Raw genomic sequence first — 64,855 nt, 5'->3', positions numbered from 1 at the left:
AGAGGGGGGGGTGGTGGGAAAAAACCAAAAAAAAAAAAAAAAAAAAAAAAAAAAAAAAAAAAAAAAAAGGGGGGGCTGGAGCACGGGAGGGGAAAGGGGGAAAAGAAAAAAGAAAGAAAAAAAAAAGAAAAAGAAAAAGAAAAGAAAAGAAAAGGAAAAAGAAAAATGGAAAAAAGGGAAAATGTATTAAATTTAAGTGTGTTTTCCAAAAATCTTTGGGGTGTAATTATAAATATTGAAAATGACTTAAAGTCCCTTAATTAATTATGAAAATCAAATTAGGCACACTAATAATCCACAGTTTAGTATAATTAAACATGTTTAATTCTAAAGGGCGTTACACTCTCTCTCTCCCATTTTTGTCTCAAACCAACAGGATTTCAAACCAAAGAAAGATTTCAAGAAGTTTTCAACGCCTAGAGAAGGATTCGAGATAAGATTTCTGAAAAACTTATCTTGAAACTCAGATTTTTCAAATTTAAAAACTTATTTTTAGTTTGAAATAGATTTTTCAAATTTTGAGTAAAACCATGGTAGAAATTAGAGATCCTTGGTTCTATGGACTTGATTTAGTACTTAGAACCTAGATCTAGTGGTTTTTCCTTAAGATATTTCGAATTGGAACTGAAATTGCAGGTTTTCAGACTGATTTTGGCGAGTTCCTCGCCCTGTTGTTCTCCACAGGTCGACCTGTGCGGTCGACTGGACCGGTCGACCTATGTGGTTGACCAGACTGCACTGATTCCACCAATCGACCTATGCGGTCAACCGAAGTGCACACCATCGGTCGACCGGTGGTGTTGCACCGCTCTGCCACCGGTCGATCGGTATACATGGGGTTTGACCCTATTTTGTTGAAAAACCCTGTTTTGACCTCGATTTTCGAGGAGAACCCAAATTAGCTTCATTTGGGGACCTAAAATGAATGGATTAGGTTCTTTAACCCATGTTTTGAGATTAAAAACCCTTGAAATGATGATTTGAAACATGAAATGGTTTGTGAAACTGGTAATTGAATTATGACACACTAATAGGAAATCGAAGTGCGTAATTGGTATTGAATTGCTTTAGGAATGAGAATTGGATCCTAAAGTGGGGTTTTGTATCAGTGCTAGATGAGGACTCGGATTAAAGGGCTTTGAGGAAGCGAAAGCCGGAATAGTGTAATGCTAGCCAGGTTTGGTACTTGTGAGGTAGGATTTCTTATCCTTTCCTTTGTGCGCCTGTTTTCAAAAGAATTTTAGCCTTGCAAATGGTTTAAAGAAAGAGCATGTTTGCGAAAGAAAAACATTTTTAACCCCCATGGCTTGTTGTAGTTCTGGGGAGTATAAACCGGCTGATGGCCTAGATAGGATGTGGAGAGTGCATCCTTGGGAGCAGGACCCGAAACCCGGCCCGGGGTGATATGGCTTATGCATGTGGTTGTGTAAGTAATTTATCATAGTATAAATTACTTCCTGATACCTGTAATACGGAGATTTTCAGTTATATATTCTTTGAGAAAAAGGATGTGAGGTTTTGGCTGTTGTGTTAGGACCGAATGTCTATATTTATTCATTTACTTATCTATTTATTTACTTGTTTACTCATTTATTTGCTTATTTACAAAGTTATTACAAAATATATCATATTGGGCTTTTCGCTCACGTTTTATATGTTTTATAAATATTAAACCCCTCACAGGTGACTCGAGGAGTAGTGCAGAGTAGCTGAGTGAGTTGCTACCACTGGATTTGGTGAGGATTGTGATCATCCTCCATGTGCACGAATGTAAGGATTGTAACCCCTGTAAACTCTAAATCTCTGGATTTCTAGACTGTGGTTGATGTCTATAATGTTATTTACATGTTCATGTATGTACAATACTACATATCTTGTGGGTGAAGCCCTGAACGGTGTCAGATGCTTATTTATAAACCTCTTGTATTCAGTAATTTATTTTCAGTGAAATGTGGGGCTCGTTTGGAAATTTCCTTAATGTTTTATTCTTAATCGTGTTTAACTCCTAATCGAGCCTCCACGTCACCGACCCATACCTCGGGGCATGACAAAACTCGAGTTCAAACTCAAATTTTACAAAAGAACATGAACTTGAATAAAGTTGTAATTCGAGTTTAAACTTTTTCTGAGTTTTGTTGCAAAAGAACAACCCCTAAATAATTAATAGTTTTTAAAACTAAAATATTTAGGTATTTTTAAATAAATCCCACTATTTATAAGAAATTAAGCTTCAAAAAATGTGGTGAAAATTCAAATAAAACAAGTTTAAAATCTCACCTCTGGCATCATATACCTGAACATAAACAAGAAAGTAAATGTTGACATTAACCACAGTCTAGTAATATTTGAGTTTACAATCTATAATTTTATACATGCCTTAAAGAAAATGGGTAGGGAAAAGAAAGGAACGTGCAAATCTTCACTTCTCAGAGTCAGGTTTACCTCACCGCTAGTAGCTACATATTCAACACTACTTCTTGCGTCACCTGGTGGGGTTAAACACATTTAAAATAATAAAAATGAGCGAAAGGCCAAGTAGAATATACTTTTAAAAAAATTTAATAATTAAAAGTACTCACGGTCTGAAGACATACACCCGAAACCGATCATCCTTTAAACAAAGGAAGTACTTACATAATTGTAACAAAACATCTAAATAATGAAAATATGCAAAGCCATAATATCACCACTAATCAAGAAATGGCCCGTACGGATTTGGGACTTGCCCCCAAGTATACGATTCTTATTTCCCGATATCTGTCCATCATGCATTTTATCACTTTAAGAAAATATTCATATAAATATCTCTTAAAACCTTATTTAATACAATGAGAGTTTAATAGCATACGTCATGTTATTTCCTCAAAATAATTTTTCTTTAAATATGTTTGTTTTTAAAACATTTTCATATGCCAAAATCATTTAAATCATGGCTATCAAGGATATGAACAAGAATATCCTACCTCTCAGATGTCAAACCTGTGGCTAGCCTTTTGTTGTCCTAGCCTCCGCTTTCCTTAAAGCTTTTAATCTGATCCCTCAACTAGCATTGTCATAAAACAACGTTTTAGGACACAATCTTCATTTCTAAAACAAATCAAGTTCAATTATGTCTAATTGTTTTTTATTACTGTGTCTTGACTCAATCTAAGTTTAACAAACAACTTTACAATTCAATTTGGGGTTCTTTAAAATTGAAATTCAATCCATTTGTTTGGTTTTCCCCCTTTGAATTTCGGCTTAAAACGAGTTTTTAAAGAAATTTCGACAGCATGCCAACAGAAATGAGGAAAATGTCAAATCTGCAATTTAAGTTTAATTCCAAAACAAATCCTCCAGAAATCATTAAAATCAGTTTCCAATCACTTCAACAAATTCAATAACTGAAAATCCTCAAATTAAATCTGATTCCAACAACAATTTGTCCAAATCTAAACCCTAACTCAAAATTTATCAAATCTAATCAAAATTACAAATTTCCAAGTCAATAATTCAAATTAAAGTATGAGTTTTCAAGAAATTCTTACCTCAAAGTGATTGAAACCCATTTTTTCCTCTATTTCTCTTTTTTTTCTTCTTCCTGCTTCGGCAGGAACCAAAAGAGAAGGAGAGAGAGAGCCGGGGAAGAGAGGGAAAACTAACGGGAGATGGAAGGGGAAAGGTGGCCGGCAGCAAGAGGAGAATGAGAGAGAAAAAGGGCCAGCGGTGGGAGAAAGAAAAGAAAGAGAAAAGAGAAAAAGAAAGGAAGAGAAGAAAGAGAGAGAGAAAGAGTCTACAGGGGGAGGAGAGAGAAGAAAGAAAAGAAAAAAAAGAGAGAAGGAAAATGAAAAAAAAAAGGAAAAAAAAAAAGAAAAATACACTAAAATTAAGTGTATTTTTAAAAACTTTTTAGAGTGAAATTTTTAAAAATAAAAGTAGGTAAAACTTTTATAAATAACCTAGAAATGAAATTTTTAATGACATGATTAATTAATAAAATTAGTATTATGCATACTAATATATCACAATTAATATGATTAAACTTACTTAATTCTTTGGGTTGCTACACAAAACAAAAGCTAAAAGAGTTTTTCCTTTTTCTGTTGTTCTTTATAAAAGAAATAAAAATAAAAAAAAAATTCTCTTTTCCTTTATAAAACGACGTCGTATCGCGCTGTATCCATACTCCCTGAGATTCTCTCTCTCTCTCTCATACAAATGAAAAGGCAGACGATAATGGAAGAAAACAAAATGCTGTGAAACTTGTTCATTTAATCGAACAGGTGCAGATTGCCGATATTTTCAAAACCCGATTCAATTTTTAACGAGGTAAGTGCCTTAAAAAATACTTATCAAGCTACATAAAGTATTGATGATTCATTCAATTTTCCATTTTTTGTTCTTAAATCTGATTTTTTTCTAATGAACAATCTAGTGATTCATTACATGCTAATCATATATTCAAATGGTTTACCTGACTAAATATGGGAATCATTCATAATTTCCTCGTGCAAATTCATGAAAAATCACCAAGACCTGGATCTCTTTTTCTTTTTTCTTTTTTTAGGTCAAATTTTTTTATAATCCTCAAATTGGTTTTGTCCTGCAAACGATCTTTCAGAGAACGTAAGATTTGAGGACTTGATATATATTTTGTGGTTTTTTTAATGTAAAAAATAATAATAATGAAAAGAAAAGGATATTGTTGGTGTTTTCATTTGTCTATGAAAGAAGGAAAGTACAGTAACTTTTTAAAGTTGCTTGGACAAAGAGTTTGTGTTATTGGGTCTGTTTGTCTTTGGATTTTCTCTTAGTTAGAACTTTTTCTTTTTGTAAATTGAGATAGTGAATCAGAATCACCCATTGAATTTTATAGAACTCCATTGACAAAAAGAAAAAAAAATCTTACACACATATACGAATTAGTTAGTTAGAAATAAGTGTGAAATTGTCGCTAGGATAAGCTTGTATCTGCAAGTAGCTGTAGAGCTTCATTGATCATTAAACAACAAAATTGATCTAATGGGAGGAGAAGGAAATAGGCTTCCTCCAACATATAGTGCTTAGAAATAGATTTTAATTACTTGCACAACCATAGTTTATCTCTTTTAAATTTAGCTGAAAACTGGTTTTTTCAGTTGTAAACAAGCTTGGTCGGAAGCTAGAGCCACAGGAATTGAAAATGCAATGCAGTGATTCTTCCAACGAATCAAAACGGTTTCGAGTTCGAAGATTAAAGCTGTTGGACAAAAACAAGGATTTTATAGAGTTGCTGCAGCAGCTAACAGTCTATGATTCTGTGTTCGACAAGGAATTCGAAGAGAGATTTCAAGAGCTCGGCTCTCTTGGAGATGATCATTTGATTGGTGTTATTGAAAATCAGTCCGGAAAGATTGTTGCAACCGGGAAACTATTCAAAAAACAGTAACTCGCCCTACCTTCTTTAGTATTATAGTATAATAGCGCTGGGTTGGAAATAGCCTGAGGTTTGCAACTACATCTTCTAGATATGGAATTTATTGTTTCCTGTCTAAAATACTTAAGTCTAGGGTAATTTACATAATTTTAAGGGATAAAATCATTTTAATACCTTCTCTTATAGCGAAACATTTCGTTAGTACCAAAATTATTCCTCAATTTTAATACTCTCATTTTTTCCCTCTTTCTTGCCTCTTAACAAAATAATGTTTTGAGAATTATATGTCTAACTAATATATTTTGAGGGAAAGACATTCAATAAACCTCAAATATCATACATAATTAATGGCCATAACAAATTTCTGTTTAAAAAGTTAACAAAATCAAGATGATAAGAGAAAAGTTGATGACATATCTTAACTCAAGGTGCACAACAAGTGCATTTTAAAGTTCAAGGGACATGTTGACATAAATGACAAAATTTAAGAGAATTTATAAATATTTCCGTTAAAATTCTTGACAAATTCAAATGGAGGAAAAAAGTTCAAGACATGTCATAATTCAAGGGTATAACATGCACATTTAAAATTTAGAAAGTAAATTAACACAAGTGATAAAATTCAGGCAAATTTATAAAATTTTTCCTCATTTTAAGTGTAATATGTGGAATGAGGTGATTCTAACATATGCAAGTTTATTGATCCAATAATAAACCTTCGTTCTAAGACACCAACTACCCAATTCCATTGCTTTTAAAACATTTACTGGAGCAATCTCACACTCGCAGGATTAAACCTCAATTCAAACATAATATTTTTCTAATAAAAATTTGAATTTTTGCTCAACTAGGTCCAAACCTACGAAAAGAATGGCCTTACACAATTTAAGAATACAATTTAGGAAAGCAAAAGCAAATAAATGATGTTTAAACAAAACACCAAGAGCTAGTACTTTTGCAAATGAATGATATTTGATATAATAAGAGCCAGTTCTTTGCAGAAAATACGTTAACGTTTTTTCTTTTTTACGCAGAAGTTAATCCTTGTCAAATGAAGTACTTCACCATCTGAATTTCTTTCTGCTTGAAGCCACATTTTTCATAGAATGATCTATTCTCAATGCTGCAGTCAAGAATCACCTTGTAACACCCGACTGAACGGGCATGATCCGAGAGGAATTCAACAATCTTCTTTCCCAGTTGCATCCCACGAGTGCTGCCATCGACCACGACATCTTCAATGTGCCCGACTTTGCCACAATTCCTTATGAACTTCTTCTCAATGAATACACTCCCAGTTGCAACAATCTTTCCGAACTGATCTTCAATAACACCAATCAAATGATTATCTCCAAGGGAGCTGAGCTCTCGAAATCTCTCTCCGAATTCTTTGTCAGACACAGAATCACATACAGTTAGCTGTTGCAGTAGCTCTATAAAACCCTTATTTTTGTCCAACAATTCTAATCTTCGAACTCGAAACCGCTCTGATTCGCTGGAAGAATCACTACATTGCATTTTCAATTTTGTGACTTAACTTCTGACCAAAGCCTGTTTACAATTGAAAAAACCAATTTTCAGCTAAATTTAAAAGAGATAAACTATGGTTGTGCAAGTAATTAAAATCTATTTCTAAGCACTATATGTTGGAGGAAGCCTATTTCTTTCTCCTTCCATTAGATCAATTTTGTGGTTTAATGATCAATGAAGCTCTACACCTACGTACAGATACAAGCTTATCTTAACAGCAATTTCACACCCATTTCTAGCAATAACTAATTTGTATATATATGTGTGTGTGTAAGATTTTTTTTTTGTCAATGGAGTTCTATAAAATTCAAAGGGTGATCCTTGATTCACTATCTCAATTTATAGAAAGAAAAAGTTCTAACTAAGAGAAAATCCAATGACAAACAGACCCAATAACACAACTTTTTGTCCAAACAACTTTAGAAAGTTATTGTACTTTCCTTATTTCATAGACAAATGAAAACATCAACAATATCCTTTTCTTTTCATTATTATTATTTTACATTAAAAAAGCCACAAAATATATATCAAGTCCTCAAATCTTACGTTCTCTGAAAGACCCAAAAAAAAAAAGAGGTCCTGGTGATTTTTCATGAATTTACACAAGGAAATTATGAATGATTCCCATATTTAGTCAGGTAAACCATTTCAATATATATCTAGCAAGTAACGAATTACACTAGATTGTTCATTGGAAAAAAAATCAGATCTAAGAACCAAAAATAGAAAATTGAATGAATCATCAATACTTTATGTAGCTTAATAAGCATTTTTCAAGACAAAATTTCAATTTCTGCTCTTACCTCGTCAAAAATTGAATCGGGTTTTGGGAATATCGATAATCTCCACCTGTTCAATTGAATGAACAAGTTTCACCGCACTTTGTTTTCTTCTAGTATCGTCTGCCTTTTCATTTGTATGAGAGAGAGTGAGTGACAGAGAGAGAGAGAGAGAGAATCTCAAGGAGGGAAAGTGGAAATGAAACGTTACGTATATTGGGGCCCAATTTTTGTTTGGGGGTGCGGATACGGCACGAAACGACATCGTTTTACGGAAGAAAAGAGAGATTTTTTTATTTGTTATTTTTCTTTTCTTTTCTATGATGAAGAACAGAGAAAGGAAAAACTCTTCTAGCTTTTGTTTTGGGTTTTGATGGCGTAAGATATCCATCCATGGCATCGTCGATTCTCCGCCGCATGACGTCCCACTTCGCCGCGCAAATTCGACAGAACCACAGACTCCTCAGCTTAAGGATAAGCCTTTACTCAGACAAGTTTACATTAGGAAGAGTAAGATGACTTAAGAGGAGTTAGAAGTTTGTTAAGCAAGATTGTTAGTTAGCTTGTTTAATAAGATTGTTGTTTAGTTTGTTATGAAGATTGTTATGAAAGATTGCTAGTTAGCCTAGTTAGCTTGTTAAGAAAGTTTATGGATGTGAATAAAAGGAGGAGGGCACGGTTAGAAGTAGGAAAAGGTTTCAGTAATTGTACAAGGAAAAATCTTGGAAACATTTCCAAGTAAGGGATGCCATGAAAATGTCAATACAACGAATTGCAGAACTTCGAGGGTCCGTGGCCTCCCCTACTTGGAAATGTTTCCAAGGTTTTCCCTTGTACAATTACTGAAACATTTTTCTACCTCTCACCGTGTCTTCCTCCTTTTATTCTCATCCCTAAACTTTCTTAACAAGCTAACTAGGCTAACTAACAATCTTTCAAAACAAGCTTCATAACAACCTAAACAACAATCTTATTCAACAAGCTAACTAACAATCATGCTTAACATACTTCTAACTCCTCTTAAGTCTTCTTACTTTTCCTAATGTAAACTTGCCTGAGTAAAGGCTTATCAATTACACCCCCCTCAAAAGAGTCACCTTGTCCTCAAGGTGTAAGTCAAGAAATCGCAGCTGAGTGAAGGGTAATAAACCTGCCAACTCCAATTACAACATTGGCAACTTTTCCCATTGCCACCCTAATTACACAAATTTCTCCATTCGCAACCACAGTTGCACATACATTTATGGACGTAGCTATGATTTTTTTGAAATTCGCATTTGAGAAATATGGTGACCTTTTCCAATTCTCGTTAGGGTTGGCCTTAGTCTCTCCGAACTTAGAGAAATTTCGAGGCTCATGGTTGAAAACACTACTACTCGGGTCGAAATTGTACCAGAAAACCCAGACCCATCACTAATTAGGCCGAAATTTGAAGATTCAATACATATCTTGCTAAAATTGGCCCCAATTTCACCGATATTTTGAGGCCCACCTTATTGAGCCATAATTAGGCCCAATAATGTTGTATTTACGCAGCCTAGACCCAAACATGCAAAAATCGACCCTGCCCACACCGTAACCACGAGAACCAACCTCAATCGCCGTATCCCGTGGTTGTCGTTCTATCACCGATCTCAGCCCAGTACCCATCACCATCTCCCGAGGTAGCCAGCCCCCTTCCGACCGCCTTCCACCTCCGTTCGGCCTCTCCCACCATGGGCCTTTGCGATTTCGGTCAAATTCCCCAAAACCCAGAAACCCAACTCCCTCTTGAAGCAAATCTGAGGCCTCCGCCCCTAAAACACCTCTGATTTGTCCTCCCTGTTGCGTTTGTCTGATTCCAACCAAGATCAGCCTCACCCAGACCAGTTCGTTGCCGATATGCACCTCACGGTGCAGATCCAAACTTCTGACCCCCAACTCGCGAATCCAAACGCCCCTCGTTGTCGTTTGCCACCTCCGACACCTTCCCCAAGCCAAATCCAGCGCCAATCGGCCCTTCTCGTTGTGGAACTGGGCCTCCCAACCCCTAAGTGGCGCCAATCTGCTTATTCCGTTGCAGATCGGACAGATTCAGGTCGAGATCGTCCCCTCAATTGTGCGATTCCTCCTTGCGAATAGTCACCTCCCTCAGCGGTCGTCCGATCTGCCCTCCCTTGCACGGTTCCTCACAATTCCGGTCAGCATCTCCAAGTCTGAAAACCTTAGGTTCAGCCACAACTCCTTCATGCTCAATTCCCTCCGCTTCGACCTTTGACCTGCAAGCCACTTCTTGACCCGAACTAGTTCCCCCTTCCCAAACCCCGACGACGCCTGAACCGGAATCCTCCGCCGGCATCTTAGCTTTCGCCGACGCCCTTAAATGCTTCATTTGCTCTATCAAACGACACAAATCGGTAAGATTCTGATTCATCTCAGCCCTAAATTCACCGATTCTTTTCTCCACTTAAGCTTTGACTTGTTGAATCTCCTTCTCCACCGCCTCAAATCTCTCCTCCGTTTTCCTGGCCGCCATAATCACCCAGAAACGATGCTCTGATACCAAAATGATAGATCCTTGACAGATTCACTAATAGAAAGTAGAACAGAATTTGATAGACAAGAAGAAAGAATATGTATAGACAATTGCTGAAAGTTACCACGAATTGCGGAACTTCGAGGGTCCGTGGCCTCCACTTCATAGAAATGTTTACAAGATTTTCACTTGTACAATTACTGAAACCTTTTCCTACCTCTAACCGTGTCCTCCTCCTTTTATTCTCATCCCTAAACTTTCTTAACAAGCTAACTAGGCGAACTAACAAGCTAACTAGGCTAACTAACAATCTTTCATAACAAGCTTCATAACAAACTAAACAACAATCTTATTCAACAAGCTAACTAACAATCTTGCTTAACAAACTTCTAACTCCTCTTAAGTCTTCTTACTCTTCCTAATGTAAACTTGCCTGAGTAAAGGCTTATCACTCAGCTTCTTCCTCCGCTCTTCACGAAGCCTCTTCTCCGTCTCCGTCTCCGTCTTCCTCCGATGTCGTTCATATTACAGAGAATTGTGTTCGGGTACTTTTCCCTCTTCTCCATTATCAATTTTGAATGATTGGTTTGTTGTTGTATTTAGTAAATTTGAGATCTTTGTGGATGGATTTTCGCGCTCGGTGGAGGCTCTATTTGCAATTTGGCCGATTTCGTTTTGTTTGGGTGCGAGGAAAATGGAAGAAAACAGATTTAGGTAAAAACAAAAAAATTTTGAAGGAAAGATGTGAAATTTTGCTTTTTTAGTTCAATTCCTTCTGAAATTTCCTTTTGAGTTGTGCTGGAAAGTTGCAAATAATATGCATAGAAAAACAGATTAAAAACTGGAAAGTTGCAAATAATATTAAGACTTTAACTAAAGTATGTCCTTACAGATGCTTGCTAACATAAACTTATTAAAAAGTTGGAGATGGTCATGCTTGGAGATATATATGATTTTCAAATAGATTTGCCAGCCTTTAAGAAGACTTACCTTCTTGAGAACAGAAAATAAAATAGGGTATTAAATGATAAGCAGCTTGAACAGCTTTGGGAAGATCCCTTGCCTATAATAAAAATTCATGTTTAGCTTTCAGGTAACTATTGATGGTATATCACGGCAACTTTATCATCTCTGTGCATGAAACAACTTTCAAGAGTCCAAACACATAACTAAGTTGTTTTGTTTTCTCTCGGAGTGCGTTTGGTTGCAGTGGCGGAATAATAATGGGAATAGTAATGGAATGGAATTAGAATGGGCTGCTTCTTTCATTTGGTTGGAGTTATAGAATTACGACTTGAATGAGGATTATGCTGTTTGGTTGACCACGTAATGGAATGGAATGAAACTAAACTGTAATTTGACAAAAATACTCTTGATTAATAATCATCATGGAATTTAATATTTAATTAATTAAAATAGTAAAAAAATAATTTAATAATTAAAAAATCTTGTTATTTGAAGGATAAAATTTAAAAACTATATTTCAATGGTAAAAAAAAATAATATTTGATTTTATGTAAAAACTATATTGCAAATACTTAAGACGCTTTCAACCCACCCCTAGTTTCCAGCAATGTGCACAAATTAGTGAAGGCATTTCTATTCATCCTTAATTGATCTATATGACATCACTTACGTAAGCTAGTTGATGAACATATTGTCTATGAACAAACACATAAAGTTGTCTATGTACAAAGTTTGATTCTATATCCTCCATCACCACTCTTTCAATCGATTGAAAGAACCATTGCACTACATGCATAATATTCAACTAATTTAAAAACAAAGCAACTATCTTTCTCTTTCTCAAAATTTCACTTTTGCCTAATCCTAAGCGAGCCATTATCCTACAATAAAACAACCAAATTAGTACATTTAAACTCCGTTGTCTAAAAAACTAGGGTTGTTCATGGGTTGAGTTGGGTTGGTACAGGTAGGGCTTTTTCTTCCCTTGCCCCGAAGGGTGCGGGTTGCACATATTTGGCCCCAACGACGTTAGAAAAATTTCACAACCTAATGATGTTTGGGTTGGGTTGGGTTGGGGCGGTGCGGGGTGGATTGGGTGGTCGGGTTCATGTTGCCAAACATAAATATATCTAAACAACAAAAATTTTGAAAATTAACTTTAACATTCAAAGTTCATCATCACATATAAATAATATTAATCAGTCCATCATCAAGCAATTGTCAATTTAAATTCAATCCAACATTAAACATGAAACAAAATAGTCCATCGAGCATCAAACATAAAACAAACATAAATTTAATCAAAATTCAAATCCATCCAAATTCCAAAACAAGCACTACAACGTCAGCTATTATTATCAGTCCACACTCATATGGTCAGACATATTGCTTTCGAAGTAATTTCTAGCTTCAATCACACCAAATTCTTTTAAGAAAAGTGAAAGACAAAACTATACGTGACGTTTAATATGTTAAATTATTTCTCTAACCAAACCTTATCCGTACAACTCTATCCACATTTCATGATGTTTCTAATGAAACACCTTTCCTTCTTGATCCATATATTATATTATACATATTCACAAAAATGTAACCCTCCAACAAATTAAAGTAAGTCGATTGCTTTTCAAGCCATTCCTGAGTTTTCAACCATTTCCAAAAACTGAAAAATAGAAAGTCAATCATGGCTATAAGACTTCCATACGTTCTGAATGCTAAACAGATTCTACACCAAGTCCAGTTTTTTTTAGCAAACAAGTTTATAATTTTAAAAATCTGGATCCATCTATATTGAAAAGCCCAATCATTGAAAAGCCTTAAAAACGACATCAAGTAGTTCTTTTGCTGGGAAAACGATATAAATGAGTTGAAATTTATAGAATGAATGTACACAGAGGAAGCGTCAAGCTAGACAAATAAATACCAAAATATGTGCACAGAGCAGTGAGGAGAGAGACCTAGAGGTGAGAGACAGAGAGAGCACAGAGCAGTGAAGAGAGGCCGAGAGGCGAGAGAGCACCGGAGAAATTCGGCAAGACGGCGGCCGAGATAACTGAGCATTGAGGAGAGAGTTGTGAGGGCCTGAGGAGAGAGGTAGCCGAAAGGTGTGAAATGAGAGAAGATGATTCTGGGGATGAGGGAAGATGGTTCACGGTTGTGGATGGATCCTAATGCCAGCCTAGGGTTAGAACTTGGGCCCAAAGTATAATATTATTAATGGGCCGAAAGTAAGCCTGGGGATGTGTTGTGCGGGTTGGGTTGGGGTCGCAGGTTGTTATGAGCCTAACTCACAATCCGCCCCAAACACTTCGCCAGAGGTATAATGGGCCGAAAATTTAAAAATAATACTGCGGGTTACTTTTTTCAAATTGGGTTGGGATGGAGTGAGTTGAGTTTGCGGGTTATTCGGGTTTATGAACAGCCCTATAAAAAACTAAGCATAAAAGTATAATCACAAGCAACAAAGAAGCTATCAAAAATTATTCCAGAACAACGAGAGCCTTAAAAAAAAGAAAAAAAAAAAAAAAAAAAGGAAACACCCAAATAATTAAAAAGCTTCAACAGCTTGTGCCCGATTCAAGACCAATTTCACGTCTGAAAATTAATGATCCATGTCAATATCTTGGGCTGCCTTCCTATTCCCACTACAATCACACCCCAATAATTAAAAAGCTTCAAGTAAACTTCCAAAAGAAAAAAAGAGAGGTAATGGGCGTGAAGAATTTCTCAATAACTGGGCATGAGTGAAATCTGTAAAGATAGACAAAGACTTGGTCATGACGGGCGTGTCGGAGCTAATCCCCAAGGTGAGGATTCTATCAATTTCAGGTTGTTAAGGATCTTGCCAAACAATTATGGAGACACCTTTGTACATCAACTTTGAAACTTCCAATAATTGTGAACATCAGAGGTTACAGGTTGTGGGGCGAAAAAGGTTGTGGGGCGTTGTTCAGTGATTAAATTCTTTACAGATTTCAGTAAATATTAAAGAAAAAACTTAAGAAAATTAAACGAAATTTATGAAATCAAACAGAAAAACAAAAACATATAAACATTTTTCAGAAATCAAACAAAAAAAACACAAACCTTTCACTTCGTTTCTTCTTGTAAATGCCTCCGTGCCCTCTTCTTTTTTTGCCTCTCTCACAGCAGAACAAAACATGGCAAGAACAAAAGAAAGTTCCTTAGTTTCTGACGACAAAATCAGATTTGCGACAACAAAAGCAAAATCACGAAAAAAAAATCTCACGGCACTCATCAGTTCGAAGCTCGAGCTTCAAACTTCAAATCCCCAACATATGAAGGAGATTTCAGATGAAGATGATGAAAAAAAAACGAAGGTTTTTACTTTAGGGTTTGCGAGAAGAAGAAGAGGATGAGAGTCCGAAAGAGGGAGAACATATGTACAGAAATTACCCTGAAGAGCCTCTCTTGTCTGAGAGAGAACAAACAGACAAATTAAGAGAGAGAAAGAAAGAGAGAGAGAGAGAGAGAGAGAGAACAAACAGAGACTTACACGAAAACAACGACGGGAACGCGGAAGAACCGAAGAGGCTGCGAGCTGCGGTGAAGAATGGAGAAGAAGAGAACGCGGCCGAAGAACCGAAAAACCTGCAAACTGCGATGAAGAATGGAGAAGAACCGAAGAAGAAAAAGAAGAGAGGCTGGTTGCGCTGGTTAAATGGAGACGAACCGAAGAAGAAGAAGAATAGATACTCTTGTTACCGGGCTGGGCCGGATCGTGCAGTGTTTGGCCCGCCATTTAACTAAACGGGTTAAGAGTGTTAAACGGGTTGATACGAATTCAATTTATTTATTTTTGTGTTATTTGTATTAATTTATTAATAGTCTAATTAATAATTATGCGGTTTAAATTCATTTATCTCATGTCATTTTTGTATCATTTTATCATGTCGTGTCTAAAATTACCGGTCTTAATTTGTGGTTCAATTTCATCCATTTTGATATCACTTTGTGTCAAATTTTCAAAACTTCTGAAATGATAATAGTATAAATAATTTTAATGAAAAATAAAATTAAATAAAAATACACTAAAATAAAATAAAGTCGCATATTTTTAAATAAAGTAAACTAGAAATTACTTTAGTGATTGAAAAAGCAACACAAACATTGATCAAAAAATCATGCTCTACATTAACAATTAATGAAGACTTTACTGATCCATTTGTAATCCCACCAATCACTCAGTTAAAAGGACAAAGAAAAATCATGCAAGTTTATTTTCAACAAAAGGGAGTACAAATAACTACAGTTGTTTTAAAAATATTGAAAGATGTCCATCTTTTAATACCACTACCATAAATATCAGTTGCCACAATAATAGATCTAAAAACACCATATCCAAAAAGATTGATTACAAGGTACGACATATTTACTAATTTATATCAATTATCAATAAAAATCAACATTTATAATTTTAAATACATATCTTATTAATCTTTAATCAATTCAGTTCTAAACTAAAGGTAACAGACCCACCAAAAATACTCGAGGATTAAGTAATATAACTACTTTTAAATTATTTGATCTATATTATGTATAACTAAAGATTTTCAATTTTCTTAATTATTATTAATTTTTTTAAAAATTTATATTTTACAGTTAAAAAGAATTTAAAAAAATAAAAACTATAATATATTGTAAGAAACTTTTAACTAAAATATTATATAGATATATTTATATATAAACTAATTCTATTTTATAAAAATTTTAAATTTTTTATATAATATGACAGTATCTTTTCCAGCAACTTGCCTTTAAACTATGGGAACAAGAAATGGCTCATGTATGGCTCCAACCTTGTGCCATCTTGCTGCGCCAAAAAGCGAAGTTGGCATTAGTGAACAGTGCTACGCCATATGTGGCACAACACTGTTCACACAACGCTATGCACTATCTTTTTTTTTTTTTTAAATTGAAATAAAGCCCACAAAATATTTTGAATTTCTTTTTTTTTTTTCTTTTATTTTTTATTTCCTTTGAAGTACGGTACCGGTATTTAAAATCTTTACTTCTCTATTATATTGTTCAATACGTTCACGGATAATATCACTAATTTCATCGGCTTAAAAAAAACCCCCAAAAAATTTTTAATTTTTTTTTTTTTTTTTTTTTTTTTTTTACCCTGAGTTCATAGCGCTAACCAATTTCTTCCTTTTTTCTACCAAAACGAAATTCTTCCATTTACACCCCTTTTTTCTATTTTTATGGTATTGGCTAATTTAAATTTTTAATCAATGAGGTATTTTAGTTAATTAATTGTAATTTATTAATTTATTATTTTTTAAGAGTTGGTTAAATAATTAATTATATTAGTGTACTAATATGTTAGTAATATACATAATTGCTGAAATAGATTAATCGCTAAGAATTAGTTAAATATATATATATAAGTCATATATAGAGAATATTTCTTTAATAGTAAAGTTTGAAGCAAGTGGTTGGAGATAACTCCTTGGTTGAGATGAAAGTCTCTGTTTCGAAGATAGACAATTATAAAATATAATAATGGGTTGTAGATTCCCGCCCTTAAATATTAAATGGCATGTATATAGCAAAAAAATTTTAAATTTAAGAACTTTTTTAGTACATTAATATATCGGTATGTTAGTTTTTTTGTCCGTTATATCTGTATAAAATCACGTAAAAGTTAAAATATACGTTGATTTAATAGTTAAAAAGCCAAACGTATCGGTACGTCAGGCGTACTAAAGAATCTCCCTTTAAATTTTTATAAGATAAAACATTATAACAATAGAACTTAAGTTATGAAAAAAATAAAGTAGAAGTTGTATAAAAAGTAGACTTGCGCATGGACCCAATATTATCTAGATAGACCTTGCACATAGAGGACCCAATATTACCTAGATAGACAAGACATTATATGGTACATACAATATATACGAGGGATTTTCTCCAGTAAGATCTCCTTGGATTATTTTTTAACTGTTAGATCTTATAAAAGTCATGTTAAATTAAAAAAGTATACAGAGCATATAATTTTTAATACACACCTAATAATTAAAAATAAAAAATTATTGATAATTTATTTTTTCTCATTCATATAAAAAAAACTCCATATATATATATATATATATATTATGACAAGGTCTTTAGTCCGACACTTAGGGGGCGTTTGGTTGAGGGATTCGTTCCCTGATTCGAATCATGATTCGTGGTTCGCTACAGTATTTTCTCTCACAAAAAATACACGTAAATCGAAAATGGTTCGAATCACATGGTTTGAATCCTTCAACCAAACGAACCCTTACTGTTTGCCGAACTGAAACGGTAAATGTATAATTATGGTTAATTGGTGTATATTTATATGTAAAGTGTGTATATTTATGGATTTAGAAACATTCGAGATTGTAATTCCACTGGGCAAAACGATTTCGCGGTCATCGTCTTCATCAATCTCGATCAAACGCCAATTAGAGGAGTCTCCTCCTTTGCAGTACTTGAGCCGTAGATCCGTTGAGATGTTGTATTCCCTCCCTATCAACTCCAGGAAAGGATACAACGACCAATTCTCCGACACATCCTTTTTGCGTTTGGATTAAGAGACTTTCCCACAAGTGACTGCAAGAAGACTACAAGTTTGTTTCAAAGAACCCTGAGAATGAAACAATAGTTTTTTTTTTCCTTTTTCCCAATGCCCATATAGCAAAAAACTTCCTTTAGTTGTGGGAAGCCTTCAACGTCCTCAGAGAAGAACTATAATTGGAAAAACTATGACACCCAACTAGATTACAGCATCAATTTCCCCAACAAAGAATACTTGCAAAATCACAAATTTTCACTGCCCAGAAGAAGAAATCAGATCAAAACAGTGCTTGCAATGACTTCACAAGATAGAACCCAGAAATCTTTAGCACAAATGCCCTCAAAATCACGAACCCCAAATGAGGAAATCAAGAAAAATCAACGACCCACAATGGCGGCGGAGAAAGAGGAGGAAGTGGTGGTGTTTAAGGAGAGAGAAAATGTGAGGGTGGAGGAGGAAAGAGAAGTGGGTTTGGATGTGGGAGTTGTCGGGATGCGGCCTCGTCCGCCTGTCAGAAGTCACCGGTGGCGAGGTGGCTGCAGAAGAGGTCGATGGAGCTCGAGAGAAAAATGAGTTTGGGAGTGCTCGTGTGTTTGAAAAAAGGAGAGGTCTTTTGAAAAACAAACTTTTCATCTATAACGTCCAAATTTCAATCCAACGACCATAATTACTGAGCGGATCAGTCAAACATTATATAGATGCCTGACTAAAGACTATTCCTATATATTATATATACAATTTATAATTATACACAAGATAGCTACTCTCCTCAGCCCCTACACTTGTTCCTTACACACTGGTCTTCACTTTACCCTTCATCTCAACTTTCTATTGACCCATTTTTTTCCTTCTCAATTTCTTAATAGGACTTGGCTGTAGCCCCCTTTGTAAATGATTGAATTTGTCTCATATGTCATTATAATCAGTTGAAGAATTAGCGTAATTCTTTTGTATTAAATCGTAGCACTTACTATTTTAGAAATCAAAAGTTATTTTTAAACATATGATAATAAACGATTATTTTACACATCTGTTATAAATATTATATGATTAATTTTAAAAGACGCATTAATAAACGACTGTTATTTTTAATATAAATAATAATGTATATATGACATTTTTACTATTGATATCAATCGTTCCATATAACTAATTGTCGTTTTTAAACATGAATAATATTGTCGTGAAAGATTACATCTAGTGCCTTTCAATATTATTCATATAATCATTCATGATGACAGATATGCATGATAATCATTTATTGTCATATGTTTAAAAATGACTTTTGATTCTCAAAATAATAACTGTTACGACTAATATAAGAAAATTACACCAGTTCTTCAGCCGGTCACGATTGGTGAAAGTTTCTCTTATAAAAGGGTTGCTAGTCCACAAAAAATGCCTCTTATATATAAAGAAAAAAGTCAAATAACTCTTAGAGTGTATTAATTTGAATTTGAATTTTTTACTTTTAATGAATTTTTTTAATCATATAATTATAATAATTAAATGAATATTAAATAAAAATAAAGAATAAAAGTGCAGGGCATGCGCTTTAAAGTTAAGTTGGACAAATTTTTCTATATTTTATTTTAAAGAACATTATAAATTCTATCTTTGTAAATATTTAACTCACTAAAAATAGCATTTTTTAAAGAAGTCTGCTCATTAATATGAGCTAGTTTAAAATATAAAAATATATAAACTAATGTGTTAAATGATAGAAATAAAAGGCTCCATCTCGAGTGGTATTTTTAAAAATTGACTTATCATTCTATAACCGAGAAAAAAAAAATGAAATTTTTTCCCCCAACATTGTAGCCCTAAATCACAAAATTTCGACAACAATCAATTCACTATTTTTCTGGAATTGCATACGTTTGCACTAAACTTCGATTTCACCTCAATTATCATTTGCTTTGAATTATTGTTTGTCGTGTAAATACAAAGAGAAACAACCAATTGAGCTTGTAAATAAACGTTAATGGCGCCGAGTTTGCATCACTGGGAATCGGACCCTTTGTTCTCCGCAGCCGAAGTCGTTCAAGACTCCGCCGATAGGCCAGTCTTCGCTTAATTCTGTTTCTTTTCATTTCGATTTTATTTTAAGTAGAATATGCGTAAAGTTCTTAATTATTTTGAGGAAAAAAGGAGAAGAAACTGAAAGTTCCCTTTTTAGGAATTGGAAAAAAATATATATATATATATATAATATTTTCATATCGATCAGCTTTAACTATATATCCCCTCATTAGCCAAAAAAAAAAATGAAATAAAAATAAATTTATCAACTGAACTGTTGTAAAACTATTTTTTCCCGTGTTTGGAATTTTATGTTTTATGTACCACATGCTCATTTCTCCAAAATTTCATTTTCAGCATTATATGGAACAATATATGGTGTGAAAAGAATCTGTTTTTCGTTGAAACCAATGGATTTGTATGGTTTTTTGGCCTTAATTTTACTAGGATGGAATCAATTTTCCGCCTTCTGTTGCACGAGCTGAATCTAGTTCAAGGCGACCATTCAGACCTGAAGCTGCTTACGTCTATAGATTTTCATAGGCGTGATCTTGCGACGATACTCGAAATGACAAAATGGCAGGTGTTTCATCATTTTTACCCTTTTCAATAGGAAAAAAATTCGTTATCGGTTTAGTAATCTCGTTGTAATCGTCTCAGTTGGAGGATTTTTAGAGCGGTTAGCTTGTCAGCTACAACAGAGAAGTCGCAGATGAAGGAAGATGTGATTTCTAGGCACAGGCAGTTTATCCGAGCGATTAGGGAACAAATAGTTCATGTGGAGAAAGGCTTGGAGGACTCTTCATTGGGCAATCCTATGAGAAATAATGAATGGGTCAACTTGAATGAAGAATAGATATGGATTGGCATTGTTTCTTTCTGGTGGAAGCCCCTCTGAACCGTCGGGTTTTAATGATGCGAGGGATAATGGTATATTAAGAAGATATCTTGAATCAACTACGGCAACTAGTGCAAAAGAAGGTACTTTGCGGGATGCTGAGAATAGAAGTAATGAACTTGAAACCTTGAATGGGAATGGGGTTGTGCCGATTAACCATAATTTTGACTATAGGAAGGATAACAACTTTGAAAAAGTGGGATCTTATGGTTCTCCGAGATTGGGTATCTAAGAAATTAAGGGCTTGTTCTTTTGAGTGAAAAATTCAAAAAAAGATAATTCGAGTTACAATTTTATTCGAGTTCATGTTCTTTTAAGTTTAAACTCAAGTTTAAACTCGAGTTTAGGACTAAAACTCGAGTTCAAGTTTCCCCTTCAACTCGAGTTTAGAAACTCGAACTCAAATTAATGAACAGTATTTTTTATATTTTTAAAAATGCTATAACTTTTTCATTTTAATTCTGATTGAGATGATTTTTTTTTCTATGCGTTGATAACGAAAAGACAAATAAAGCCCGACCCATATACCCTATTAAAATTTTTCATCAGCATTGAGTTTTTATTAAAATACTATATAAATACAAATTCAAGTTTTAACTCACTCAAACACAAACTCAAAAAGATTCTTATCTCAAACCATAACTCAAATGTACACAACCAAACACAAACTCAAGTTACAAGTTCAACTCAAGTTATAAGTTCAACTCAAGTTATAACTCAAATTCAATTCAAGAATTATACTCAAGTTAAACTCTAAAAGATTAAGTCCTAATTCTCTACTAGAGACATCTTATAACAGATGTGCAGATGGGAGTTGGGATCTGGAGGCCAATGTAGCTGAACCACAAAGCTTCTTTCATGAGAACAAGTTGATAAGGTTCCATAGCAGAGTGAATGTATTTGGGTTCTTCAATAATTTATGGGCTGCTTATGGGAGTAGGGTTGTTAGAAATTACATAAAGAAATTAAAAGATGGAGAAGAACAAAGGGATTCTCCATCAGCCACTGATACTTCAAATGATGCACAGGTACAGAGATTCATGTGGTTCTATATGTGATTAATGATTATTCTGTATATACTTTTGGTTTCTGGTTTTTGACAAATGTAATGTACTTGAAGAACTGGTGGGGACATGTCGGGCAAGATATCGAAGATCACAAAACCCTACTGAATTCAGTCGGCATTCTATTAAACTAATATCATTATTGATTTTTGCACTTATTATTGTAGGGGAGTAAACTTCCCTTAAATTTTCAGTACTCTTGCTTTATTTTTCTTTGGATCATTGTGGTTTCTCATTAATTTTTCTTTGTTTTTGTGGCACTAGTAGTTTCATTTCTGTGTAACTGAAAAGAAAAAATTGGTTATCGTGTTTGTAACTTCGACTTTTGCATTGCAGGCTTCAATTCTTTGTCAATATTACGTGATAGAGAACACTGTCAAAAGATTAACTGTTTTCTGACTTTGAGAACTTCCAACATGTAGAATCTTTTCACTTTCTTGAACTGGAAAGCTTTGAATTCTGTAAATCAGATGACAATTCAGGTATATCACAGTTATTTTTGAAAAAGCTAATTTTCATTCAATTCCCTAATGTTTCTTCAATCATCTACTGAATGCAGGCATACTGGTGGTCCAGATTGCTTAAAGAGGTTCACTAGATGATTATGAGCTCTGTATATTGATTACAACTTGGGATTTTCTTGCAACATTATTTCATGGGCGAGAAGACCAATTGCGAAACAGGCAACTCTTCGCCTATTTGCGGATGCATACTCCCCTTTCATGGCCTGTTATTCGTATCTCTGTATCGTGTTGTTTGGCATTGTGAGTTAGAGCGTGGTCAAAATAATATGCTGGCTATATCATGTGGTCAATTGTGGATGGTTGTATCAAAAAGTGCCTGAATTCTTTTTCTTTATTTGGGCTGGGGTTTGCATGATTTGATTTGATTATTGGAGAGCTCGCTATGGCAACTTCATGTTCTGTTGTGGTTAGTTTTGAAAAAGTCTTGGGATTGTTTTGAGCTGAAATAAATATTGTATTGCTCTCTTGCCAAAGCGTTGGAGTCGAACAAAATAAAGAATTCATTCTTGTGTATTTGAGGTGCTTTTTTATTTTTTATTTTTTTGGAGGGGTAGTTGAGTGTGAGAAACAAATATGAAAAAGTTTAGGGCCAAATGGTGATAGCATATTAAACTGAAGGCTTGTTCATGCTTCAGCCGTTTAGACGCAAAAGACAGAAAGCAAAAGGTTAATGAAACCGTTGATGACAAAAGGGAGATTTCCTGGATTTTTAGGCTTAATTTCAAGGTTTACAAACAACCAATTTGACGCTGGCATGTTCCCTTTCCATACTCTTATCAAATTATCATAAAATAAGGTATAAAAATAATATCATAACAAAATTCCCCCAAACATTTAAGGCACATCATTTGAAATAATGCAAGTGTAAGCTATTTACAATGTTAAAAATTCTATTCCAGCGGCAAGAAATGGGATTATGTAGTCCACCTACAGTTCGGCGAGTGAAGACTGAAATATGAAGGTTGGGAACTTAAAGCTGTGAAATTCTAAAATTTTCAACGGAATCCGCTTCTCAATCTGACCGCTCTATCTCTCGAAATCGTCTATCCCATTCACGAGCCTTGTTGTCTTGCTCAAGAAAATCCCTGTCCGTACTATATACGATTTGATCCTGTCCTATAACTGTCTTTTGAGCCATATCCCGCGCACTCAGGAGCTGAATAAGATCATGGAGCAAAAACATAAGTCCCTCATTTCAGTTTCTAATTCTGGTATGAACTCTGATTCTATTTTGTTCAAACATTATTGAAGCACATTTGAAAGCAGGTGCATCTTATCATCAATAAATCCTTAAAAGAGCATTATAGCCTGTTCCCCAATCATGGGAATGTACTATATAAATCAGTCAAAGTGTTAGACCCCTACTGAAGCAAGTTTACACTAGGAGGGGCAAAAAGGTTAAGGGCCTAAGGGAAAATATTGAAAGTGGCTAGGATGGTAAGAGGGCTAATCAGGGAGTAATTTGAATGCAGCAAGGGGCAGTAGGTTGGATAGCTAGCATTTTCTTCTTCTTCTGAGTGTGATGCCGGAAAACGGCAAGGAGTGCCGGAGAGCTCGAAATCTCCGATCTATCCATCTATCTTTCTTTGGTTCAGTATAATTCAGTGTTTTAGTTGAATTGAATAATAAAATTCCCCAGATTACACTCATCAGCTTGTTGTTTTTGCTGTGTGAGTGAGTGTGGTTTGGTGTTTGACTGATTCTCTGAGCTAGGTACCTAACAAATTTGGTATCAGAGCAACGATCCATGGCGCCTAAACCGGCAAATACAGAGAGGGTGACCACCGTGGAGAAGGGATTGGCGGTGGTCTAGGAAGCTGTCCACGCAATGGTGACTAAGAATCTTCCGCAGATACGTGAAGAGGTGGCTGGGCTACGTGGTGGAATGGTGGAGCTTCAGGACCAAGTGGGAGAGGTTCGAACTCAGATGGGAGATGTGCAGGCGACACTGTAGAGGATGGAGACACTATTGGCGGTGCGGCCGATGGCCGGGGTGGCTGATTTGGGTCGCGACGGCAAACGGCAGGACGGGGAGCGGCGAGATCGCGCGCCTCGGGGCGAGGAAAGCCCAGATCGCGACGACTCAGGTGGAGTGGAGGTTCCAATCCGGGTCGATCTCCGCCAGGAAGCGTTGATCCGCGAAGATCGAGGCCGTGAGCGAGCGATTGGGCGCCAGAGGGACATGGGTCTTCTAGAGGAACACGACTACCAGCGAGATCTAGGGTTTGGAGGACTGGGTCAGCGATGGGGAGAGCAGATCGACGGCGGGTTGAGGGCGGAAGGTGGTCGGGGCTCACCGGAGAAGGCGGCGGAGCTGGGTCGACGGCGGATTCTTGTGTGGGAGCCAGAGTTTGAGGAGGAGAGGCCTATTCCGGGTCAGGGACGCCATGGGCATCCCCGGAACAGGGAACCCAACCCTGATCCGGATCTGTATGGGGCCTGAAGAGGATGGGATCCGAGGCTGGCCTGTGGGGGAAGACGGTGGGAGGACTAGCAGGAATTCCGCCAAGAGACCCCGGAAGGTCACCGGGGAAGGGGAGAAATTCGGGGAAGGAGAATCGAGATGCTAAGTTTCGCCGGCGAGGACCCTATGGGTGGTTGTTTCGGGCGGAACAATACTTTGACAAGTGCGAGGTATCGGAACAGGACAAAGTTTCGACTGCTTCAATGTGCATGGAAGGGCATGCCTTGAATTGGTTTCGGTGGACAGATTCGCAAGACCCGTTTGTGGGTTGGAGGGAGTTGAAGGCAGCGATCTTGAAGCGGTTTAGTAGGGCCAAGGAGGGCGATCCGATGGAGAGATTGATGGCATTGAAGCAATGGGATCGGTAGCGGATTATTTGGACCGCTTTGAATTGCTTTCGGCTCTGGTGAGAGGAATGCCAAGTGCATTCTATAAGGGAGTCTTCCTCAATGGACTCCGAGAGGATGCTAGAGCGGAGGTGAAGATGCATAAACCAACTACTCTCCACGAGGTAATGGAGATAGCACAACAAATCGAGGATCAAAACGAGGCGGTGGAGAGAATGGGGTGGTGGAAGAATGGATAGGTTGGAGGATTGGGAAGATCTTATTCGTTAATGACGATACCACCGGCCGACCTTCGTTTCCGGGGAGCTCCCTTCGATCCAACACCAGCCAAAATGGGGGGGACGTTGGAAGGGGACAAGCTTCCCCGTCGGGGGCTTCTATTCCGTCAGGTGGTGGTGCAGGGGGATACCGCCAGCTGTCGGAGGAGGAGATGCAACAATGTCGCGCTCGTGGGCTTTGCTTTATAAATGTAAGTTTAGCCCCGGGCACCATTGCAAGAACAAGTAACTCCAAATTTTGTTGGCAACCGAAGATGATTCAGAAATAGAAGGGGAAGTCAAGGAGGAGGGTTCCGATGAAGACTCAACGGTAAAGAAGGTAGATTTCTCTCTCTCTGTGAAAACCATGAAAGTCAAAGGACGGATAGGTTCGGGGGAGGTGGCCGTGTTAGTGGATAGCGGAGCTCCCACAGCTTTGTATCGAATTTGGTAGTCAAGGAATTGGGGCTGCCTTGTGATTCCTCGGTTAGGTGTGGAGTGCAAGTGGAGAACGGAACGTGTATCAAACAACAAGGTGTTTGCCGGGGAGTAGAGTTGATGATTCAAGGTTACAAGGTGGTGGAGGATTTTTTCCCATTTGAGTTGGGAAGTGCAGATGTGGTGTTGAGAGTGACGTGGTTGCGTAGATTGGGAGAGGTGAGAGCGGATTGGTCCCGATTCACTATGAAGTTTAAGGAGGGAAAAGAGTGGGTGAGTTGGACAGGAGACCCCTCTTTATGCTACACGCCGGCAAGCTTACGTTCGATGGCTCGATCTCTCGGGCCTCACCGAGTAGGAGTATTACTAGAGGTTTGTGAGGTGGTGGGAGATGGCAAGGAAGGGGCTGCCGAAGCAATTCCCAAGGAGCTACAAGGAGTGTTGGCGATATTTGGGGGAGTTTTTGAGGAGGTCAAGGGGCTGCCCCCTAAGAGAGCCTGGGATCACCATATCGTATTGAAGGATGGGGCGGACCCTCCTAACGTCCGACCCTATCACTATCCACATTTTCAAAAAGGGAAATTGAGCGTTTGGTGTCGGATATGCTAGCTTTGGGGATAATTCGGCCTAGTTGTAGCCCTTATTCGAGTCTGGTGCTCTTGGTGAAAAATAAAGACGGTAGTTGGCGGTTTTGCATGGATTATCAGGCCTTGAACCAAGTAACGGTCCCGGATAAGTTCCCCATTCCGGTGATCGAGGAGCTACTGGATGAGCTCCATGGAGCACATGTATTCTCGAAGTTGGATTTGAGGGCGGGGGTACCATTAAATTCGGGTCCTCGAGAGTGATGTGGAGAAGACGGCCTTTCGGACACACGAGGGCCATTATAAGTTCCTAGTGATGCCATTCGGCCTCACCAGCGCCCCGGTGACATTCCAAGCATTAATGACTTGATTTTCTCTGTGCCCGTTCCGCATGCACTTCACGTGCCATTGGCGCTTTGCCCTCCTCTTATTCTTCATTGGACGGTTCGGATGGACTTCGCCGTTCTTTCCCAACAAAAAAAGAAAAGGCTGTATCACATCGAGATGTCGATTCGTTTTCCGCCCCCAATGAGATGGGGAATTTTTAACCCCCTATTTTTACTTTTTGGCCCTTCATCTATCTGAATCGAGGCCCGGCCCGGTTCACATCATTCCAACAACCGCCAGGGAGCACCTCAGTATACGATCGCGCGCAGTAACTAGGAGTCCTATTACACCTAAGGCGGTATTTCGAACATACCTTCGCTAATTTGTCCTTGTGTTCTTTGATGATACTTTGGTATATAGCAAAAGCTTGGAGGAGCATAGAGAGCATTTGACTAAGGTGTTGGAGATTTTGGGGAGAGAAAAGCTATATGCTAACAAGAAGAAGTGTATTTTTGGCCGGTCAAGTGTAGAGTATCTCGGCCACATAATTTCAGGAGAAGAGGTGGCGGCGTACCCTTCCAAAGTCACGGCCATTACTACTTGGCCAACACCACGGAATGTGCATGATGTGCACGGATTCTTGGGCCTCACCAGGTATTATCGGCGTTTTGTGAGGGGGTATGGAGAGATGGCACGTCCTCTTACCAATTTGCTCAAGAAAGGAGGCTTTGAATGGGGAGAAGCGGCGGCGCAAGTCTTTGTGGTCCTTAAGGGGGCTATGACTACCCTTCCAGTATTGGCTATGCCCGATTTCACCAAGCCATTTATAGTGGAAACGGACGTGTCGGGGGCTGGTCTTGGGGCAATCCTCCTGCAAGAAGGCAGACCAATTGCTTTCTTTAGTAAGGCCCTCGCCGAGACAAGCCGGGTGAAATCGGTATATGAGCAAGAGTTGATGGCAGTGGTATTTGCCATCCAAAAGTGGCGCCATTACTTGTTGGGACGCCACTTTGTGGTTCGTTCTGACCAACAAAATCTTCAATTCCTCATGGATCAAAGGATGCTCCCATCGGAACAATTACGTTGGGTTACGAAGCTTTTGGGCTATGATTTTGAGGTCTAATTTAAACCAGGGGCAACCAATAGGGTGGCAGATGCATTATCAAGGCGGGGAGAAGAGCAAACCACGGACCTAGCAGCTCTTTCCGTGCTCCATTTGGTGGATTTGGCGGATGTGACGCAGGGGTAGCGGGTGGATGAGTGGTGCTCGGGGGTGATCGCCAAGTTGCAAAGAGGGGAAATGGTGCGCTAGGGGTTTAGTTTGAAGGAAGGGCTATTGCTCTACAAGGATAGGGTAGTGTTGCCAAAATCATCCCCTTGGATCCCTCGTTTACTGTATGAGTTCCATGATTCGGTGGTGCCATTTGGGGTATTTCCACACTTACAAAAAGGTGGCAAGTAACCTCTTTTGGCCGGGAATGAAGGAGGAGATTCGCGATTATGTGGCCCGATGTGTGACGTGCCAAAGTGCCAAGAGTGAAGCGTTGTCTCCCGCGGTGCTCTTGCAACCGCTTCCGATCCCAAACCAAATTTGGGAGGACATTTCGATGGACTTCATCAACGGGCTACCTAAGTCAGAGGGCTGAGATACTATTTTTGTAGTGGTTGATAGATTATCCAAGTATGCCCATTTCTGTGCCCTCGCACACCCTCAGCAAAATCGGTGGCCAAATTATTCGTCCGAGAGATTGTGCGGCTTCATGGGGTTCCTCAATCGATTGTTAGTGACCGTGACCCCTTATTCATGAGTACATTTTGGCAGGAGCTATTCAAGCTCTAAGGGACCAAGTTGCACACTAGCTCCACCTATCACCCCAAATCCGATGGCCAGACTGAGGTGGTGAACCGTTGTCTGGAGACTTATATGAGGTGCTTTGCTTGCGCGAAACCGAAATTGGGGCTGAAGTTCCTTCCGTGGGCGGAGTATTGGTTCAATACCACATACAATGCTTCCACTAAGTATACCCCTTTTCACATCGTCTATGGCTGGGACCCCCCGGTGTTATACCGGTTCCAAGATACTCCTTCCTTGGATGTTGAAGTAGACAAGCAGATGCAACTTCGTAACTCCATGTTGGATGAGCTCAAGGAGCAATTGGAGAGGGCACAACAAACCATGAAAAAGTTTGCAAATGCTCACCGCTGCGATGTACACTTTGCACCGGGCGACCTTGTTCTTCTCAAGCTTAGGTCCTACCGGCTAAAATCCTTGGCCAAGAAGCTCAACGAGAAGTTAGCACCTCGCTACTATGGTCCCTTTGAGGTCGCTGAGAAGATTGGCAACGTCACTTACCGTCTCTCGCTTCCGGAGGCTGCTCACATACACCCGGTGTTCCACATTTCCCAACTCAAAGCCTTCAAGGGAGACTCTAGCTGCTCACCCCTTGCCGCCACATCTTTCAAAGGAGCTCGAGCTTCTGGTCCGCCCCGCGGCCATCTTACGCGCACGTTGGGCTCGAGAGGGAGGGCCACATGACTTGGACTTGCTCGTCCAATGGGAAGGACTGCCTGAATGGGAGGCAACTTGGGAACCCCTGGCCACCTCCACCAACAATTCCCCGACTTCAACCTTGGGGACAAGGTTGTTCTTGAAGGAGGGGGGGTACTGTTAGACTCCTACTAAAGCAAGTTTACACTAGGAGAGGCAAAAAGGGTAGAAAACATAGAGTTAAGGGCCTAAGGGAAAATATAGAAAGTGGCTAGGATGGGCTGGCGTGGCAAGAGGGCTAATCAGGGAGTAATTTGTATGCAGCAAGGGACAGTAGGTTGGGTAGCTAGCATTTTCATCTTCTTCTGAGTGTGTGTGACGCCGGAAAACGGCCAGGAGTGCAGGAGAGCTCAAAATCTCCGATCTATCCATCTTTCTTTTGTTCAGTGTAATTCGGTGTTTTAGTTTATTGAATAATAAAATTCCCCTGATTACTCTCATCTGCTTGTTGTTTTTGCTGTGTGAGTGAGAATGGTCTGGTGTTTGGCTGATTCTTTGAGCTAGGTACCTAACACAAAGTTTGAGAAAGCACTTGGGTAACAATGGAAGGAAAAAAGTTATGGAGATAGCAAATATGCGCACCTTTCGCCTTAGGGAGATATCTGGAAGTTCAAGTGCTCGAGCACGTTGTTCTCTTGCTCGGTTTCTCTTTTCTATTTTAGTATTCCTCTTCCGCAAGAAATACCACCGGAACAAAGGAATTGCAAAGAAAGAACCAGCATAAATCTGCAATAAAATGAATCAAACATAGTGATAAAAAAATTTGGAGATTTGATGTCACGAGTCTGAGAACCTACGTTTTAATCAAGGGAAAAAAAATCAAAAACACCACTCAAGATGGTAAAAAATATAATTTATGCACTTCACTCAAAAATAAACAATTGACATTCAATCAATTAATAAAGAGAAAACAAAAAGTCACAATGACACTCAACTATTTAATGACGTAAATAATAGGGCTGAACAAAACCATGGCAAACCAAATACTTTTCTCTTCAATCAAATCAAACAGAGAAAGAATAATGTTTACAATGTTGAAGAAAAAGGAAATAATGAATCACAGAGAGGAAATTTTCTGTTTTCTAAGGCAGATTATTGAAGCGGACCTGAAGTAGAGGAAATATGTCTGATACAAATTTAATGAAGCCACTTGGTGGAATTGCCATTTCCCTTCAAACAAAAGAAAAAAAAAAGGACGCAGAAGGTATTAGAGCCATGTTGTAATTGTAAAGACAGCTAAATAGCAACTAATTTAATGTAAAACTTACTTTAACATGGTTCCAAGAACTATAACCCCGAATAGATTAAGACCACCCAGTCCAATGACCATTGCTCTTTCAGAAGTGCTAGTTTTACTGCAAAAAAAAAAAAAAAAATGCATCAAGTTATATATAAATGATTTGAACACATAATTATTAGAAAAAAGCAAATAGAATAAGGAACCTGAATTGCAATTTCTTCTCCTTGAGAAATTTCTCAACTCCTCCAACCCAATCAGCCCATCTTCTCCCTACATATTCCTTTCTTCCACTCCTTGGAGAAGAAGCTGTGCGTTGGAGAGATGGAAACCGATACAGAATATTTCCCTGCATAAAAAAGCAAAGATGTGCGTCAAAATGTTCTCTCTCTCTTTTGCCACACACCACAACACAAGAGAATTACATCAATGGCATCTGTCTCAACGCAACACAACATAAATATTGGCAAATGCAATGTTTTCATAACTTTTGAACTATACCTCTTCATCAATTTCGGGCTGACCATCAAACCGTAAAAGAACAGGTAGGATATATGATTCATCATCCTGTAACCAGCATAAGGAGATGATTTCAAGCAGTACAACAAAATGTATAAAGAACCAGCATGGATACAGTGATAAGAAATTCTTCAGAATTCCATAAATAAAAGAGACTAAAGTAAAAAGTGCTGGCAGCAATTTTTTAAACTTCAAAAGGGTAAAAAATCTGATGAAAGATGAGCGAATGATGAAAGAGATGAGCGAATCTAGCCTTTCTGTTAATTATGGTTGCGATTCATAGTTAACTTTTTCATGTGACTGCGAATTGGGAAGGGAGGATGTTGATAAGACCTCCCACAGTGAACTGCGTCCGTACCAAATTATATGTGAAAACGGGAAAAAATATTTCTACCATACTTGAGAGGAAACTAAGGGAAAAAAGGAGGGACTAATGAAAATGTATAGATCAGATCAAATGTAGAACCTACAGTGGACGCCCCTGAAGTTTCTACATCAAGATATGGAGCAAGTTCCTCAGCTGTGACGACACCACCATTTGATGATATGTATTGGCCAATCTGCATATTCGGCGACAAATGGAAAATCCATTAAAATTTTATGATGGAAGAAATAGGAATTTATTCCAAGTAACAACCCGTTATCAACTTCGAGACAGAGAAGGCATGAAAAAACTAACACCCTAAAAGCAGATATATACAACGAATATAGTTTAAATTAAATGTTACAAGCAACGGACCACTGAACTCAGTGCTCAAGTATTACCAACTTCCATCTCTCTTCTTCAATTCCTTGATTTGGATCACCATCCCCAAATACAAATGAGAAAGTCTGAAATGCATGATTAATAAAGTCAACAATCAACATACCTTTTATTCAATGATAATAATAATAATTATAATAATAATAATACTAATAATAATAATAATAATAATAATTTTCCTCCAAAAGAGGGGAACTGCCATTTAGAAAAGTAAAGTAATATTCATTTGTCACATACAGATTCAATGAAGTTCATCTTGTCATCATCTGTTTTTACCCGTCGCCTCCTGTAGTAATATGGATCCCAGTACCTTACATAAAGCAATATAGGAAACAAATTAGCCAGAGTTTCTGTCAAATTCTAGGTTTCAATTGGTGAAAACTTGAGATCGTACATGTTGAAGAAGAAAGGCCAATAAAGCATTTGCATGACTGGACATACATAATATGTTCAGAGAATTTGGATAAAATGCCATTTTAATTTCCCAAGTATAGAAGACATTACCAAAAAAGGTCAGTCGGGCTGAAGTAAAAAGTAAATCCCGTATCATATGACCTTCCTCGTCGTCCCCGATTATCCTCATCACTGTAACCAAAATTCCATCATCAATGCCTTGCTAATGTTAACAAAAAGAGGCAAATAATACTAGTATAATGAATATCAATATGACTAAAAATTTGACAAATTAAAAGAATTTGCGTCAAGTTTGGAAAATACCTCCTACTAGAAACAATGGCAATGATTGTGGTATAAACAAGAACGATGGAAGCAATTAGAGCAGTCCCAAATGAAACCCTTATTAAATACTCGAATGCAGCCTGTCAAACAGTATGGTCATCATATTACTAACCAACATAAAGTTACAGGGCATAGGCAAATCATTAGGCAAGGATTAACATATAAAGTACCTTCCCCTTTTCAAAAAAAGGTTCAAGCTTTATTCTTAATGATTTGGTTGCGAGCTTTGCACGGTAATCTTTAGGGAAAACATAGAGAACATCACCTTCGTCAGACACCTGTTAAGACCATCTTGAAGACATTTGTACTCACAAAATAACAAATTTAAAGATCCCACTATGAGAAACTTCACAAAAAGCTAAAAACAAAGCTTCAACTACCAATAAAATTTTCCAAACACACAAAGTATTAATAACATATACCACAAACTATGGACATAAACGTACACGAATTGAGACCATCTTGAAGTTTAAATAAGCCCACTACGAGACACTTCATAAGAGAGCTCAATTAAGCTTTGATTCCCTAAACTTTTCCAAACACACTAAATCTAATTCCCAGTAACATATACGAAAAACGGTGCTCATAAACATACCTGATATTCAATTACCCACAGCACATTACAATTACATGTACAATGTTAAGTATTGGATATGTGAAGACCTGTTGAGACCATCTTGAAAAAAGAAAAAAAAAAAAAAGAAAAAAAAAAGAAAAAAGAAAAGACATTTGCACTCCGGAAATAAAAAATTCAAAAAAAGACCCATTAAGAGAAACTCACGAAAGAGCTAAATTCAGCTTCAATTCCTATTCCAAACACACCAAACCCAGCAATACATACCACAAATTATGTTCATATAAAACATACACGAAGAAATACCCAAATCACATTACATTTACTTAAGACTTTCAAGTCTAACAAATGAAAAAGACCTGTTGAGACCATCTTGAAAATATTTGCAGTGGTAAAATCAAAAACTTCAAAATAGAAACTTTATAAAATAGCTAAATTATGCCTCAAATCCCACTAAATTTTCTAAAATACACAAGTCCTAATAATATGATATACGACAAACTATGCTCATAAACATACCTGATTTTCAATTACCAACAATACATTAAAGTATTGGAAATGTAAAACACCTGTTGAAACCATATTGGGGAAAAAAAAAAAAAAAAAAATGCGTCGGCAAAATCAAAACTTCAAAGAGCACACTAGAATAAACAGAAACTTTATTCAATAGCAAAACTAAGCTTAAAATCCAACTAAATTCATCACACTTTCGACGTCTATAATTCATAGAAATTATGAAGATAACAAATTACCTCCAAAAATCCATTTAGTATAAATCCAAACAACATATACCGAAAACTATAAATACAAAGATACATGAACAATTGCATTTTTACAATTTAAGTAATGGAAATGAAGATCATACTAATAGAAACCTTATAAAACAGCTAAATTAAGCTTCAAATCCCACTAAAATTTTCCGAAAACACACTAAATTTTTCACAATTTTTAAGTCTATAGTTATATGAAGACAACAAATTACCTCTAAAAATCCATTAGTATCGGCAGCGAGAGCCTGCAGAGCTCTCTGAGCTTCGTTCAGCTTGAGCCCAGCTCTGCTCGCCACGTCGCCAATGGTGACCCTCCCACCACAGGCGTCCACGGCCTCCATAGCTCGCTTCCTCACGTCGCTCGGCAGCTTGTCGCTCTCCACGGCGCCTCCGGGCCGGATTCCGCTCGGCAAGTCGATGCCGGCTCTCACCGCCGGCGCCAGAACCCTCGGCCCCCGGCATTTCGCCGGATTTCCAGGGAGAAAAGTCGGCGTTTGGTAGGCAGGGAAATTTTTGCGGAGGTTTGGGAAAATCGAGGGCTTTAGACAGAGGCGGGGCTTGGGTGGAAGTGTGAAGCATGTGGATATGGAAGCCATAAATAAACTGCGATTTTTTTTTTTTTTTTTTAGGTTTTGGCCATGGAAATTGAAAGGAGAGACTATTTTTTTTTAGGTTTTGGCAATGGAAATTGAAAGAAGAGATTTTTTTTCAGAGAGAATAATTTGAAATTAATATATGACAGGCGAGTGGCTGAAGATTGAAGCTTGAGATTTTTCTTTGTTTATTTTTCTTCTGAGCTTGGTCAAGGTGACCGGTGAGGATGACGTTGGTACATTTACTATTTTGCCCCACTGGTAGTATAGTATGATGATTTTGGATCACTTTTAAGAATGCCCCGGAGCAATGTTGTTAATGTAACTTTGACCCCCAAGTGACAAAATTTGTAAAACGACGAGAAATTTTTGTCTCGTTCATTTGACCGATTTAAGTTTTCAGTTTTAAGTTTTTACAGTAAAAAGTTCTTAAAAAATATCACATTAATTTTTTTCGCTACAGTGAAAAGCTCTTAAAAAATATCACATCTCAGCTCGAATTAAAAACTCAAATCTACGAAGTAAACGAGGCTTTAAAACTCTCTTGGCCCGAACGACAAGAAAAGAACAATACATAATACGTTTTGTTTTTGCTTTTTTTTTTTTTAAAGAAATTGTCATGGGTCAAATTTTTTTAATAATTAAATTTATGTATTTTTTAATTTTTATATAACTTTATACAACTTTAATAATTAAAAAAATTTAACCTGCCGATATATTAACATACTATTTTTTTTAAATTGAACAATGCTTCTTAACACTCTAACCGTAGAAATTGTCATTTTAAGCTTGAATTAATTTTTCAACACTTTCAGTATTCTTCACATTAAAATTTTCAATATTCAATCTCTCTCTCTTCTTTTTTTTTTACTTTAAAATTTATTTATTTCTTAATTTTGATCATTTTTTTACTTTTTATTTTATTTTATTTTTTAGTTCTTTTTACATTAAAATTTATTTATTTCTTAATTTTAGTCTTTTTATCTCTTTTTTAAAAATTTTTTATTTTGATTCTTTTTGTTTAAAACTTATTTATCTTTTTATTTTAGTCTTTTTTTAACTTTTTTATTTTGATTTATTTTACCTTAAAATTTATTTATTTCTTCATTTTTATTTTTTTTATTTTTTTATTTTTCTCTTGAAATTTTATTTTTTCATCTTAATTTCTTTTACCTTAAAAATTTATTTTTCTTTACCTTTTTATTTTTTATTTTTACTCTAAAATTTTATTTTTTTTACCTTTTTACTCTAAATTTATTTATTTATTTATTTTAATATTTTTTTCTCTTTATCTAAAATTTTATTTTTTTATTTTTTTACATGGTTTTATAATCAGATTTTATATACTTTTAATAATAACACGAGTAAAACTTAACGGTAAAACTACTCCCTGTGCACGTGCACCTGAAGTTCAACATTGAAAATGCTTTTTTTTTTAATTATTATTATTATTATTATTATGAAATGGTTTAAACATAAACAACAGCTTCTACTCTTCTACAGTTCTTCTTCTAAGCTAAAACCGCAATTTTAGCAGCGGCTCCAAAACACCTCTCTGTAGTCTGTACAACCACAAAGCCAGACTAAGACAAGACTCTCTGAAATCTGAGCTCAACAATGAAGCTTCAAACCCTAGATTTATCCTCATCCTTGAAATTCATCAATTTCGACACAGCTCTTTCTTCTTCAATTCACGGCCTAAACAAGCCTAAGTTCGTCACAGCTTCTTCGCCTTCTCTCACTTCCAGTGAGCTTCGCTTTCCATTTTCGTTTCGATCTTTTTTTTTGGGAGCTTTCTTATTGATTGTTTTTCTCTGAAAAAGTTTGTTTTTGTTTGTGTTTTTTTTTTTTTTTTTTTTTTTTTTTGTGTTTAGGATTCAAGCGGCTCTCGATTCAATGTGCGGTTAGTTTCCGACCCTGCATTGATATACACAAGGTATTTAAAGATTTTTTTTTTAAAAAAATCGTTTCCAGGGCTTGATTTGCATTTTCACATTTCTCTTACTGCAAAAGTTACGTTTAAGTTCTCCAGATTTTGTTTGTACAATAAAGGTCTGAGCTTTTGCCTGTTTTATATTATAGGAGAAAAAAAGGTGATTTATTTTTTTTGGGTTTATGTTGTGGTTGTGAAAGTTATATTTGCTGAAACAATTTTGATTTAAGTTTAATTCTTGCAATGGTGCTTTGTTTGGGTTTGATTATAGGCTTATACAATCTTTGATTTTGATTTACTTGTTATTCTTGCAAAACGTTATTTTGTAAGGATTGGCACTAAAGTAAAGTGTAAGTTTTCAAATTTGTTAGGTTGTTTTATGTTTAAACAATTGATTCTTTCCAGGGAAAAGTGAAACAGATTGTGGGGTCAACCCTTCAGGATTCAAAGGATGACGAGTCGAGTCTTGTCACCAATTTTGAATCTGACAAGTCAGCTGGAGAGTATGCAAGTTTGTACAAAGAAGATGGACTTACAGGTGGTCATGTCATCATGCTTGGAGCAGATCCATTGAGCAATGCTGCAGCCATCGAAGCATTACATGCCTATCCTGGTAGGTTTATAGCTGCCTTTTATTTATGCGGTATCAATTAAGTTCGTTGAATATGATATTTTATCTGCTTTCTTTCCTGAAAATTTTTCTGATTTTCATTTGATACAAAGTCCATTTTCAAAATCACAGTCTATGAATTAGTCCTCTAGTAATTTTATTAGCTTGAAGTCAAATTGATTGATTATCATATGATGTTTGGAGTATGATGCAACTGAATTTGGTAATTTAAAAAGTGGTGTTAATTTTCTGGTTTTTGATTTTCCCTTTTCATACTAATGAATTCTCATGCCTACAATTTCTTGCTGCCTTGAAAACAGTTTGATATCTTCGGTTCTAGTGCACGGCACAGTACATATGTTCTCTTTTTGATTACGCGTAATGTACTTTGGCTTGGGAAGTACTAGCATTATAAAGCTGTCTATTTTTCTCTTCAACAGACAAGTATTCTATTTGGTTAATTTGTTTTGGAATCGAGGCATGTCAAATGTGTTAGGGATGAAAATATAATCACGTTCCTTATGTGAGCAGGTTCATGAAATTTTACATAGCAACTTTTTTAGAAACCCACCAGATTTTTGTTTTAATTTCACGTACTTTTAATTCAGTTGAGTGCCTTTAATATATGTTGATATATGTTTAACAACTTACAGATTTTTCCTCTGCTGAAATTACTGCGAGGACGACTTCTAGGCGGTTTGCAAGTTGGAGGTGGAATCAATTCCGATAATGCTTTGAGTTATATAGACGAAGGAGCTAGCCATGTGATTGTAACATCAGTATGTTTCATTTTTCTTTCTAAGCTTCCCTCTATGCAAGCATTTAATTCTTTCTCCACATGTTAGTTAATGGTCTGATGTAGGACATAGGATTATCGTTATGATGGCATATGGCAGTTAATTGTCTGTAATTCTTTTGAATAAACGATTTCTCTATCGTGAATATTCTCTAATTTTGTTTTGCTTGTAGTATGTATTCAACGATGGAAAAATGGACCTTGAGAGGCTTAAGGATCTTGTTCGTGTTGTTGGAAAAGAAAGACTTGTCTTAGACCTTAGCTGCAGAAAGAAGGTATGTGATTAATTCACTTATGCATATAGTTTTTACGTTCCTAATGAGGTTTTAATTGGAATTTCCATCAGCCATAGTTCCTAGACATATTTGTACCTTTTCTTTCCCACCTCTTTTGCCGCTAAGCAGAGTTTTTGGACGTCTCTGACGAGCTTATGGTGCTCTTGCCTCCCTTCCATGCATTCACCAATCTTGAAAGTTATATGTTTTCAACTAACTCCTTGATCATGTATCTGTTGGCTTTGATGTGCAGGAAGGTAGGTATGCAATTGTCACTGATAGATGGCAGAAGTTCAGCGATGTGTATTTAGATGATAAAGTATTGGATTTTCTTGCCAACTATGCGGATGAGTTTCTGGTCCACGGTGTTGATGTTGAAGGGAAAAAGTAAGTTTTATATTCGTGCCGGCAATTCGTTTATCTCATTTTAGTACTAAAATCCTTCATAGGATTATTTTTCTTGAACGTTGGTTGAATTCAGAAATTTTAAAAATCATGACTATAGGATGCTTGTACTTCACTTTGTCTTACCAATAAGTTCTCCTTGGTCTGTGCTATTGCTCCTGCTTATCCGATTCCGTACAGTTCTCGTGTGGTGTTATCCCACTGAATCTCAGTTATAAGACAAAATGAATATATATTTAAAGAATTTGAAAGAGTGAAATCTCAAGGTACGAAATTCGTGCGCTAATAGGATTTAGACTGTGCTATAGGAGGTTTGGACTGTGCTTGTTTTTGGTATGGTACCTTCTCAACCAAAAGAGAAAATATTTAGAAAAAAATGGGAAAATATTTATAATAGAAAGGAAGAAAATGAAGAAAGAAATAAAATAGTGTGTTTTTCTTCAATTACATTTAAATTCGTTTTTTTTTTCTTTTCCCAGGTTGGGCATTGATGAAGAGCTTGTAGCATTGCTTGGAAAGCACTCACCGGTGAGCAACATACTATAACACAATGATGCTTATGGTTCCAAGTGACTGGTTTTTAACAGATTTTTTTTTCCTCGTAACATCCTTCAATCAATGTAGTTGATGCACACAAACTATGGCACTGCCACTTTTACCGTCACTTAAATAGTTCTTATAGCATGTCAAGATTCAAGCGACATGAATGCATATTATACAAATCATAATTTGGGCACTTTAAAGTTGTTCCGTCATGCTATGAGTATGTTTGAATCAAATACTAAGGGCCCATTTAGTTCTTGTACTTAAACCTATTATTATGATCTTGTTACAGTGTTTTTTTCTCAATAAAATTTGAATCAATAAAGTTCCCGCCAATGTTTCTCTCACAAAATTTGAATTTTAAATCAAAAATATTGACTTGAACCCATGAATCAAAGGGGCCATACTTCATGCTGTGGATTTTGGTGTGCCAGATTCCTGTGACTTATGCTGGTGGGGTCACTGTAATGGCTGATTTAGAGAGGATAAAAGAGGCGGGAATGGGACGCGTGGATGTTACCGTGGGAAGCGCTTTGGACATTTTTGGGGGCAACTTGGCATACAGAGATGTGGTCGCTTGGCATGCTCAGCAGCAAGCCTTGACAGTCTAGTGTCTTTAGTCACTTTCTTTTATTTGTTCTTAATGGCTTTTGTTAGATCTTTGGAATGCTTGACCCTGACTTGTAACTCGAAGTTCCCTCTTCAACTTAAGAATTGGGGGAGAGATTTTTGTATCTGGTCTTTTTTTTTTTTTTTTTTTTTTTGAAAGGATGTTTATGGCAAATTTTAATTAGAAAATTTCACCAAACTATCATGAATTTAAGACCTTTCCTATTAAATTTATTGGTGAAGAAGTATTTAATAATGTCATTGTAAATAAATAGAAGAAATGTCACTAAGTTCGATAGGAAATATAATTCGGACTGAATACTTATCAAACACTAACTCAAATTGTGTTTACTTTCAGGCCGAGTTAAATTGAGTTAAACTAATGAAATAAACAGGTCTTAAAAATTCCTTAAATTTGACTACCTAGGGAGTGAGATTTTAGGGGTTGTTTGGTTAGAAGATTCGTACTTCGATTCGAATCATAGTTCATGGTTCGCTAGAGTGTTTTTTCTCACAAAAAATACACGTAAATCAAAAATAATTTTAATCTCATTATTTTAATTCATGAACCAAACGTCTTGATGAGAGCGTGCGCCCGTCGTAGAGCTAGTTAGTTGTCACCAAGTCCGACAAGAGAAATTATGGAATCAGGGAATTGTTATAGTAGAGATAATTACACAACATGGTAAAATTTTATAACTTAAAATTAACACAATTTTCAAAAGTAACACAAATACAAAAATAACAAAAATTTACACGCATGATAGTAACATAATCATTATCATAATGATACCAAGTTTTACTATTTTTGTAATATTTCAAAAAGTTTACTATATCTCAACTTTATTATTTAAATTTTGCAATGCGTGTAATGTGGTGGAGATGCAGACAAAAACAAGCCATGCAACCCAATACCACGAGATTGATAGCTGTAAACAGTTTAAACTCAACAGTGTTCAAGCGCATAGACTAGCAAAGAGGGAGAGAGGAGAAAAAGAAGAAGAAAAAGAAAAAGAAGTGTCCATGTACGTAAAATAGCAAATTACATTCAGCTCCATTCAGCCTCAAAGATAGGCTTATTCATAAGACCGAACAACCAAAAGACAAAACATCTAAAGGAAAAGGAGTACAAAACTCAAAACACATTGACAAAAATCAAGATTAGCCAAGATTAATTACTGAGCACCATCGGTAGTCAAGAAACTAGATATACGTAGTGGGAAATATTTTTGGCCCCAATGAGACAGGTATTACATGACCCATAGATCCAGTTAACACTCAATGCAACCAAATAATAAGAGGCTATACATATTATATGATGTCTCTTTATATGAACACCAAAAACCACCTACGGACAACTACTATCTACCAGTACTAGGTTGAAGTGTTATTACTAATTATATCTCAGCTCTGCCGCTCCTGTGAAAGGAACAAGGAAAAATACTCAGAAATGCCATCCGATTGATTGTGGGGTGACCCTTTTCCTTATCAGCGTCTCTACATTTGGATACTTCCTTTTCCGCCCACCCCTTGGCCGTGAACGGAACTGCTCATCAGACTCTTCAAAATCCCTCTAAAAGAAAACAAAGCCCGTTGAGAAAATTGCTTTATCCCTAATGTACGAGATAATGTTGATTGATTATGACCACAAAACTCACATGGGTGTAAACATGGCATTCGGTCTTCTCATGGCTATCTCTCACAAGCTTGTACGCAAATCTCATGCTGCAACCGGCAAAGCCACAGGCAAAAGGTTTCTGTTTCAGGTATGCAGCCTTCACATGTTGATTGAGATTCGATTTCTGCAAAAAGACAAGTTATTAAAAAAAGGTACATCCAACATCAGGTGCAAATTATCAACAGAAGAAACATCATTTATCATGGGCGTGAATTCTCAACTCAAAAGAGCTCAAAACATAAACTCTCTCTAGTGTTGAGGCATGGAACTTACAGTTGAGAACGTGTGATCACAACCCTTAAAGTTGCATTTAATGCTCTCTGGCGAACTTTTTTCTTCATCCGGAGGTGTCTTTCAATGTTCTTTTAGAGCTGCTTGGTCCCACATATTTCGCAGGTGATATGCTGGTGGTATGATTGAATATGCGCCTTGAGACATTGTGTGTTGGTGAATGTTTTCATACAACCTGGTTCCGCACATATTGTCTCGACTGTGTTCAACTTAACTGCAACAGAAAGGTAACTGATCAGATCTTTGAACTGTAATATATACATTGCTAAACTGGGAAGCAACATTTCCCTCTAAAACGAACATGAAACAAAACATTGAAAGTGATCAGTATATATTCCATTCAAAGAAATCAAAGAGATTAACATTAAGGTCATGATGAGCTACCAGAAAGCTTGGAAGAGGAAGACCAAAAAAACTTACCATGGGAATCCTTTGATGCAAACTTAAACACTTTTCCACACCCAACTTCATAGGAAATAGGGGAAATCATTGAAGAGGTTATATAAATCACGAAAGGTAGTTCTCCATTATACATCTGTTTAGCATGTCAATTCTAGACCTATAACTTATAAGGATAAATACAAAAAAAAAAAAAAAAAAAACCACAAAACCAACTAAGAAAAACAGACTTGTTGCAAGTGGAAAGAAACTCGGGGAAAAAAAAAAAGAAAAGAAACCGAGTCAAAAGTACAGACTTGTTGTTGCAAGTGATGAATTACCATATTGAAATACTTCAATATGTTCAATGGTATAAACAAGTTACCTCATGGGAATGGCTTTGCATGTGTTGCTTCAAATATGCAGGTTTCTTGAAGCTGGCACCGCATTTTTTGCGAGTATTTGTTTGTTTTAGACCTTTTGTCTCTTCTGTCTCGGCCCTCTTCTCCATTTCATCCTGAACGACAAAGGAAAAAAAAAAGAATTCGCAGAAGAAAAAAAAAATGCAAAAATACATTTTGAACATTGAAAATAATATTAAAATTGAAAACACACACGTACATAAGAACTCCTATTTTATTGGAATAGAAAAACGAATTTTTGCATTAATTAGGTTTCCAATATATATCGCTCATCAATATTTAGTATTTATGCAGACGAAATCGATCTAATCGCTAAATTCTCTGCAAATTCATTTTTGCATGGAATCAAAAACATATTACTCGTAAATTATGAGAATGAAATTTAAAGAAACTTTTACAACTTCATAGCAATTGATTAAAGGGCTGAGAAGGAGAAAGCAGAAACCTTATGATTGGTGAGGATGTGAGAGGCGATGAGAGGTTTCTTGGACCTGCAGATGCCAGAGTAATCGCAGAAATACCGCCTTATGTCCCTGAATATCAGCATCTTCTCTCCCGCTTCCTCCATCTCTCCCTACCCAGCCAACTACTGCAGAGAACAGAACGGCACAAGCAAATGCTTTGTTAGGAGGAGGATATAAGAGCCCTAACTATGGCCCATTAGTTAATTAAGGGTGATGATATGAATGTGGAAAAGAAAATTAATGTGTCGTTAATTTTACCGATTTAAGTTTTTAATTTTAAATTTTTATTGTAAAAAATTATCAGAAAATATCACATTTAACTTTTTTCTGCTACAGTGAAAAACTCTTAGAAAATGTCACATCTTAACTTAAATTGAAAACTCGAATCTGCAAAGTAAACGAGACCTAAGATCGTTTATTTTATTAATTTGAGTTTTTAATTTTAGTTTTATAATAATTAAAAATTTTCATAAAAAGTTAAATTTAATTTTTTATTATAATTAAAAAAATTTTATATAAAATTATATCTCAATTCAAATTAAAAATTTTAAATCGACGAACTGAACGAGACTTAAGTCTTTCCAACAATCAGGCCATAAAGGAAACTAGGCAAGATGTTAAAAGGTGAAGATGAGACTTTGAGAGCAAACAAAAAAAGTGTGGGAGAGAGAACTTAACATAATATTATTAAAAGCGGCATCCGTTCGTTTAAACACTTTTTAAGTGAAAATTCTACTCTAGAGTATGAAGAAAAAACAATGAATGTAGTAGTTTATCAACAATTTATACATCTAGATTGAGGTTAGATTTTATGATAAGTTGTCTGTTTAACATTTTCTTTAACTGTCTTTAGCATTCGTTTTAGCTTATTCATGAGTTACGGTAATATCATTACTACCTTTATTTATACCATATTCAGTTAATATCATCACTCACAAGTACGATTTTATTTCATTTTAATTAACAAACTAGTTGAAACAACGCGCTTCAAATAAAGAAGTTTACTTCTTACTGACAACAGTATATATCAAAGCACAAATTTCTTCTCTTACTTCCTGGAATAACAAAAATAGTGTTATTTCATTTGCAATGCTCATTACAAAAGCAAGCTTCAAGTACTCATGCAAAGAGGACAAAGGAAAGAAGAGAAAATATATTAGAAAAACAAGCAAATCTATTAAAAAGAATAAATATGATGCAATCATGCAATATGAAAGATGTTGTGTTGTAGTATCAAAATAAAACATATTTAGGATCAAAGAAGAATAGCTACTTGCTTTATAAAGGTCTCGTTCATTTTTTCTATTTAAATTTTTAATTTCAGTTTTACTACAGTTAAAAGCGTTTATAAAAAGTCACATTTAACTTTTTTTGCTACAGTTAAAAGCTCTCACATAAAATCGCATCTCAGCTCGAATTAAAAACTCAAATTAACGAACTGAACGAGGCTAATGAAACCAAAAAATTATGCAGTCCATAGAGGTCCAAAAGCATATCCATAAGCCACAAGCACATATCTACTCATGCCCTAGTCTATACAAACTTCACAATTAAAAAAAACAAAAAAATCCAACAACATACTAAAAATAAATACATTGGGAAGGTACATGGTCTATCTTTTTAAGGAGACGTTTGTTTTCTATATTCGTCTCTGATTTTGAATCATAATTCATGATTTTTTACAGTGTTTTTTCTCACAAAAAATACATGTAAAATGAGAATGATTCTAAATATATAAACTAAACGTCCTCTAAATCAGAATGGATACAGCCTAAAGAATTTTGGTCTAGCAGTCCTCTAAACCAAGAGCACAACTTTAAGACCGGGCCGGGATTTTATGAAATCAAACATTATCAATGGTTTCAACGACATCAAACCCACATCTTACAGTTTTTTTTTTTTAGCAACCAATTTCAATCTTTCTGCCGATCCATTTTCCTTTTGAATTAACTAATCTTGTATACATATTCATGTATGATACCTAAGACCCCTGAATTGCTCATACCAAACAAACAAAGTTTACACACCGCAAACAAATACAAACTATCAAAGTACATAGACAACTGTTCAAAGGTCAAAAACTTGTTAGATGAAAATCAAAACCAACTCCTTTAAAACATGGTTAAGTGTATGAGAACAAAATTGAAGTGCAATCCACACAATAGTTTCCAACATAATCCTTGGATGCTCCAACAACTATCTTGTAGATCTTTCATAAAACTAACACCCAAATTAAAATGATAGTTGCCAAAGAAGAGAGGAGAGGTATAGAGGTATGGAAGGCAACAAATTTCTTCCGACAAAAAAAGGGATAAAAATAAAGAAGCAAAAAGACGACAAACAACTAAAAAAGGTAAACGTTATTTCATGTGAAGCCCACTTCACCTAACTACTAACAGCAATCCATCAATTTTTCGTCACAAAGCAATGAAGTTCCTTAATTTGGCTTTGATACTAAGAGCCCGTTTGGTGGGATGATTCATTTTCTTATTCGAATCATAGTTCATGGTTCGCTATAGTATTTTTTCTCACAAAAAACACACATAAATTGAAAATGGTTCTAATCTCATGGTTCTAATCCATGAACCAAACGGGCTCTAAGATATTACAAAGACATGGGCATGAATACTCAGCTTAAAATAACAAAAAAATATATATGTATTTATGTAAAACTAAAAGCATCTTATTTCATTCCTGACCAGTAATTTTTTGTTTTTTTGGTCTCAAAACAGAAGAATCTGTAGTTCAATCTTTCTCTTTGAATAAAATAACTGAAGTCCAAAGGAAAAACAAAAGAGTTACTTTAAATAAAATATATAAATAAAATCAGTGTCAAATTTAAGTACAGTTAGTGAGGGTTAGCGCCCCATTCAATTTTTTTTGAAAAAAATATTACCTTTAAAAATTTTAAAATTTTACACTTAAGCATCTATTAAAATAATATATGGTTCCATTAAAATAAATATATTTTCTTATATGTCCCCATTAAGATAATTTATTAAAAAAAATTAATGTACGCCCAACTAAAGTGAAAGGCTCGTTCTGTCACCAAATCCAAATAAAACGAAAGGGAAAAAAAAAAAAGTCAGGAAGAAACATTCTTATTCTTATGTTTAATTAGCTTATATAACAATTAGTACATAACTTAGCCAAAATCAGTTATTTTTTATACGACTAAGAAGAGTGAACAAAACTAATAACTCGTATATATCATATTATCCCACAGTAAAGAATTTCAACACGAATATCGGCTGCTTTCTGCAATGTTTTTGCCCTCTTTCTTTCTTTCTTTCTTTTTGGCTTCTCTATTACATTAGACTATTGAAGTTCAACCTGAATAAACGCAGGTTATTTATTTCAGTCGAAGGAGAACGAACAGCATTGAACAAACGGCATGGCATTTTTACGATTCAAACGACATGTTGTAAACTTCTTCATACGATAAACGACATGTCGTTTATAACGTCTCATGTTTTGTCTTTTATCTATTTTCGCATGTCGTGCTGCTAGCGTTTTTTTATTTTTTTTACGTGCTTTTTTGTCTTTATTTATGCATGTGGCCTTTCTCTTTTAGAAAAAAAAAAGGCGTTTAACAGTTAAACGAGAACAAAAACGACGAGTCGTTTTACAGTTCAAGACTCATAAACGACATTTCAAGAAAAAATAAAAAGACAAAATGACAAAGAAAAAAAAACAAAAACAAAAAAGCGTTCCAGGAAAAAAAGAAAAACCATAACCACCACTCTAGTGAGAACTGAGAAGTATCTTCTCCAACAGAAATTCAAAACCAACAAATTCTTCTCAGCAAATCTTCCATGTTCGCCCAAGGAATTTCTCCCACCATGCCAACCATTTCCTCTCCTATAAGCTTCAACACACCCATGGCCATCTCCTCCATGGTCGCCAACAGAGCCACGGCTCTTTCTCCACCGTCGCAGCAGCAAAGAAGAAGAACCATGTCCGCTCTCGAAGCTCGAATCTCCCTCGTCTTCGCTCTCGCTTCGCAAACCTCATCAGTCTCTCTGCGACGTAAATGTTCATGAGTTTTGATCCCAAACTTTTTTCTATAATTCCACTTTTTGCTTGATTTGTTCAAGGTACAGTAGACTAATTCGGTTCGAAACTCTGTCGCAGTTTTGGCGGATTTGGTGACTGAGACCTCGAAATACGTGTTTCCGAAAAGGTTCGAGTCACGGACTCTCGAGGAAGCTCTGATGTCAGGTATTGTTTCCGATTGAAGCCTGAAATTTTCTCGGTTCTGAATTCTGATGGAATTTACAGACGTGATTTTCTCATTGGAGTTTCTTTTGTTTTCGGTGTAGTTCCGGATCTTGAGACTGTGAATTTTAGGGTTCTGAGCAGGACGGACCAGTACGAGATTAGGGAAGTTGAGGTATCGAATTTGCCCTTATTATTTTTTTTTTTTGAAAAGAAATTCTTTTCTTTTATGTATGTTGCAAAATGGTCTAAATTCTTTTTTTTTTTTGTTTAATTTGGAAACAGCCTTATTTTATAGCGGAGACGACGATGCCGGGGAGAACTGGTTTTGATTTCAATGGAGCATCTCAGTCTTTCAATGTCTTAGCTGAGTACCTGTTTGGTAAGGTAGTTAATCTATTTTAGTTTTTTTTTTCTTCTTTTTTTTGCCAGTGAATTGGTTTGTTATACATGTAGAGCTAGATATGTAGAATTAATCTGCTTCTTGCGGATATTGCATTATTTTAGAACACAACAAGGGAGAAGATGGAGATGACCACTCCGGTTATAACGCGAAAGGCTCAACCTAATGGGGAGAAAATGGAAATGACAACTCCTGTAATAACAAAGAGGGTAACTTTTCTGCATTGATCTCGTGTAAATTTTCTCTGGTGTAGAGTGAAAACAACCTTATCATATGATGATATGCATTTGATTTATTGGATTATCAGTTTTGTCTTAATTGTTGGTCTGATCAAAGCTATGATACAACATTTCTGATGAGCTTGCCTTTCTTCTACTACAGTCTCCAAATATTCAAATTTTCCCATATCTAACATTCTCCAACACTTTCAAATCATAAATAAGACTTGAAAAGACTGGATTTCATATGCTCAATCATGAATTTTATGCAGTTGGGTCGCTGTAGCCATAGTAGTCTCATTGCATGATTCAACTCTTCCAAGAGAGTTAATTTTTGGGAACTGAAAGTAGGGTGGTTATTTTTTTATTAATATTTTTAAATACTTTCCATTTATCATCATCTTTTTTTTTTTGCTATATTTATATATAGGTCGAAGATCAGGATAAGTGGCAGATGTCTTTTGTCATGCCCTCAAAGTATGGTGGTGACTTGCCACTGCCCAAAGATCCATCTGTGAGGATCAAGGAGGTTCCAAGAAAAACTATTGCGGTTGTTGCATTTTCAGGTTTGTCTTTTCTTAATCTGTGAGTCTTGAGATTTGTAGTGTCGGTATGTGTTTCGAGATCTATTATTTTTTCTTCCTTGTAATCTTTTTAGCTTGCTTGATTCATTACACAATCTAGGAATTCCTTAGTCACTTGTAATAGACTTTCGAGGTGCACAGCAAGTGATGCATGAATCAAATTTTATTGAAACTCATTAAACTGTATTATGACATTGTTATATTCTCCTTCATAACAAGTCAGGTTTTGTTACTGATGAAGAAGTTAGGCAAAGGGAAAACAAATTACGAGAAGCGCTGAAGAATGACAGAAAATTTCAAGTGAAGGAGGGCACCTCGGTGGAAGTTGCACAGGTAAGATCATGAATGAAATATTGATGACAGGTCTTAAGGGATATGAGCTATTCGCTTAACATGAATTTTATTTGACTTAGTTCTTGATCATCATCATCACTATTATTATTATTTTTGCAGTATAATCCCCCATTTACGCTTCCCTTTCAACGGCGTAATGAGATTGCACTGGAAGTTGAAAAAAGAGAGGAGTAGCTGTTATTAGGAGGTTTAAAGTTTCAATTTGATAACTATAGTAAATTAAGTAGTTGGAGACCTGCCAAATCAGGTTTTACCATGTAGATCTTCATGTGGTGTTACTAAGCATATCTTTATGTACTAGAATTTGAGAGATAGTAATTTTGTAGAGTCATTAAAGATGCATCTTATTTCATAACTGAAATACAAAAATGTATAGATAGATAAACGATGTAGCAAATATAGTCTCCTATATTTAGCTTTCCAGCTCTTGTTCTGTTCAAGTGGTATGGAGTGTCAAAATAACTTGTAAAATATCAAGAATATTTTAGTAAATCTAAATAATGACAGTAGATGCAGTTGTGCAAGAGCAATCTCTGACTTACTTTCTAATGGCATGTTTACTTATCTGTAATCAGAGTGGATAAATCGGAGTTGACAGGAATCAGAATCAGAATAAGCTGTTTACTTAGGGCTTGTTCGGTTGCATTTTTGAGTTATAATAACTTAAATGTAGATATTGAGTTGAATTTGAATTATAATTTGAATTGAAGTTGTAACTTGAGTTTGTGTTTAGATGTGCACATTTGAGTTATGATTTGAATTGAGAATCTATTTGAGTTTGTGTTTGAGTGGGTCAAAACTTGAATTTGTATTTAGATAGTATTTTAATAAAAACTCAATGGTGAAGAAAAATTTTAATAGGGCATATGAGTGAGGTTTTATTCGTCACTTCGTTGTGAACGCATAAAAAAATCATCTCAATCGGAATTAAAATGAAAAAATTATGACGTTTTTAAGAATAGAAAAAATATTGTTCATTAACTTAAGTTTGAGTTTAAGAACTTAAGTTGAAGGGAAAATTTGAATTTAGATTTTAGCCTCAAAATCAAGTTAAAACTTGAGTTCAAACTCAAGTTCAAACTCAAATTTTACAAACGAACAACTTGAATAAAGTTCGAATTTGAGTTCAAACTGTTTTTGAGTTTTACTAAAAAAGAACAAGCTCTTAGGTTCTAGGAATCGGAGTCAGAATCAGTCTCAATCTCATTCATGCGTTTACTTACGCCCAGAATCAGAATAAACTGTTATAAATTTACTTACCTATCCTTTTAGTAGATTTTTGTGTGTTGAACTTAAAAAAAAAAGAAATTGTATATTATGCTATCTTAATATTAGGATAACTAATTAGTAATCAGATTTTTTTAATCACACCTAATTAATCATCTAACTCCGCCTATGCATTTGTATAGCCAGTCTTAAGCCCGGGTAAAGGAGGAGGGTTACAGTAGGTTGACGGCCAGCGTAAAAATAAGTCACTCTCATGGATTTCACTCACATTTAATCTGTTGGAGCATTTCCTACGTGCGACGCGCTATGCCAGGCCCCAAGTATAGTGTTAAATAGGCAAGGGGGGTCTTCGTACATTCATGGACGTGCGCGGGGGAAAAGTGAGCCCATGCGCCATGTCGGGCCCCGGATATGGTGAAAAATATGCAAGGGGGGTCCTTGCACATTCTTGGACATGTGCAAGGGGCAGAGCTAACCCATGATAGGAAAATTCGTTTAGGCGGTTGGAATGTAGGTTCTTTAACTGGTAAATTTATAGAGTTAGTAGATGTTATGGTAAGAAGAAGAATTAATCTTTTATGCTTACAGGAAACGAAGTGGACATGAGAGAAAGCAAAGGAGATTGGAAATTTAGGACGCAAGTTATGGTATACAGGTTGGGAAAGGAATCGCAATGGAGTTGATATTCTAGGGGACAAAACTGTGAAGGATGACGTAGTTGAGATTAAGTGAATAGGAGATAGAATTATTATGCTCAAATTGGTACTAGGAAATAAGTCCATCTATGTAATTAGTGCTTACGCTTCACAAATAGGATTGGATGCGGAAACTAAAGTCAAGTTATGGAAAGACATTGATGACTTAATATGTCGTATATGCAATGAGGATAGCATTTTCATTGGAGGAGATTTCAATGGGCATGTTGGTAAGGATATGAAAAACTTCGAAAGGATCCATGGTGGTTTTGGTTTTGGAGCTCGAAACGAAGAAGGGAAATCTATTTTGGAATTTGCATTGGGACATGATTTTATTATAACAAACACATTTTTCAAGAAAAAAGATTCTCACTTGATAACTTTTAATAATAGAAGAAACTTAAGCCAGATAGATTATTTTCTCACCAGGTATAGAGATCGTTCTTTATGTAAGAATTATAAAGTAATTCCTGGAGAAGTACTAGCCACCCAACATAGGTTAGTGATCTTAGATGTGAACATTAAGTTTTGCTATAGAAGGATTAAGATAAACCACCTCTCACGAACTCGTTAGTGGCATTTGAAGAGAATAAAGCAATTGGCCTTTAAAGAGAAGTTGTTAGATGAGGCTACTTGGTCATATGTAGGTAATGTAAATACTATGTGGATGCCATTGCCAGCTGCATTAGAAAAGTGGCAAAGGAGGTACTAGGGGAATCTAGAGGTAAAGGCCTCCCTGAGAAAGAAACCTGGTGGTGGAGTGAGGAAGTTCAAAAGGCTATTAGGACTAATAGGGATTTATATAGAGATTTACCAAACCGTAAGGATGTTGAAACTTTTAATAAGTACAAAGAAACGAAGAAAGAAGTTAAGCGAGCAGTTGGTAAGGCTCGTTCTACTTACTTAGATGAGGTATATAGGAAACTTAGGACTAGAGAATGAGAGAAATATATATATATAAACTAGCTAAGATAAGAGAAGGGAAGTGTCAGGACCTAAATCAAGTGATGTGTGTTAAGGATGATACATATCAGGTTCTGACAAGAGATAAAGACATTAGGAAAATGTGGAGGAGTTACTTTGAGAAGCTTTATAATGATGATAATGTGATAGAGTTTGACAATCTTAGGTCACAAGGAGAACCTAATGTGATGTATACAAGAGAAATCAGAATCTCGGAAGTTAAAACTGCACTACGGAAGATGAAAAAGAGGAAGGCATGTAGGCCAGATGATATTCCAATAGAGGTTTTAATGGGGTTAGGAGATGTTGAAATTGTGTGGCTCACTAAGCTTTCTAATGAGATACTAAAGAAGAAGCATACGCCTGATGCATGGAGGAAAAGTATTCTTGTCCTCATCTTCAAAAATAAAGGAGATGTGCTGAATTGTAACAATTATAGGGGCATAAAGTTAATAAGCTACATTGTGAAACTTTGGGAGAGAGTTATCGAAAGGAGATTAAGGGCCACAACTATCATCTCAGGTAACCAACTTGGCTTCATGCCAGGCAGATCAATCACGAAAGCCATTTTTCTTCTTAGGATGCTGATGGAAAGGTATAGAGAAGTCAAGACAGACCTACATATGGTCTTTATAGATTTAGAAAAGGCATATGATAGGGTGCCGAAGGAAGTTTTATGGTGAGTGCTAGAAAAGAGAGGAGTGCATGCATGTGAGGTATATTAAGGTAATTAAGGACATGGACGATGGGGTGGTAACGAGTGTGAGAACTACTGGTGGCTACAAGACAGAGCTCCCCATTCGGATCGGCCTTCATCAAGGATCTGCTCTTAGTCCTTATCTTTTCACCATCGTGATGGATGAGCTGACAAGAGAAATCCAAGATAAAGTTCCGTGGTGTATGCTTTTTGCGGATGATATAGTTTTAGTTGATGAACATAGGGAATGAGTTAACCGTAAGTTAGAATTGTGGAGAAAAACTCTTGAGATGAAAAGATTTAAGTTAAGTAGGACAAAAACTGAATACATGCACTGTAAGTTTAGTAACTCAATTAATCAGAGTGATGGAATTTCTTTAGATGGTGTGGAGATTGGGGCTTTTAGGAAGTTTAGGTACCTTGGGTCTATAGTGCAGTACAAAGGAGATATAGAAGAAGATATTCAACATAGGTTTAAGGCATGGTGGGTTAAGTAGAAGAATGCTACGGGAGTTTTATGTATTGGCAAGATGTCTATTAAGTTGAAAGGAAACTTCTATAAGATTGTAATCTGCCCAGCTATGTTATATAGTAGTGAATGTTGGGCCATTAAGAGACAACATATATCTAAGATAAGTGTGGCAGAAATGCGTATGTTAAGATGGATGAGTGGCCATACGAGAATGAATCGCATAAGAAATGAAGTTATTCATAGTAAAGTAGATGTAGCACCAATAGAAGATAAGGTGTACGAAGGCTGCTTGAGGTAGTTCAGGCATGTCCAACGTAGACCGCTAGAAGCACAAGTTCGTGCTTGAGAGGATATTCTTATACCTAATACTAGGAGAGGGAGGGGTAGACCAAGAATTACGTGGACCGAAGTCGTTAGGAAAGACATTCTAGATCTAGGCCTTCAGGAAAGTTTAATTTCGAACAGAGCCGTGTGGAAAAGTGAAATTCATATAGCCGACCCCAATTAAGTTGGGATTAAGGCTTGTTGTTGTTGTAATTAATCATCTAAATTAGGATAACTAATTAGTAATTAGATTTTGTTAATCACTCTATTCTTTCACGCTAAAAGTTGAGACATGATTACTCTACGTTATTAACACATAAAATTAGATTTAGCATTGCATTGCATATTATAAAAAACAGAAATCAACTTAGGATATAGATTGAAAAATGAAAAGCAATAGGCATAACACAAGAATCAAATTATTAGCATGAAAAAAAAAAATATCTTAGTTTCATTTAATTATTTGCATTGATATGAATTCGTCCATGGCACTAGTAAGAAAGAAAGAAAAAAAATAAGAGGAAGTGATCAAGGAGATACGAGAGGTGTGAAAGTAAACTATGACATTTTTTCAATTTTTTACTTTTTACTTTTCTATTCACAAATTTGTTAGTAGAATTAAGGGTAAAATCGTAATTAACTTTTACTATTAGGATTTGAGAGTGCCAATCCGGTAAGGGGTAGAGGGAGTGCCAATCACATTCCTCAACCCTAAATTGGTATGAGACTGATAAGAAACGAAGAAACGTTAGTGATTAGTTGCTGACGTGGATATGGGTTACTGTGGAATCTTGTTGAGAAAGCTTAAAGCAGTCTTGCAGAGGAAGCTTCTTTAGTAATAACTGGAATTGGTTAGTTTGTTAAATTTGTTAGTGTGTTAGTAGGGGAGCTTATAAATAAGTTGGGGCTCGAGAGTTAAGGGCTTTTTGGTTATATAGAGTCATGAGAGGAGAGTCGGTGATCTCTCGAATATCACCTGTGTAGTGTATCTTTTTCTTCGTTAATCTGAGAGGTTTCTATCGAATTGGTATCAGAGCAGTTTCGTCTGGGAATGGTAGCTAGGAGAGCTGAAAGAAACATGGAAGGGAGATTGGAATTTGTTGAGAAAGACGTGGGAGAACTCAAGTCGGACGTGGGAGAACTCAAAGGAATTGTCGGACAACTCTCGGAGGACATCGGAACTGTGAAAGAGTATATGAAGGAGCTTACCGGTTGGGTAAGAGTAGGAGGCAATGCGAATCCACCGCCGGAGCAAGCTAGGGCGTTTGCTTCGAACGGCGGAGAAGGAGGTGGTGCTACGACAGTGGCGAATCGTTCCGGCTACGGTCCGATGCTGAGTGGCGGAGAGTAAAGATTTCGTTGGATCGAGATTCCTCTTTTCAACGATGAAGATCCGCATGGCTGGTTGTTTCGGCTTGAACGATACTTCCAGGTTCAAGGCGTTGACGACGTGGAACGGGTGGCGGCGGCCGTGATCAGACTAGAAGGAAGAGCGCTGAACTGGTTCCAGTGGATGGAATCCAGATTCGGTGTCGTGGACTGGCCGACCTTCAAGGAATCTATGTTACAAAGATTCCGATCATCTCAAACTGGAAATCATTATGAAGCTTTGATCGCCCTTCGACAAGAATCTTTGGTGGCGGAATTCCGGGAGAGGTTCGAGCTACTCTCGGCTCCATTGAGGGAGGCGGACGAGGAGTTCTTGATCGGAGCTTTCTCGAATGGATTAGCTGATGAAATCAAAGCTAAAGTTCGAATGGTGAAGGTTGTGACCCTTGTGCAATTGATTGACTTGGCCCCAAAGGTTGAGGACAAAAATTGGGCTCTTGAACGGGCCTAAGTGGGGCAGTTTCTAAGACACAAACTGACTGGGGAGAGGGCTGGACTAAATGGAGAGAGGGCTGGAATTTTTAGGGATTATTATGTGCCACAAAAATCTGCGGTGGGCGAAAGTTTTGTGAGTGGTTCTAGCTGGACACCGTCAAAATTTTCAGGAAAGACTGAGGGACTTTCGGGGATGACACGTGCCAGCTCTACTCATTCTAGCGTGTTGGTCAACAAGGATCCTGACACACTTCCTTCCCATTCCACACAAAAAAACGACAGCCTCAGAAGGACCATTTCAGACGCTGAGATGCAGCAACGAAGGGAGAAAGGTTTATGTTTCTGGTATGAGGAAAAATTGGCAGTTCGGCCACGTCTGTAAGAATCCCCAACTGCAGGTTATCATCGCTGCGGTGGATGAAGACGATGGGAATGGAGCTGCTGTTACAGAAAGAAACGTTAGTGATTAGTTGCTGACGTGGATATGGGTTATTGTGGGATCTTGTTGAGAAAGCTTAAAGCAGTCTTGCTGAGGAAGCTTCTTTAGTAATAACTGGAATTGGTTAGTTTGTTAGATTTTTTAGTGTGTTAGCAGGGGAGCCTATAAATAAGTTGGGGCTCGAAAGTTAGGGGCTTTTTGGTTGTATAGAGTCTTGAGAGGAGAGTCGGTAATCTCTCGAATATCACTTGTATAGTGTATATTGTTCTTCGTTAATTTGAGAGGTTTCTATCAAATTAGTATCAGAGCAATTTCATCTGAGAATGGTAGCTAGGAGAGCTGAAAGAAACATGGAAGGGGGATTGGAATTTGTTGAGAAAGACGTCGGAGAACTCAAGTCGGACGTGGGAGAACTAAGGAATTGTCGGACAACTCTCGGAGGACATCAGAACTGTGAAAGAGTATATGAAGGAGCTTACTAGTTGGGTGAGAGCAGGAGGCAACGCGAATCCACTGCCGGAGCAAGCTAGGGCGTCTGCTTCTAACAGCGGATAAGGAGGCGGTGCTACGACAGCGGCGAATCGTTCCGGCTACGGTCTGGTGCCGAGTGGCGGAGAGTAAAGATTCTGTTGGATCAAGATTCCTCTTTTCAACGGTGAAGATCCGCATGACTGGTTGTTCCGACTTGAACGATACTTCCACGTTCAAGGCGTTAACGACGCGGAACGGGTGGCGGCGGTCGTGATCGGACTAGAAGGAAGAGCGATGAACTGGTTCCAGTGGATGGAATCCAGATTCGGTGTCGTTGACTGGCCGACCTTTAAGGAATCTGTGTTACAAAGATTTCGATCATCTCAAATTGGAAATCGTTATGAAGCTTTGATTGCCCTTCGACAAGAATCGTCGGTGGCGGAATTTCGGGAGAGGTTCGAGCTACTCTCGGCTTCATTGAGGGAGGCGGACGAGGAGTTCTTGATTGGAGCTTTCTCGAATGGATTAGCTAATGAAATCAAAGCCGAAGTTCGAATGGTGAAGGTTGTGACCCTTGTGCTCTTGAACGGACTTGGCCCAAAAGGTTGAGGACAAAAATTGGGCTCTTGAACGGGCCCAAGTGGGGTTGTTTCTAAGACACAAACCGACTGGGGAGAAGGTTGGACTAAATGGAGAGAGGGCTGGAATTATTAGGGATTATTATGGGCCACAAAAATCTGCGGTAGGCGAAAGTTTTGTGAGTAGTTCTAGTTGGACACTATCAAAATTTTCAGGAAACACTAAGGGACTTTCGGAGATGACACGTGCTAGCTCTACTCATTCTAGCGTGTCGGTCAACAAGGATCCTGATACACTTCCTTCCCATTCTACACGGAAAAACGACAGCCTCAGAAGGACCATTTCAAACACTGAGATGCAACGATGAAGGGAGAAAGGTTTATGTTTCCGGTGTAAGGAAAAATGGCGGTTTGGCCACGTCTGTAAAAATTCCCAACTGCAGGTTATCATCGCTGCGGTGGATGAAGACGATGGGAATGGAGCTGCTGCTACAGTTGAGGCAGAACCGGGGATACGAACGGTGGAGCAAGGAGCGGTCACTTGAACCTTGAGGACAAGGTTCTCGTGAATGGGGGAGGGGGTAATGATAAGAAAACGTTAGTGATTAGTTGCTGACGTGAATATGGGTTACTATGGAATCTTGTTGAGAAAGCTTAGCTTTCAGCAGTCTTGCTGAGGAAGCCTCTTTAGTAATAACTGGAATTGGTTAGTTGATAAGACCGGATCTATTGAGTAGTTTTTAGGCAAAATTCAACACAACTTTTACTGAAAGAAAACAGACAGGAATACAAAAGATGTGGGGGTGTTTGAGTGACCCCTTGCACTCCCTAGAGCAATAGCTCGTCTAAGCAAATTCAATTACAACTTGGATACCCTCACAGCCTTCTTCCTCCTCCTTTTATTCCTTTCCTCTTCGCTAACCGTTTCCTTACTCCCCGCCCTACTCCTGAGGTATCTCTCAAAATGTGGACTATTGCGTATTCCCTGCAGAAACTCTTTCTCCCATGCTGCTAGCTCCTTCCATGTCAGCCTCCATGTCACCATTCTCCATAGCATCTTTTTCTGCCACCTCACCTCGACTAACCTTGGGCCTTCTCCTGGCGTAAGTGAAACGTAGTGGAGGTCTAGTGGGCCCATCAATACCCTCGGCCCAAAGATGCACCTTGTCCACAAGGTGGAAATCTGGAAATGCTGCGTGGATGCGATCGAAATCCTCCCAAGTGTCCTCATGATCCGGTAGGTGCTCCCAGTGAATAAGAACTTCCAACGCTGTTGTAGTCCCTCGAGAGGCTTGGCGAACTCCCCGCAGTTTCGCTGGCTGGATTTGGAGAACCATGTCAGGGGTGAGCTGAGGCGGAAGGGCGGCCTCCGAGCTGGTAGCCCCCACTGCACGCTGCAACTGGGAAACATGGAAGACGGGGTGAATTGCCGCGGAAGCAGGCAGCCGCAGCCGGTAAGCCACGCGGCCTATCTTGGCTAACACTGCATAGGGCCCATAGAAGCAAGGCGCAAGTTTCTCATTACGTTGTTGCGCCAACGATTTATGTCGATAGGGTCGGAGTTTGAGGTACACCAAGTCGCCCACCTCAAAGGAGACATCGCGGCGTGAGCCATCGGCCCGGAGCTTCATATTTTGTTGAGCGCGCATCAATTGTTGCTTCAGGAGGTCTAAGGTAGCATCACGATCCGCAAGTTGCTGATCAACCGTGGCCACAGGGGAAAGACCGAGACCATAACGAACCAAGGGGGGGTGGTCTCGATCGTAGAGTGCCCGGAAGGGAGTCATGTGAGTGGCGGTGTGGAATGATGTGTTGTACCAGTACTCGGCCCAAGGAAGCCACTTTGACCATTGGCAAGGTGTGTCGAATGAGAAGCACCGCAAATATGTTTCCAAGCACCTATTCACCACTTCGGTTTGACCATCCGTTTGAGGATGATAGGCCGTACTCCGAGCTAGTGTTGATCCCTGTTGTTTGAACAATTCTGTCCAGAATTTGCTGAGGAAAATCCTATCACGATCAGACACAACAGAGCGGGAAATTCCATGCAGCTGGACCACCGCGCGTAGGAACTCAGCCGCCACAATTGTTGCGGTAAACGGAATGAAGTGAGCATATTTGCTCAAGCGGTCAACCACTACAAGAATGGCATCGTACCCCTCTGACTTTGGCAGCCCTTCCATGAAGTCCATCGAAAGGTCGTCCCACACTTTGTTGGGTAGGGGAAGGGGCTGCAACAATCCCCCGGGGGCTAAGGTGTCGTACTTGTGCTGTTGGCACACGCGACAGTCGCGACGTAAGTCTCAACGTCCTTCTTCATACCGAACCAGTACCAATTGGCTACCAAGCGTCGATAAGTTTTGAGCACGCCTGAGTGCTCTCCTGCCACCCCATCATGGTACGTGCCTAACAGTCCAGCCACCAAACTTGAGTCCCGTGAGAGTCTTATCCAGCCTTTGTTCATGAGGCGACCCTGCTGCAAAGAGAAGCCCGAGTGGGATGTTGAGTCTGCCAAGAGGTCCTCCACCATCCGGCATAGTCTGACGTCCGAAGCATTTTGGCGTGTGAGCTCTTCGGGATCCAACTCAATAGGAATCGAAAGAAGCTGGAATTCTGTGGTGTTGGGCAGGCGCGAGAGTGCGTCCGCTGCCTTATTCTCCAGGCCAAGGCGGTATTGAATCTCAAAATCGAATCCCAGCAACTTGGACATCCAACGCTGGTGACTCTCACCGATCACCCGCTGATCAAGCAAAAATTTCAGGCTTTTTTTATGTGCGAATAACGAAGTGTCTGCCCAGGAGGTATGGACGCCACTTCTGGACCGCTAACACGATGGCCATAAGCTCCCGCTCATAGACTGATTTGAGGCGAGATGTGTTGGAGAGTGCTTGGCTAAAGAAGGCGATGGGACGTTGATCCTGCATCAAAACTGCTCCAATCCCGACGCCTGAAGCATCTGTCTCAATTACAAACCCCCGAGTGAAGTCTGGTAGTGCTAGTACTGGTACAGTGGTCATGGCCGTCTTGAGTTTCTGAAAGGCCTCTGTGGCCTCCTCTGTCCATAAGTTGTCCCTTTTGAGTAGTTGTGTGAGTGGCCAAGCAATTGTCCCATATCCTTGGACAAATTTCCGATAGTAACCGGTCAAACCCAGGAATCCCCTGAGTTCCCGAAGGTTAGTCGGCACCGGCCAGCTCAACATGACCTCGATCTTAGCCTTATCTGCGGCCACCCCTTCTTTGGAAATGATGTGGCCCAGGTACTCCAGAGCTGGCTGCCCGAAGCAACATTTCTTGGCATTTATGTACAGGCGGTGTTTGGAGAGCTCTGTCAATACCACATCGAGGTGCAGGGCATGCTCTTTTATGGTGTGGCTGTACACCAATATGTCATCGAAAAATACTAAAACGAATTTCTGGAGAAAAGGGCGAAATACCTCGTTCATGAGAGATTGAAAAGTCGCCGGAGCATTGGTAAGCCCAAAAGGCATGACCAAGAACTCGTAGTGTCCCTCGTGGGTGCGAAAAGCTGTTTTCGGCACGTCCTCGCTGCGCACCCGGATTTGGTGGTAGCCCGATTTCAAATCAATCTTCGAAAAAATGGAAGCGCCGTGCAATTCGTCAAGGAGCTCATCGATCACCATAATAGGGAAACGATCTGGAATGGTTTATGCGATTCAAGGCTCGGTAATCGACGCAGAACCGCCAACTCCCGCCTTTTTTCTTAACAATGAGAACCGGGCTGAAAAATGGACTAACGCTGGGCTGAATGATGCCCGCAACCAACATCTCCCCCACTAATGTCTCAATCTCGTCCTTTTGAGATTGCGGGTACCTATACGGGCGGACATTAATTGGTGAGGTTCCCGCCTTCAATGGAATACAGTGATCCCGTGCCCGTGGCGGGGGAAGGCCAATTGGCAACTGGAAAACATTAGCATGTTTCTGCAAAACTACCTGCAGGCTTTGTGGAACTTGATATTCCTTCTCCCTCCCTGATTCCCCCTCAGCTGAAATCATCCCCAATTCCACCCAGAAGCCCTGCCCCTCATGCCTCAGTGCGCGCATCATACCTTTCAGGGAAATGAGGGACTTGCAGAGACCTGGATCCCCCTGCAACACCACCGCGGTATCGCCGATTTTGAACTTCATCGAGAGGGCTTTCCAGTTTACTGCCACAGCCCCAAGCGTCTCCAACCATTGCATTCCAAGTATCATGTCTGCGCTGCCCAATTCCAATGGAAGGAAATCCTCTACGATCTCAACGTCCTGCACCGATATGACCACTCCTCGGCACACACCCTCTTCCTTAACCGTGAGGCCGGTTCCCATCACTACCCCATAACCGCCCGTGGTATCCAGACCTAAGTCCAAACTTTTCACTAGCTCCGTGGAGATAAGTTGTGGCTAGCTCCACTATCAATTAATATTATCACCTCAGTTCCCTTAATTCCCCCCTTGAGCTTCATAGTCCGGGGTGCTGTCAATCCAACCACAGAATTTAGCGACAACTCCACAAGCTCCTCTGCCAAGGCATCCTCCCACGTTTCCCCCCCGGGCTCACCATTTTTCTCGCCGTCAGCCTCTTCTCCCCTGACCACCAGAACTTGCAGCTCCCTGTTGGGGCAGCGGTGACCCACCGAATACTTACCATCACAACGATAGCAAAGCCCTTTATCCCTTTTTGCCTGTAATTCGGCATCAGTAAGGCGGCGAAATAGAGATGACGAAGCACCCACGTGTTTCTCAGTCGGCTGTGTGGAATGTGGCTGAAATGGGGGTCCACTACGTGTTGCTGCAGCAGGAGGGCCAATAGAATTTCTAGACCAAGCTCCCTGCGAGCCCATGGGTCCCCTTGCGGACTTAAATTGTGAATTTCTGTCTTCCACCCTTTGGGCCAATTCCATAATTCGGCCCAGCCCAATTGGTTTGTATTGAATTATGTACATTAATTAATTAATTAATTAGGAGATATTGTTTAAATTAGGAGATATTGTTTAAATTAGGAGATATCGCATATTTCTCCATATCGCATATCTCTCCTAGTTTAGGGGGCAGTTCCTATTTCTTAGGAAAGATTCTAGGAATATCTTGAGGATAGCTTCTCTATCCTATTAGGGTTAGTTTCCCGGATTCACTAAGCCACGGGAACTAGGTCCTTTTGTATCCTATTTATACTCCGGTTTTGCACCAATTAAATTAAGAAAGGATTTATATTTTTCTCCTCAGAAACTTACATGGTATCAGAGCCTGGTTTAGGACTTATCCCTGTCCGCCATGGCCAAGAATCCAGAAAACCTTCCTTCAACCCAAACCGTATCCTCTAATAATGCTGATTTCAACCCTAATGCTTCCATTCAAATTACTACCGTACGATTGAATGGAAGGAATTTCTTAGAATGGGCCCAATCGGTAAAACTAGCCATAGATGGCCGAGGAAAACTAGGGTTTCTTACAGGGGAGGAACCAAAACCTAAGGATTCTGACTCTTCATTCCGAAAGTGGAGGTCTGAAAACTCACTCATCACTACATGGCTTCTCAATTCCATGGAGGAATCAATCCGGAAGCCATACCTGTTCATGTCAGCCCAAGAAGTATGGGAGGCCGTGCGTGAAACCTACTCGGACCTGGAAAATTATTCACAAGCCTATGAATTGAAGACTCGGCTGTGGAATTCCAAGCAGGGGGAGGCCGATATCACCACGTATTACAACAGGATGCTGGCACTTTGGCAGGAATTAGACCTTTGCTATAATGACGAATGGGAGAATCCCAAAGACCTTGCTAGGTTTAAAAAAAGGGAAGAAATTGATCGTGTTTTTATGTTTTTAGCAGGGGTTAATGCAGGATTTGACGATGTTAAAGGGCGTGTTCTAGGCAGACGCCCTCTTCCTACAATCCGTGAAGTTTTTTCTGAACTTAGGCAGGAAGAAGGACGAAAGAGAGTCATGACTGGTTCATTCTTGCCACCAGCAGAGCCTGAAAATTCAGCCTTAGTAGTTCGTGGCAATGAGGGTGATCCAGATAAGAAAAAGAAGCCGTGGTGTGACCACTGCAAACGGCACTGGCACACCAAAGATTCCTGCTGGAAGCTTCATGGGAAACCACCTAATTGGCAGCAAATTGGAAGAAGAAACAGGAGGGAAGCAGGACGTTTAACACCGTGACTGAGACTACTCCAGAGCAACCATCTACCTCGGTACAGCCTCCATTCACCAAGGAACAAATTGAGCATCTTCTAAAACTCTTTAAGTCTCCACAAATTTCTAATCCTCCTTCTACCTCCTATGCTCACCAAGGTAAACAAGCTCCTTCTGCCCTCACTTCCTCAAAAATTTCTGGCCCATGGATCATAGATTCTGGCGCCACAGATCATATGACCAGTTGTTCCCATTTATTTTCCACTTACAGCCCTTGTGCAGGAAATAAAAAAATCCAAGTGGCTGATGGCTCGTTTTCAGCCATAGCAGGGACCGGTTCCATCAAAATTTCTGCATGTTTAACACTAAAAGATGTGTTACATGTTCCAAAATTGTCATGCAATTTACTGTCAGTCAGTAAATTAACTCTTGACCAAAAATGTCATGCTAATTTCTTTCCATCTTACTGTGAATTTCAGGACATGGCCTCGGGGAAGATGATTGGCAATGCTAAACTAAGTGGTGGACTCTACTACTTTGACGATGGATCACTTCCTAAAGATTATGCTTCCAATACTTGCTTAGGTGTTATTTCTAGTTCTAGTAAGAATGACATTATGCTTTGGCATTTTAGACTTGGTCATCCAAATTTTTATTATTTAAAACGTTTGTTTCCTAGGTTATTCTCAAATAAAGATCCATCTCTTTTTCAATGCGAAATTTGTGCTTTAGCAAAAATGCATCGATCTCCATATATCCCTCGTCCATATGTTCCATCCCAACCTTTTTCTCTTATGCATAGTGATATATGGGGACCTTCAAGAATATCAACTCCTTCAGGAAAATGATGGTTTGTTACCTTTATAGATGATCACACAAGAATGACTTGGGTTTACTTGATGACACAAAAATCCGAGGTGGAGCACATCTTTAAAACATTTTATAACATGATTTACACTCAATTTGAAACAAAAATCAAAGTTTTAAGAAGTGACAATGGTCGTGAATATTTCACAAAACTTTTGAGTGATTTTTTCTCACAAAATGGCATTTTTCAGCAAAGCTCTTGTGTTGACACGCCTCAACAAAATGGCATTGCCGAAAGGAAGAATAAGCACCTATTAGAAGTGGCTCGGGCATTGTTATTTACACATAAAGTACCAAAAACTTTCTGGGGAGACGCTGTTTTAACAGCAACCTTTTTGATAAATAGAATGCCTTCAAAAGTTTTGAAGTTTGCCACTCCTATAAGTGAATTTTCCAAAATTTTTCCCCAAACAAAAATTCAATCAACTCTGCCATTGAAAACGTTTGGGTGCACTGTTTATATCCACAATAAAGATGTCAACATAGGAAAACTTGATCCTAGAGGAACTAGGTGTGTCTTCTTAGGCTACTCACCAAGTAAAAAAGGATATAAGGGCTATGATCCAAAAAAAAGGAAATATTTTGTCACCTTTGATGTGCAATTTTTTGAAAAACAATCGTTTTTTCAGCCTCATCTTCAAGGGGAGCACACACAGGCAGATTCGGCTTTAGGGGGAGATGAAAAAATAGTCTTTGACTTTCATGTTCAAGGTGAATCTCTGTTTAGAAATTTCTCCTCAGAATTTGCCCTCCAAAATTCGGATTTTCTGCAAAACCTAAATAATTCCGAAAATTCTGAAGAGAATGATCAAGAGAATAACCCTACAGATGTTTTAAATAATGAAAATTTGACTCCTTCTAGTGTTAGTCAAATTAGAACAAGAAATAACACTGAAAACAGGTTTGGGATAGTTTTCTCAAGAAGAGAACCAAAGTCAAGTGGATTGACCAATGACTTACAGCATGGTCAAGAATCAACCTCGATACCAAGTCCAGAAGTTCCAGGTTTGAATCCAATCCCTGAAAATTTCTCAAATGAGCTTGATGTACCTATTGCACTAAGAAAAGGAACTAGAGAATGCACTAGGCGTCCTCTATATCCCATGTCTCATTTTGTTTCTTATAAAAAGCTATCTCCTTGTTTCCGTGCCTTTGTTACTCAACTCTCACACGTGGAAATTCCGAAGAGTATTAGAGATGCATTTCAGGTACCCGAATGGAAAGAGGCTGTTTTAGAGGAAATGAGGGCTCTGGAGAAGAATCAGACATGGGAGGTTATAAATTTGCCAAGGGAGAAGAAAACTGTGGGGTGCAAATGGGTATTCACGGTCAAGTTCAAATCTGATGGATCACTAGAAAGGTATAAAGCACGTCTAGTAGCCAAAGGTTTCACTCAAACCTATGGCATAGACTACTCTGAGACGTTTGCACCAGTAGCTAAATTAAATACTGTACGGGTTCTTCTCTCAATCGCAGTAAACTTGGATTGGGAGTTACAACAGTTAGATGTCAAGAATGCCTTCTTAAATGGAGATTTAGAAGAAGAGGTTTTTATGGAT

The 64,855-nt window shown here is 37.8% G+C and overlaps 5 protein-coding genes across 7 annotated transcripts; 2 read left to right on the top strand and 3 right to left on the bottom strand.

Moving 5' to 3' along the window:
* Positions 1 to 6,241: 6,241 nt before the first annotated feature.
* Positions 6,242 to 14,816, bottom strand: LOC21398490 (glucosamine 6-phosphate N-acetyltransferase). 3 transcript variants are annotated; one of them, XM_024169027.1, is made up of 3 exons: positions 14,703 to 14,816; positions 14,273 to 14,621; positions 6,242 to 6,946 (listed from the first exon to the last, which is right to left on the bottom strand). In XM_024169027.1, the coding sequence occupies exon 3, from the start codon at positions 6,911 to 6,913 to the stop codon at positions 6,443 to 6,445; it is 471 nt and encodes a 156-aa protein (XP_024024795.1). In that variant the 5' UTR covers positions 6,914 to 6,946; positions 14,273 to 14,621; positions 14,703 to 14,816; the 3' UTR covers positions 6,242 to 6,442. The 3 variants fall into 3 exon arrangements, with proteins under 3 accessions (XP_024024795.1, XP_024024796.1, XP_010101565.1); XM_024169028.1 differs by having other exon boundaries at positions 14,273 to 14,328; XM_010103263.2 differs by having other exon boundaries at positions 14,273 to 14,816.
* Positions 14,817 to 22,944: 8,128 nt separating this feature from the next.
* LOC21398486 (uncharacterized protein At5g03900, chloroplastic) lies at positions 22,945 to 34,631 on the bottom strand. Its single transcript, XM_010103259.2, has 13 exons — positions 34,040 to 34,631; positions 32,654 to 32,761; positions 32,463 to 32,563; positions 32,250 to 32,330; positions 31,983 to 32,055; positions 31,748 to 31,813; positions 31,453 to 31,542; positions 30,965 to 31,030; positions 30,670 to 30,812; positions 30,495 to 30,581; positions 30,333 to 30,396; positions 29,809 to 29,952; positions 22,945 to 23,417 (listed from the first exon to the last, which is right to left on the bottom strand). Exons 1-13 carry the CDS (start codon positions 34,421 to 34,423, stop codon positions 23,274 to 23,276), a joined length of 1,551 nt encoding a protein of 516 aa, XP_010101561.1. The 5' UTR covers positions 34,424 to 34,631; the 3' UTR covers positions 22,945 to 23,273.
* Positions 34,632 to 35,928: 1,297 nt separating this feature from the next.
* LOC21398485 (1-(5-phosphoribosyl)-5-[(5-phosphoribosylamino)methylideneamino] imidazole-4-carboxamide isomerase, chloroplastic) lies at positions 35,929 to 39,715 on the top strand. The gene is made up of 8 exons (XM_010103258.2): positions 35,929 to 36,167; positions 36,295 to 36,356; positions 36,759 to 36,966; positions 37,657 to 37,742; positions 37,933 to 38,034; positions 38,288 to 38,421; positions 38,919 to 38,967; positions 39,417 to 39,715. Exons 1-8 carry the CDS (start codon positions 36,038 to 36,040, stop codon positions 39,591 to 39,593), a joined length of 948 nt encoding a protein of 315 aa, XP_010101560.1. The 5' UTR covers positions 35,929 to 36,037; the 3' UTR covers positions 39,594 to 39,715.
* A 901-nt stretch (positions 39,716 to 40,616) lies between these two features.
* On the bottom strand, positions 40,617 to 42,981 carry LOC21398484 (transcription factor IIIA). The gene is given in 7 exon segments (XM_024169033.1): positions 40,617 to 41,164; positions 41,250 to 41,393; positions 41,543 to 41,613; positions 41,616 to 41,774; positions 41,981 to 42,095; positions 42,312 to 42,455; positions 42,806 to 42,981. Coding segments are annotated over 7 exon segments (885 nt in total). The 5' UTR covers positions 42,929 to 42,981; the 3' UTR covers positions 40,617 to 41,035.
* A 3,564-nt stretch (positions 42,982 to 46,545) lies between these two features.
* LOC21398483 (heme-binding-like protein At3g10130, chloroplastic) lies at positions 46,546 to 48,982 on the top strand. The gene is made up of 8 exons (XM_010103256.2): positions 46,546 to 46,853; positions 46,959 to 47,045; positions 47,147 to 47,217; positions 47,328 to 47,429; positions 47,550 to 47,654; positions 48,094 to 48,229; positions 48,471 to 48,580; positions 48,701 to 48,982. Exons 1-8 carry the CDS (start codon positions 46,640 to 46,642, stop codon positions 48,773 to 48,775), a joined length of 900 nt encoding a protein of 299 aa, XP_010101558.2. The 5' UTR covers positions 46,546 to 46,639; the 3' UTR covers positions 48,776 to 48,982.
* Positions 48,983 to 64,855: the final 15,873 nt, after the last annotated feature.

Source organism: Morus notabilis, unplaced genomic scaffold (assembly GCF_000414095.1).
Source record: "Morus notabilis unplaced genomic scaffold, ASM41409v2 Scaffold1317, whole genome shotgun sequence".
NCBI classification, from domain to species: Eukaryota; Viridiplantae; Streptophyta; class Magnoliopsida; order Rosales; family Moraceae; genus Morus; species Morus notabilis.
The sequence above is the reverse complement of the archived record's forward strand: the minus strand, read 5'-3'. Positions and strand labels throughout refer to the sequence as shown.

What these genes read in the sequence shown, in the direction of transcription:
- LOC21398485 (XM_010103258.2), top strand. Translation starts at nt 36,038, where the DNA reads ATGAAGCTTCAAACCCTAGATTTATCCTCATCCTTGAAATTCATCAAT. An exon ending in AGCATTACATGCCTATCCTG is followed by an intron (nt 36,967 to 37,656) that starts GTAGGTTTATAG and finishes GACGACTTCTAG; the next exon opens with GCGGTTTGCAAGTTGGAGGT. An exon ending in TGCTTGGAAAGCACTCACCG is followed by an intron (nt 38,968 to 39,416) that starts GTGAGCAACATA and finishes TTGGTGTGCCAG; the next exon opens with ATTCCTGTGACTTATGCTGG.
- LOC21398486 (XM_010103259.2), bottom strand. Translation starts at nt 34,423, where the DNA reads ATGGCTTCCATATCCACATGCTTCACACTTCCACCCAAGCCCCGCCTC. An exon ending in GCCATTGTTTCTAGTAGGAG is followed by an intron (nt 32,331 to 32,462) that starts GTATTTTCCAAA and finishes TTTTGGTTACAG; the next exon opens with TGATGAGGATAATCGGGGAC. An exon ending in AGATGAACTTCATTGAATCT is followed by an intron (nt 31,814 to 31,982) that starts GTATGTGACAAA and finishes CATGCATTTCAG; the next exon opens with ACTTTCTCATTTGTATTTGG.
- LOC21398483 (XM_010103256.2), top strand. Translation starts at nt 46,640, where the DNA reads ATGTTCGCCCAAGGAATTTCTCCCACCATGCCAACCATTTCCTCTCCT. An exon ending in CGAGGAAGCTCTGATGTCAG is followed by an intron (nt 47,046 to 47,146) that starts GTATTGTTTCCG and finishes TTTTCGGTGTAG; the next exon opens with TTCCGGATCTTGAGACTGTG. An exon ending in CTGAGTACCTGTTTGGTAAG is followed by an intron (nt 47,430 to 47,549) that starts GTAGTTAATCTA and finishes GCATTATTTTAG; the next exon opens with AACACAACAAGGGAGAAGAT.
- LOC21398490 (XM_010103263.2), bottom strand. Translation starts at nt 6,913, where the DNA reads ATGCAATGTAGTGATTCTTCCAGCGAATCAGAGCGGTTTCGAGTTCGA.